This window comes from Saimiri boliviensis, chromosome 3 (assembly GCF_048565385.1).
Source record: "Saimiri boliviensis isolate mSaiBol1 chromosome 3, mSaiBol1.pri, whole genome shotgun sequence".
NCBI classification, from domain to species: Eukaryota; Metazoa; Chordata; class Mammalia; order Primates; family Cebidae; genus Saimiri; species Saimiri boliviensis.
In genome coordinates, this window is record NC_133451.1 from 152372885 (window position 1) to 152444973 (window position 72089).

Here is a 72089-nt window from a genome sequence, read left to right on the forward strand (position 1 = left end):
TTACCAAAATATTGGTTAGGTATAATTTTTAATAGATATTCGGAGCATTTGTAGCTTGCTGATTGTAAAATAAATAAATAATGTATTCTGGAAAAGCTGTCATTACACCAAAATTTCATTTTATTAAGAATAACAAAAGGAATTTTCGTTTGTTTTGTTGACTATAATGGTGGCTAATATATAGAAGACGTTTAATAATTACTTGTTGAAAGAATAAACCACGTGCTAAATTTAAATGCTGGTACTTTATCAGATATCATGGACATCAATTAGTAGATTAGGTCATTTTAATTAGCTCTAAATGACCTGTAAAATGGCAAGAAGAAGAGATGACATAAAGATGAGAAATCTGCCAAGTTAAAAAAGAAATTATATAAAATTAACAGTAAAATTAGAAGGAACTGTTCATAAACCAATCTGGAACTAAGGTAGTAGAATGTTTCCCTAATTTGTAAGCTCTCATGAAAGCATAAGCTTGCACATTTATAAAATTGTTCTCTTAGGCAATGTCTCACAATTACATATTGATACTTTTAGAATAATTGAACACATGTATGTGTAGATTGTCGTAGATATTTATTGCTTTTCAATCTCCCAGTATACATTCAGATTTCCTTTGGAAAAACATACTAAAATCTCTCTTGCAGAATTACCTCTTTTTTTTTTCACATTGCATAAGGCCATGTTGGGCCATAGAGAAATGTGCTTTATTCATTCTTACCTACTAAAACACTTAAGTTCTGATTCACATCTTTTCCAGAGCTGGGTTTTAAAGTTTCTGTTTAATTCTTTCATTAGCCTGATGTCCTTAAACTAAATTTTAGCTTTATTCAAAATTGCCAGAATAAGTTTTTTTGTTTATAACCAGCCACACATGTTAGAGAAAATATACTATATAAGATATACTATGAGATGTAGTTAGTTTTTCAGTTTTAAAAATAAAATAAGGGAAGATGTAACTTATGAGTAAGGGAGTAACTGTAAATTTTAAAAGGTTTACACTGCTTCTGAGAATTCATATGGATTGTGTTATGTATCACAACATGCTTCAGATAAAATACAAGTGATTGAAAGCAGACAATTTCTTCTCCTGAGCCCATTTATGTTGTTAACGTTTCTAGCTCTTTCTCTGTTTAGTATTTGACCTCAAAGAGTCAAATACAGCATCAACCATCATGGCTTGAACTTTCCCCAACACCAAATGTTAACTGAAGCAAAAAGTTGCAGATGCAACTTTTCTAAATAAAATTGAATCATTTTAGTTGTCTATATTTCTGATATTTCAAGTGTCTTTTAGCTTAATTGTACACATCTATTTTTTAAATTAAGATGCTTTTATTTTCTGTTGTTTGAACAAACAATTTTGAACTTAGATCTTCTAACCCCCAAGACTAAGTGTTCAAAATTTCACAAAATCAAAACACAAAATTTTAATTCCTGGTTAAAGTTAATAAATCTTCATATTAAACTTTCCCTGTCTAAAGAACAGTATGCTTTGCTTCCTGATTGGACTCTGACCAAAACAGGTGGCCGAGAAAATAGCTTCACTGAATAACTTCCATAAGATCTGTTTATAGGATAAAGCTTGATCTGTCAGAGATTCTTATGTATTTGTTACCTCACTTAGATATAAAATTGTTACTTGTATAATTCCAGATAAAGACAGGTGGCTTATCTGCTTTATGAAATCATATGTATATTTATTCATGTATTTTAAATGGTTGAGGGGTTGTTAGAAGGTATCAAGGAAGAAAATAAAGAGGTAGAAACTTAGCAAACACTAACTTTTTTAAAACGAAAAACAAATTTATCATCACACTTTTATTACCAGTGGTTTGGGACTCTTATTAACAATCCAAGATCTTCAGGCTTCTCTTCTGATTCTGCAGGGAGTTTGCCCATTTTCTTTTTCTAATTCCTCAGTACTTACTGCCACGTCAGGCTTGGCTGGGCTTACTGGGTCCATTTCTTTCAAGGTTGAGTCTAGAAATGTGCAACTTCCTAGAAAATAAGCACAAACATCAGCCTTCAGCCCATTCTTCCGGAAAGCAAGGATTTGTGATAATTTCACGGATATTTGTGTGCACAGGAAAAGTCAGGTACTTTGTTTTTGCTAAAACACAGACAAAACCACATCACCTCTAGATTTTCAAATATAAGAGTATTCTGTAGATGGTTATAGTTTTTAGATCATCCAAACTAGAATTTCGCTATTCCTATTCACCTGGATTTTCTTGCTGAGATTTTGATTCCAAAATTCTCATGTGTACTTACCTCACTGACTATCTCAGTCTGCTTTTGAGTTTGGAGTGTGGATTTCATTATTTGTTACATGCTTGATGGATTACTAGAGTTCCCTTCTTTTCCTCCTCAGCCGTGATAAATTTTGCCAACAGAAACGTTAGATTGGTGCAAAAGTAATTGTGGTTTTTGCCATTACTTTCAACAGCAAAAACCACAATAATTTTTGCACCAAACAAATAATTCAGGGAGATCTGGGTAGTGGTTAATTCCATTACTATCAATTGTTCCTACTTATTCATTTGAGCATTTTTGAACTTTCTATGTGAGTCCATAAACAAACAGATGTCCTGCTTAGTTATTGTATACCATGTACATTGCCGCTCTAATTAATGATACATAGTTTGAAATTACAATACTATCCAGTAGCTGTTTTGCCCTAAATACAGTCCATGGCTGTGAAGCAATTGTCTGCAAGAACACCAGTTCTTGTAACTGGGTCCAGGGACAGCCTCTGGAAGAAATATTGCAGGTTTACATTTTAAAAAATAGCTCATTTATGGAACATGCCAATTCTTACCATAATTAAAATCGTTTTCTTCAGTTCATGACAATGTGCAAATATTGGAAAAAAAAAACCAAAACACTATCAAGTTACTTAATGTAACTAGCTCATACCAGCCGATCTAATCCTTCAGGTTAAGACTATTTGGTTTGATTGTGGAGCAGGCATAGTTTTAAACTAATCTAACAAATCCTGATATTGGTTCTGCTCACTATTTTCAAATGATTACAATTTTTAAATAATATAGGGGTCCTTAAAGTTGGTAAAAACTAATTTTCATATTGTGTTTTTAGCAGGATTGTTTTAGATGACCACAATTTAAATTTATTATTATTATTATTATTATTATTATTATGCTGTGTGTAGCTTTTACTTTGCAGCTAGTATATGCAATTTCTAATACTCAATTATTCCCAGATTTGGAAATCCAACATCAGAATACTTTCTACATTATCTGTTTGGCTTTTTCATGCTATTCAGAAACATCTTTTCATGTTATTCAAAACACATTTTAAATCAGAAATAATGGTGACTACAACACCTTTGGTCCCAAAGTGGGGAAGTAGAAGATGGAAATTCTTTCCAAAGAAATCATTTACCAGCATGGATTTTTATTGCATGAATTAATTCTGCACAGATTCACATTTATGGTCAAAATAATTTAAATGTAATTTCATTTGCACTTAAATCTCTCAATGAATACTAATCCTATTTATTATACCAACAACATTCCACAAAAATCTCTCCCTTCCCAATTTCTATGTCCTCTGTAGCGATTCCAAAGGCCCTGAATTGCCAAATTCTTAAATTCTTCTTTCAGTTCAGCCTCATCTGGCTTTTGTATTTCTTTTCTTCATTGTTTTCCATATTTTCTTGTTTAGCAAGTAGGCTAATATAAAAAGTTTTACTATGCGCAGGAGTTAGTAGAAAAGATGTGAATATTCATTTTTGCCCTTTTACAAAATAACCCACCATTATTTTAAGGAGTCAGTTTTTGTAAATTATTATTATGGTCAAGTATGTTAACTTGTTTTTTGTCACTGAGTGTTATGACCAAAGAATCACACATGAATACTGATTCTAAAAAAAAAAAAAAAAAAAAAAAAAAAAAAAAAAAAAAAAAAAAATTACATGTAAAGAACTTCCAACATGTGAAGTGAATATTTTTACAGTGTGTATCACTGAAATATCTACCATGATCACTTCAAATTTAAATGCATATTTTTCTTGGCATTCCACTTTGCCAGTCAGAATTTTAATTCATCTGAGAAATTTGATCTGGAAATTCTCACTAATGCAAATATCAAACTGCTAGATTTTGAATATATTCAGTGCCATAGGGCACTTTTTTGTTGTTAGTTTAAAACTTAAAATAAAATAAAATAAAATAAAATCCTAGTTTATATAATTTCTTTTTTATCTTTGAGCAACTCAAAGATAAAACTTTTTTTTTTCTATGATAATATTTTATTAGGTCAAACTACTTGCTATGAAAGAAAACCATATGATTAGATTAAATTTGTCTAAAGATTCTCATTATGGATTAAATGTTTGTATCCTCCCCAAATTTATATGTTGAATCTTTTCCTCAGTGTGAGGGTATTTGGAAGTGGGGCCTTTGGGAGGTAATTAAATTTCAGTTAGATCATAAGGGCAGTGACTTCATGATGGTGAATTCATGATGGGATTAGTGTCTCTGTAGGAGACCAGAACTTGCTCTTTGTCCACTATGTGAGGACACAGAAGACAGCTATCTGCAAGGAAGAAAGAGGGCTTTCACCAGTTACTGAAACAGCCTGTCCATCATGAGATGCCCAGGATCTAGACTAAGAGAAACAAATGTCACCAATATATGGTATTTTAGGCACCTAGTATATGGTATTTTTTTTTTACAGCAACCCAAGCTAAGGACAATTTGTTTTGTGGTTGTACGAATTATAGTTTGCAGATATGATTTACTTTTGTTCAGCTTTCAATATTTAGCAACATAATTATATTTTAATTGGGGAGCTTGAAGAGCTTATCCATGATGCTAAAATACACACATTTTATTTAAAAATTAGTCATTATCATTTTAATCCCATTTTTAATGTACATTATTACAAAGCATAAAAGTTTAATTATATTAAATACATATGTATCTATATGTTATATAATACCTGTATACCTACACACTATTTAACGTAATATGTAATGTTTTATTTAATTTATAAAATATTAATACTTATTATAAATGACATGTAAATATTTATATTACTTGAGATTATGGTATTGAGTAGTTGACTAGGATAATAATTATTCCTAAAGGAATTAGTGCAAATTAAAGAAAAAAAGAAACCAAGTCATCTTGAGTACATTTCTGAAAAGGAAGAGGGATCATTTGACCCTAACTCTCCACCAAGGTCTCCTTGGCAAATTTGGATCTTATAACTCACTTTATTCTTGTGAATGAGAGCTTTGTTTGACTGAATTTTTACAGCTTATATTATTAATAAATAGAAATAAAGATAGAACTATAAACTATTAAATAAAATAATTAAAACCCATAAAATATATAGAGAAATCATATTTCTAACAGCTAATTTGAACATCAAAGAATGTGTTGTAAAATCTAGAATTGAGATCATCAGAAATTTTTACTTCACCTTTTACTGAGCTATGTGTTTTATAATTAACTGTAAGTAAAAAACCATTCAAAAGTGTGAATGTAATCCACTTTCATGGATGCTAAAGTTCATACTACTTTGCAATCAGGAAAAATCTGCCCTATTTGTAACTAGAAAAAAAATAGACAAATAATGTTAAGATTTTCTTTGAAATATTTTCCTTATATATTCTTAATTGTGAAATATTAAAAAAGTCAAATATGAGCTAAAACAGAGATTAACCATGTATCTTATCATTAAGATTTCTGTCATATTGACCATGCTAATTTTTCTTTTACTAGCTATTTTATATTATATTCATTAATCAGGTAGAAAACTTCTAATAAAGTATTTATTATTCATAAGAGATTGATATAACAAAGCACTTTATATTTAGAGCAATTATCTCTATTATCAATTCCACATAGGTTATTTATAATTTTATACTGTCCCTTACTTTGGACAATTTTGTAAGAAGCGCAAAACTGTGACATTACATGTTAACCTTCACTCCTTACGCTTTACTCTCCTTAAGTAATTAGGTCTGTGGAAAAGAACCACATAGAACAGTCAAAGGTTATTCAACACTATAGCATAAAAACCAGGGATTCATTTTTTGTTTAGTAGCATCAGAAAATAGTAAGTGATATCCCATTAAATAAGCTTGCTAACATAGTTTTAAAAATCTGTAGAGGGTAAAAATAATAGTCTCTCTTACTTATTCTGATTTACAGGGAAAGAAGTTAGGAGTAGTTTTGATTTTTTATACAAATATATTTATTCTTATGCACTAAGCGGAACATTGTAAGCCTGCTAATGCATAGTGAGTAGTTTCATTTTTCTCACAAAGTACCTTTTGATGTGATTGCCATTACACTCTTCACGATTTGAAAACAGAAGATTTGCCCCTGTGAAGATGGTAAATTAATGAACCTGATGCAAACAATTTGGTTCTAAAAGTTGGTACTTTAAATTATACCTTCTGGCTAAAAGCAGTTAAAAATTTTAGAATAGGAAACTTGACCCAAATGCAATCTTAACAATTTGTGAAAAAAAAAGAAGTAATCTTGTCCCCCACGACGTTTCCTTTCACTATGACAGAATTGATTTGATAAAAATAAAATTTAATTTTGTCCCAGATTTAAAAGTTTCCAAATCTCCCAAGTGATTCCCAAAACCCTGATGAAGTTTTTACTTGTCCTTAGACAGACGAGAACAAAAAGAACAATGTCACAAATTGTGCATAAAACTAAAGGTGTTCAATTTATTGAATTATCCTGTTTTTACATGATTTTATACTACTATAGTTCAAAATGGCTTCTCAGTTTTGAAAATAATGATAAAATAAAGACATTATTTTCTAATCTTATTTGCAAAACTATAAAATTGTCAGTCTTACAGGGTTTCTCCGGTCTTTTTTCATTTCTACTGTTTTTCTTTTCTTTGTTTACTAGGTTTTCTCTTTATTTTTATTTTCTTTTGCGTTACTCAAGTTGTAATCATGGCCTAGTGAGTGGAGTTGAAACTGTCCCGCTTGATGTCCAAGGCCTTATATTTTCAGACTTACCTTTTACAATTTGTAAGCAACTCTGTACCATTCAATAATATCCAGCTCCTACTCTCCTATGCCTTTGCATTTGCTATAGCTTTTTCTGAAGTGTAAATCCTATTTCAAGACTTAAGTGTCATGTCTTTCTACCATAACATCTCAAACACATTTAAACATCCTTCCTCTCTAGTTCTTTAGTATAGCCTGTGATTGCATTTATCATACTGAATTTTTATCTTTTTGCATTCCAATACTTCTGTCATTGTGCTTGCCGCATTGCATTATGTTTTTTTCAATGTTCTTGGCTTCTATAGCACAGTGAACTCCTTGAGTGTTGGAACCATGCCTAATTAATTCTTGCATTTCCGTTTCCTAGAATATAATGTATGCAAGTCATTTAATAACAATTTCATGCATGAATTCCTGAAAGAATGAATGAATGAATGACTCATCATAGCCACCACTAACTCTGACAAAATTACCATGAGTGTAGCATACTTGCTAATTGTATGCAGATGAGATTTAAATGTTTACATTATTGGTTTAGAGATTTTCAGCTCTATGCTTCATAATCACTTGTGGATCTTTATAAAATCCATGTTTGGTTCTCTTTCTTAGAGAGTACAATCTGTTGATCTGTCATTTTGGGGGTTGTCATTGATAATTATATACTTATTCACTTATTTGTTTTAATTTTCCTTCATGATTCCTGTGAGCTGTCAGATTGAGAAAAAAAGATAATTTCTCATAGTATAGTCTCATAGTATAATTGGCTCAATATTAGAAACTTAGAAAATACAAATGAAAATACAGATATAATCTTAACTTCCAGTAGATTTGATTAATCGTAGCATATCACTTTGACAATTATTCATATTGATTTGCATGTTATTTTATTTCAGTTTTATTACATCCACAAAACTGAGTCTCAGTCAGTAGTAAGGACATTTGTAAGATTCAGAACGTTAGTCACCAGCACCATGACCTTGAAAACTATCTAGTAATGGACAAGATGACTAGTGTAGAAGATGGAGTTTACAACTACAAATAAATTCTGCCTTGATATTTGTGCTACTGTGTCTGTATGGTGATTTAGTGAAGTTTTGATATCCTCGGCTCAACTATAACTTCACTTCAATAGGGAGCATTGCTGTGATTTGATTAATCTAGTGACAGTTTGTGGCTTCACTTTTCGAGAAGGACAGTAAAATAAGATTTAGTTGTAATGATATGTACAGTATAGAGTTTCATAAAACCTTATCTCATAAAATGTCTGAATAACTTTCCAAGTGATAAGAAAGAAGAAAAAAAATAAGTATTTATGACAAAAATAATAAAGGAGGTTCTGCTATTGAAGGTCTGCTTGTACCGCTGAAACTCAGGAATAGTATACATTGAAGCAGAAACAATCTTGATGAAGCTGCTCATCTAATATAACCGTTCTTTCCTCTTACTTGATTTGTGGAATACAATCTGTAAAGATATGAGTTTCCCATCATTATTGTCAATGTGATTAGAGGCTTATGTGTCTTGGCTCTAAATCATTATATATAGTTACTGGACAATTCATAAAAGGGATTGTTTTACACATAAAGTTTTTATGGCTTATATCTATATTTCAGCACTAAAATGATATGAGCAAACATTCATATTTAAACTAAAACCAAATAACATAAATATTATCAATAAAATAAGCTATAATAAGTAATTGATATTAATCAATGTAGATACACAATAAAGTTTCCTAATTTGGGTTTCTGGATTAGATGAGATGTTGTTTTAGGTAGTATACATAATTTTAATACAAAAAAATGCTTTTTTACTTTATGCATTCATGGTAGTAGACAGTAATGAAAGAGTCCTATTGTTAGGTTTATTCATTTTTATACAGCAGTGTGCAAAAGAACTGTACTAATGTGGTTGTGTTTGTTCTCGGTTTTTGGGAACACATGGGTGACACCGTGTAATTGTTAGGGGTTAATAAGACAGAGAGGAGGAGAGAAGACTGATGTCATCAGACTCTCTCTCCCAAATCATCCACCCGATCCTCCTCTTATGCACTATCAATTGACTTAGGAAAATTACAAGAGTAAATAGCTTTCCTCATTTACACTTTGTTATTGCTGTAAACATTGTATAATCTTGATTGCATATGTTGGAAGTAAATGATTTTGTGAAGTTTCTATATTTTACACTTAACATTTTTTTACTTATTTATCATACCTTCTGTTTTTTATTTTATTAGCTTTTTTTTTAAATAATGTCTGAGAGTCCAGTGTAGTACTTATTTTGTTTTTGTTTTTGTTTATTGTATTTTAAATATAAGGTCTTGCTGTCTCCCTGGCGGGAGTGCAGTGGTGTGATCATGACTCATTTCAGCCCCACACTCTTGGGCTCAAGCAATCTTCTTGCCTCAGCCTCTTGAGTAGATAGGACTACAAGTGTTGCACCACCATGCTTTGCTAATTTTTGATATTTACTTATTATAATTTTTTTGTAGAGACAGGGTCTTTCTGTGTTGCCCAGGCTGGTCTTGAACTCTTAGCTTCAAGCAACCCTCCTGCTTCAGCTTCCCAAAGTTACAAGCATGAGCCACCACACCCAGCCAGAGTAGTGGTCTTGAAGGTGAGGTATGAGAGATAAAGAAGGGTTCTAGGTCTGAACCAATAAATAATTCTAGAAAAGTTGCTGATAGTTATAATCTTGTGAGTTATTTCACAAGTGGAACAAGAGACATGATAAAGGAAGCCTGCTGTCACAATAAAAGCTTCTCCTTCATGGGCTTTGCTAGGATCGGCATTTCAGTTTCCTAATTTTTGTGTGTCCGCTGTGCAAAACAAACTAAAAAAATTTAGGAAGTTTCACTAAGATTGAAAAAAATTCTCCGTCAAAAATCACTGTTTTTTGACACTAAAACGAGCTAATTATTTTAAATGAATATTGAAATCACAAAGAAAACTAAATCATGTTTTCATTTTTAAAAGTCACATTAGTGAAAAGTGTCAAGATGCATATTATTTAGCAGCAAAAGTTGCTGCCATTGCCCAGAGAAGGAAAAGTCACAGGGTTTGCGAGAACCTAATGTCAGCATGTAAAATTATAAATATAAGATGCAGTGTGAGGATTTGAAACGGTTTTACTCTCAGACAGTATGATAATAAACATATTAGTATCATGTCACAAGATAGTGAATAAGTCTTGTGTAATTATCTAAAAAACAACAACTTCATCAGATTGATGCATCCTGAGAGATTCGCAGTAAATATCATGCTGTAGCATTTGTAAGATTGTGAATGATTGTGAAATTCCAGATTTGTTTTTTTTCTCTCTGCTTAAAATAATGACCTGAATCAAGCAAAGGCCAAGATGTTTTAAACGCTTTTCCTGTTATCTACAAACAGAGCCTGTTGTAGAAGAACTGCACTGACGTGTCTGATGATCGTGACCTACAATACTTAGCTTCATGAGAGGTTTTATATCTTTTTAAACAACAAATCATCCTGAAGCAGTCACAATGCCTTCTTCACCAAGAAGTGCTGGTAGAAGAAGTTGTTGATGTGAAACACAAAAATCACGCACAATGCTACAAAAGTGTTTTACTTTATTAATTAAAGTCCAGTTTACTTGAGAATGTTTTAAAAATGGTGTGTACACTTGGACAAAGTGCACGTAAGTCTGCTACACATGGGAATCCAGTGGATTAGTAGAGGAAAAGAGCCACGGGGTGTGTGAGCTGAAAGGTGAGTTGAAGGAGTGCTTTAAAAAGTAATAGACCTGATTCAGCTGAGACTTTGAAGCAGGATGGCTGTGGAAACTGGCCTGCTTAGCAGATGTATTTCTACTTGTGGACCAGTTTAACAGATCTTCCTGAGGCCCTATAGGAAATATCACAAAAAGGAAATAGATCTTCTGAGAAACTCGTTGCAAAAGTAAATTCAAGTGTTTGCATTATTGCTTGGGCTTGAGTGTATGAAAGAAAATCATCAAGTTTCAAGTTTACATTTAGAAAAACATAAATCCTACTATCGCTTAAGAGTTTTATTTAACAGAAATTTATCTTTGCATAATGAGTTTTTAGCATTTATGAAAAGAAAAGAGAAAGTAGTTTCAAGAAAGTAAATTGAGCTTAATTACCTTTTTTTCTGAAAAAGGTGGCTAAAAATGCCATTTTTTAGTTGTTTTTTTTTTTTTCTTCTTTCTTTTTTCTTTCTTTTTTTTTTTTTTTTTTTTTTTTTTTTTTTTTTTTTTTTTTTTTGAGACAGAGTTTCGCTCTTGTTACCCAGACTGGAGTGCAATGGCGCGATCTCGGCTCACCGCAACCTCCGCCTCCTGGGTTCAGGCAATTCTCCTGCCTCAGCCTCCTGAGTAGCTGGGATTACAGGCACGCGCCACCATGCCCAGCTAATTTTTTTTTGTATTTTTAGTAGAGACGGGGTTTCACCATGTTGACCAGGATGGTCTCGATCTCTCAACCTCGTGATCCACCCACCTCGGCCTCCCAAAGTTCTGGGATTACAGGCTTGAGCCACCGTGCCCAGCCCATTTTTCAGTGTTAAGAGAAAAATGGGAAAAGCAATTGAGTAAATACCATATATTACATACCACATAGCACATTACAATCTTACAGAGTAGAAATGTGTAAGAAGTTGTTAGAGCATAATTGGACAAGAGAAAGCAACAAAACAGAAACTAAAACATGTTTCCTTTCTTGGCACTGCTGCTAGGCATCTTGTGAGGAGGATTAATCACACAAAAAGACAAAGCAAACACAAAGGCCACAGTTGTATTAGTTTATTGTTGTTTGACAAATGACCAAAAACTTAGTGGTTCAATAAAACACTCATGTATTAGCTTATAGTTTCATAAGTCAGAAATCCAGCATGGTGGGCTGGAGTCTCTGCTCAAGTTATCAGCAAAAATCAGTGTTTGTAAGACTATATTTTGTTTTATGGGTTTATGGAAGAATCTTCTTCTGGGCTCATTATTATTTTTTTTTTGAAGTTTTGCTTTATTTTGAATTGAACCATAATTGTACATATACATGGGGTATAATATATTTTGATAATGCTTTAATTTTTTTTTTTTTTTGAGATGGAGTTTTACTCTTGTCTTCCAGGCTGGAGTGCAATGGCCCGATCTTGGTTCACTGCAACCTCTGCCTCCCAGGTTCAAGCAATGATTCTCCTGACTCAACCTCCTGAGTAGCTGTGTTTACAGGCGTCTGCCACCACATCCAGCTAATTTTTGTATTTTTAGCACAGATGGGATTTCACCATGTTGGACAGGCTGATCTTAGACTCCAGATGTCAGGTGATCCACTCACCTACGCCTCCCAAAGTGCTGGGATTACAGGCGTGAGCCACCACATTTGGCTAAATTTTTCTCTCTTGGATAGTAGCTATTCTAACTGGAGTGAGGTGATCTCTCATTTTGGTTTTGATTTGTAATTCCTTGCTGATTAGTGATGCTGAGCATTTTTTCTTATCTCTATATGTCTTCTTTCAGAAATGCCTATTCAAGTCTTTTTCTTATTTTTTCATCAGATTATTTATTCATGTTCTTGTTATTATTTATATTTTCCTATACAGTTGTTTTGTTGCTTATATATTTTGGATATTAACTTGTTGTCTTATGTATAGTTTGCAAATATTTTCTCCTATTCTGTAGGTTGTCTCTTCACTATGTTGATTGTTTTCTTTGTTGTACACTTAGTTTTCAGTTTGATATAATATTATTTGTCAAGTTTTACTTCTGTCAATTGTGCTTTTGCAGTACTGTCTTGTCCTGACCAATGCCATGAATTTTATGTTTTCCTCTTGCAGTTTTATAGTTTTGGTCTTGAACAACCAATGGGTCAATGAAGAAATTAAAAGGGAGATCGGAGTCAAGTGGTGGCTTATGCCTGTCATCCCAGCAATGTGGAAGGCCAAGGTGGGAGGATCACAGGAGGCCAGGATGGCCAACATGGTGAAACCCCTTCTCTACTTAAAATATACAAAATTAGCTGGGTGTGGTGGCACGCACCTGTAGTCCCAGCTACTCAGGAAGCTGACGTATGAGAATTGCTTGAACCTGTGAGGTGGAAGTTGGAGTGAGCCAGATCATGCCACTGCAATATGGGCTGGGTGATAGAGCTCTGTTTCATAAAATATAAAAATAAAATAATAAAAAAAATTAAAAAGGGAGATTAGAAAAATTTTAGAGAAAAAGGAAAATGGAAACACAATATACCAAAACAATACATGCAGCCCAAGCAATCCTCAGATGGGATGTTATAGCAAAAACTGTGTTTATCAAAAAAGAAGATCTCAAATAAACAACCTATTGCTGCACCTTGAGGAATTAGAAAAAGAAGAACAAACTAAATCCAAAATTAGTAGAAGGGAAGAAATGCTAATGATCTGAATAGGAAAAAACAAAATACAGATCAGAAATACTTCAAAAGATCAACAAAACGGAAAGTTGGATTTTAAAAACATAAAATCAAGAAACCTTTAGCCAGACTTAAAAAAAGGAGAGTAGGCTCAAATAGACAAAATAAAAAAAGAAAGATATTAAAATTGGCCCCATATAAATATAAAAGATCATAAAAGACTATTATGAACAAATTTATGCCAAAAAAAAAAAAGGATAACTTAAAAGAACTGCATATACTCTTCAACACTACGATCTCCCAAGACTGAATCATGAAGAGAAAATCTGAACACACCAATAAGGAATAGAGATTTGAATAAGTAATAAAAAGTTTCCTATCAAAGTGAAGCCCAAGACCTGATAACTTCACTTTTGAATTCCTCCAGGCTTATTAAGTTTGGCAGAATTCATTTTCGTGTGGTTGTATAACTTGAGGTCCCTGCTTAATTGTAGCTGTTGCTCAGGAGTAACTCTCGGCTCTAAGAAACCAATCTCCAGGCGTTACATGTGGCCCTTTCCATTTCAAAGTCAACAGTGACACACTGAATACCCCTAATGCTTTGAATCTCTTACTCCCTCTTTTACTCCTATCTGGAGAAAACTTTCTGCTTTTAAAAGGTTTGCCTGATTGGAACAGCCCCACTCTGATACTCTGCATATTTTTAAACCGTATACTTCAGTCTTTCATTCTGTCTGCAAAGTTCTTCCAGACCAGTAGCTTGATTAGTGTTTAATTGAATAATCAGAAAATGAGAATCCACAACATTATATTTTCAGTAATAGGTACTAAATCGAAGCATTAAATGTGAGTTCTTTGAAATCTGGGTCGAGACAAGGTCATTATGGAGTAGGTTGTACTCCTAACCCAATATGACAAGTGTTCTTGTAAGAAGAGTGAAATTTAGATGTGCAGATACACTAGGAAAATAGCCAAGTGAACATGTGAACGCCAAGGGTTTGGGGGTCATCACCAAAAATGAGGAGAGATATGAAATAAATTCTCTTTCCCTCTGATCCTGAAAAAATGAAGCCCATTGACATCTTACTTTTGGATTTTTAGCCTCCAGAACTGTAAAAAAATAAACTTCTGTGGCTTTAAGTTGCCTAGTTTTTGGTACTTTGTTATAGAAGCTCTAGAAGTTGATATAAATTCAAAATAGTTTCAGAGCTTTTTGATAGACTTTATGATGTGGCTCCACCATATTTTAAAATTCATTGTCTTTACAAATATTATCCTACTACATAAGATTTGTTTTGGTTTTCCAGTATCCCAAGTCACTTTTTCTGCCTAATGTCTTCAGACGTTGTTGTCTCTGCCTAAAAATTTCCTTTTCTGACACTCCAAATAGCCAGCTTTTATTTGTGGATTGTATCAGTTGATTAATACAATGTTAAGCTTATTTTGAATTAATTAAATATCAAGGCCTGTGCTAAGATTAAAACTATCTTAACCCATGCCAATTGCCTAACATTGAAAACTTTAAATGCAATTAAAATCCAATAAATAGGTTTTCAGAAAAAGTTTAAAGAATATGGAATAATTTAGAAGGAGGCTAAGTCGTGAAGGCTTGATGTAATTTGGCTACAAAGGAAATTCGTATTCTACTATGTTCTAATAAATGAACTTTCTATTCACACAAGTGCAATATCTTTGAGAGAAAAGGTTACAATCTTAGAAATCTTACTCACAGTGTCAGAGGCATTCAAACCAGAGAGATTCCATGTTGAATAGGGGGTGAGTAAAATAAGGCTGAGATCTGCTGAGCTTCATTCCCAGTAGGTTGTGCATTTTAAGTCCCAGGTTGAGATATGAGACTGGCACAAGATATAAGTCACAATGACCTTGCTGATAAAACAGGTTGCAGTAATGAAGCCAACCCAAACCCACCAAAACCAAGATGGTGATGAAAGTGACCTCTGTTCATCTTTACTGCTCATTATACATTAATTATAATGTGTTAGCATGCTAAAGGACACTCCCACCGGCACCATGACAGTTTATGTGGCAATATACGGAAGTTATCCTATATGGCCTAAAACGGGGAGGGATGCTTACTTTCAGGAATTGCCACCTCTTTTCCCAGAAAACTCAGGAATAATCCATCCCCCTTGTTTAGCGTATAATCAAGAAATAACTGTAAGTATAATCAGCTGAGCATCCCACACCGCAGCTCTGCCTATGGGATAGCCATTCTTTATTCCTTTACTTTCTTAGTAAACTTGCTTTCACTTTACTGTATGGACTACCCCTAATTCTTTATTGCACAAGATCCAAGAAGCCTCTTATAGGGTCTGGATCAGGACTCCTTTCCAGTAACAACAGGATAATGTTACACTGACTTGCCAATTCTTTCTCATACATTTTCAACAATGGCAGAGCAGCAATAAGAGAAAGATGAAATAGGACTTCAGTGTGGAAACTCACCTTTGGGACATAGTATGGAATAGGTGTTCCTGTAAGTGATACCATTCCCATATATGATGGGTGTTCAATATAGATTTGTTAAGTTGATTAATAGATGAATGAATGAATTAATGAGTGATGCTGCCTTCTGTGTATGCATGTATTTCTTTGTCATTGAGAACTAATAATTATAATGGCTGTTAATAAGTAATATTAAATATTATTAGTTTTCTTAATAAATAAAAACAGTAACATGACCAAAAAATTTTAGTAAGATACATATTTAATAAATGAAAATATATTTAAATTTTTTAATTATTAAGTACAAACATCTATTTTGTTTCTGGGCTTAAGAAATACAAGGGATATATTTAGATGTTACATTAATAACCATCAGTTATAAATAGTACTCAAATACTCAAACTATTAATAGATGCTAGAAATATCATAATATGAAACATGAAAATAAGACAGAATCTACATAGGGATTTTCTGTTTTGTATGTTTCCTATGGCTTTAGATTGAAATTTGGTAAGATATGAAAAACTAGCAGTTTCCTTCAAGCTGTGAATATCTGATTTCATATATTTTTTGTGATTATTTTCTTCATTTTGCGTTTTTCTATCACTTAAGCTTGCTAAACTTTCTCTAGATATCTGCACTCAGCAGCGTTTTTCTTTCTTTTTTTTTTTTTGGAAATCGTTATCATCTTTGGATATATCCATCTTTGCTAACTGATGGAACAGTAGGTTCTGAAAATTTCAATTATCATAGAAAAACTGAAGCTCATCTTAATGTCTCCTGAGGCACATAGCAGTTTGGCAGCCTGTCAATGTCCTATATATTGACAAATTGAGTAAAGATCAGTCTTTACTATATTTAACTATGTATTAACTTTCTGGGTAGTCAGATCTGTAAGTGTTTAAAACAGAGATACATCAATAGGAATCAAAACACCTGTCTTGACTTTGTATATTTCAAAACTAATACAAATTTCAGAAAATAATCCTCTCTTAAAATAGTATTTAGTATTTATATTAGCTTTCCTATCACTTTTACTACTTTTTAATGGAAGAACAAAGTCATTGGATTAAATATTATATAAATTGTATTGTACTTTATATTGTAATTTATTGTAAATTGATTAGAAATGTCTTTAATGACAAACAGTTACAGAAATGCTGAAAGTGTTGCTGAAACCATTGTTTCAGGATTTTATATTTAGGATAGATAGCTAAGAGAAACTTACATGATTTTATCCAAGAGAAAATTCATCAGAAAAATATAGATTCATTTGGGAGTTTTACCCAAAGGCAAAGGGAAAATTTGTATCCAACTGCCTTTATTTTGATCATGAATTATAATTGTTGCCCAAGAACATAGAGCTACATAATTCATAGAACTTCAATAATGGGTGTCAGAGAAATGCCTGAGTGTTTACTAATCTAACTCTAAATTGGTAACAAGGAATCATTTTATAAAATGCCCTCATTGAACATTAATGTATTTATACATTTAAGGAATAAATTTATAGTGTCCACTATGTAGTAGGCTGCACAATATGCCTTGAATAGATAGTTTAAAAAGGCACACAGGATTCCTTTCCTCATTAAACCTACTGAGTAGAGGAGGAGCAAAGAAAGGAAGGAAAAGTGAGAGAGAACTTTCTGCAGACATTTAGGCTAGTCAATTGTATCTTTAGAGAACAATAAAAAGGCCTTTGAATATAGAGATGTTATGGAGTTCTTTCTATTGAATATTAGAAAAAGAAACCCAATCAAAACATAAAGCAGAATCCTAAAAAAAATAGTTATGCATGGAAATTGTTGTGGTTAAACAATTTTTCAAATATAATATAGAATGGATTCATTTGAAATTAGTAAATGTTTTACCAATATGATTTTTTTTTTGTTTTTGTTTTTGTTTTTTTTTTTTTGTTGTTGTTGTTGTTGTTGTTGTTGTTGAGATGGAGTTTCGCTCTTGTTACCCAGCCTGGAGTGCAATGGCGCGATCTCGGCTCACCGCAACCTCCGCCTCCTGGGTTCAGGCAATTCTCCTGCCTCAGCCTCCTGAGTAGCTGGGATTACAGGCACGCGCCACCATGCCCAGCTAATTTTTTGTATTTTTAGTAGAGACGGGGTTTCACCATGTTGACCAGGATGGTCTCCATCTCTTGACCTCGTGATCCACCTGCCTCGGCCTCCCAAAGTGCTGGGATTACAGGCTTGAGCCACCGCGCCCGGCCACCAATATGATTTTATAGGATAAGGAAACTCACAGGAGACCATTGTTCCCTAACAATAAAGAACAAAATAAATAAGTTGCAAAAATATGTGTGTGTGTGTGTTTTATATGTATGTGTGTATGTTACACCCCTAGGTATATATGTAAGTTCTTAAGAAAGCTGAGGCAAAGAAATCTACAGGAACTAAATTTTGTTTAATGAAAAGAAAATAATGATCATGACAGAAAGAGGTGAAAGGAAAAACCATCCAAACCTGAACAATTCCTAATGACTATATGTGATCTGGCAGGATGGTTTAGTCTTAGGAGTTCTATTTCCAAGATAAGGTTATACTGACTAGCCACTTCTGTCTCACAGGTTTTCAACAAAGGCAGAGGTGCAACAAGAAAAAGATGAGATAAAACGTAAGTGCGGAAAGACCCATCTTTGGTGCATGCTATGGTCAAGCTGTGAAATTTATGCGTTAAAACTTACTCCTCATGTAATGATATTAGGAGATAGCATCTTGGGGAGTTTATTAAATCATGAGAGGTCTGTTCTCATGAATGGTATTAGTTCTCCATAAAAGGTATCCCAGACCACTACCTTGCCCCTCCACCATGGGAGGATGCAGAAATAAGGTGCTATTTATAAGGAATGAGCACTCACCAGACACTGAATGGCACCTTGATCTTGGACTTCCAAGCCTCCAGTACTGTGAGAAATAAATGTTTCTTGTTCATAAGCCACCCAGTTTGTGGTATTTTCTGTTATATTATTCCAAACAGTGCATATTAACTTTCTATGAGTACGCTATGATAATAAAAAAGAGAATGGGCTAAGGGCAGGATGGATACTTCAAGGCACACAGAAGCTACAGTGCATAGCAATAGTCCACTGAAAGCCAGAAGTAGGGCAACACGGTGAGAGATTTTTCAAAACAGAGATTTCTCAAGATTCAGGAGCTGGGCTAGAAAGCAAAGAGAATGGACCATTAGTCCAAAAAGGCTGATGGCTGTGTTAAAAAGAGGAGAAATCTCTTGTGACACAAGAGATTGTGCCTCTTGGTCTGTTTTATAGAGAGAGATCAGTGGAATCCTACTCATCAAATTCCTGACTCCACCATCAAAACATTGTAACCAATGTTAAATAAAAATAAATCTCCATACCCCAAATCACTAAGCCAAAGGGGAAGAGTCAAGCTGGGAACTTCATAAGGCAAACCTACCTCCAATTTTATTCTGTTGAATTTTATCCTGGTGACGCAAATTGATAACTTATGTTCAAAGGTGGTGGACAGAGGACAGAACTCAAAGTCACCCCTCTGGCTCCCCGGAGACAAATGCATATCTAGTTGCTTTCTCTGCCCTATTGTTTAAATTATCTTACGTAAAAATGTAGATTCACTGAGCTGCAGGAAGGCATAAGAGACTATTCCTGTACCCGCCTCTCACATGCAAATTGTGCATTCAGTGAAAGGCTGATCAAAGATTTGTATCTTATCTACTCAAACCTTTTAAAAATTTCTTTCTCCTTCCACAAGATCTGCCTTTTCCTCTTTAAATATTGAAGCCCTCAAAATCGTCTTGGGAGAAAGGCAGGATATGTCTTCTGGCCCCATGTCCTTAACCTTGGCAAAATGAACTTTCTAAATTGATAGAGAACTGTCTCAGACACTCTGTGGTTTACACCTGTAAGAAACTGAATCTGAATAAAGCTGCAATTAAACCAAGACCCATTTCAACTTCAGATGCAGTTGGTTGAACTTCCCAGCCAAGTGTTTTTACAGGAGAAATGCGTGTTTCCACTGTTGGAATAAATAATATGTACTGCAGTCTCTACTACACTTTACATACAGTGTTATGATGAAATAAAAAATAACAAAGCACATGAAGAATAAAAAAACATGTGACCCATAATCAAGTAGCAAAATAGGGAATAGATATGTAACAGAAAAAGTTAGATGACTCAAGTCCAAGTTGGCAAAAAAACTTTCAAATAACTTTTGTGAATGTATTAACAGATGTTATAGAAAAGCGGACGTTATACAAAAGTAGGAAAGTAGATATTTCACAATTTGTGAAACGGTTGATGAATTTTATCAGTTAAGTGGAAGGTCCCCTTGAAAAGTGAACATGTGAAAAATGTGGAACTGCAAAGATACATTGTCAAAATTGAGTATGATTTTTCTTCTGTGAGTAGAAAAGCCACAGGCTTAGGTATGTAACCAAAGATACAGGTTGACCTCACTAACTGCAGAACTTCAAGGCTGCTTTCTCAGTATTTCTCAATAGGGCACGATTATCATTTTGGGCTGTACTATAATTTCTTGTATAAAATAGTATTCAGAAATGTCAGATATAGGTGATGGGGAGGAAGGCAGCAAACCATATTGCCATGTATGTACCTATGCAACAATCTTGCATGTTCTTTACCTGTACCCCAAAACCTAAAACAAATTATATATATAGTATTGTAATGATTAATCCAGAATATTGTACTGGTACATGGATAAAAAATGCCACTACACATTTACAAAGCTTCTACTAAAGAAGCAGTGCATTCAATTTAATATTGTTCACAAAAAGCTGGAAACTTGTATCAATCTATTTTGTTATTTACCTATCATGTGACTTTCAGTACTTTCAACAAACACCTTGTAAAGTCATTTCAAGTGATTTTACCTCATTTTCTAATTTAAGCTTCATTACAACTTTGTAAGACAGGAATTTTAAATCTCTATTTAATAGACAAAATCTGTTTCTAAGTTTCAGTTGACAAGACCTTACAGGTATTAAGTTGTAGAAGCTTACTTGAAAACCAAATCTTATCCTTTAGTGATGTGTTTTCCTGTAAGTGTTACACCCATTCAAAACATTTTAATAGCATAAAATTTAGTTATTGATTTGTATAAAATTTATATTTTTCTCTAATTAAATGATAAATTGTAAAATTGCTGTTATACTCTGAAATACAGCCCTCATAATATTACTATTATCACCCTAAATATTTTTGACAAGTTACATTAACCTTGACTTTCCTCCCCTAATAAATAATTTGGGCTTACTTTAGAAAGTGGTAAAGAAAGCTAGCATCTAAACATATCCAGGCATTGCTGATACCGATATTATTATGTCAATTACATGCCTACTGACTTGGTTTGGCTGTGTCCCCACTCAAATCTCAACTTGAATTCCCACCTGTTGGAAAATAGACTTGGAGGGAGGTAACTGATTCTTGGGGGTAGGTCTTTCCCATGCTGTTCTTGTGATAGTGAATAAGTCTCACGAGATCTAGTGGTTTTAAAAATGGGAGTCTCCCTGAATAAGTTGTCTTTTTGTCTGCTGTCATCCATGTAAGACGTCACTTGCTTCTCCTCCTGCCACGAATGAGAGGCTTCCCCAGCCATGTGAAACTGTATGGCCATTATAAAACTCTTTTGTAAACTGCCCAGTTTCACGTATATCTTTATCAGTAGTTTGAAAATGAACTGATACAGTAAAGTGGGACCAGTAGAGTAAGGTTCTGCTGAAATGGTACTTGAAAATGTGAAAGTGACTTTGAGACTGGCTAACAGGCAGAGGCTGGAACAGTTTGGAGGGCTCAGAAGACAAAAAAACATGTAGGAAAGTTTGGAACTCCCTAGAGACTTATTGAATGGCCTTGACCAAAATGCTGAAATCCAGACTGAGGTGGTCTCAGATAGAGTTGAGGAACTTGTTGGAAACTTAAGCAAAGGTGACTCTTGTTACATTTTAGCAACAAGATTGGTGGCATTTTGCCCCTGCCCTAGAGATTTGTGAAACTTTGAACATGAGAGAGATAATTTAGGGCATCTGGTGGAAGAAATTTCTAAGTAGCAAAACATTAAAGAAGCGACTTAAGTGTTGTTAAAGGCATTCAGTAGTAAAAGGAAAATAGAGCATAAAAATTTGGAAAATTTGCAGCCTGACAATGTGATAGAGAAAAAAATCCTATTTTCCGAGGAGAAATGCAAGCTGGTTGTGGAAATTTGCTTTAGTAATGAGGAGCCAAATGTTAACCCCAAAGACAACGGGGAAATGTGTCACACGTATTCAAGGAAGTGCCTCCCATGACAGATCCAGAGGCCTAAAAGGAAAAATTGGTTTTGTGGGCTGGGCCCAGAGTCCTCATGCTGAGTGCAGCCTAGGGACTCGGTGACCTGCCTCTCAGCTGCTTCAGGCATGGCTGGAAAGCTCCAACATAGAGCTTGGGCCGCGGCTTCAGGGAGTGCAAGCCACAAGCCTTGGCAGCTTCCATGGGGTGTTGAGCCTGCAAGTGCACCGAAGTCAGCAATTCCCAGTTTGGGAACCTCTACCTGGATTTCAGAAAATGCGTGGAAATGCTTGAATGCCCAGGCAGAAGTTTGCTGTAGTGGTTCATGGAGAACCTCTTCTGGGTCAGTGTAGAAGGGAAATGTGGGGTCAGAGCCCCGGTATAAAGTCCCGATTGGGGAACCACCTAGTTGAGCTGTGAGAAGAGGGCCACAGTTCTCCAGACTGCAGATTGGTAGATCCACGGACAGCTTGCACTGTTCACCTGGAAAAGCTTCAGACACTTAGCATCAGCCTGTGAAAGCAGCTGGGAGAGAGGCTGTACCCTGCAAGGTCACAGCAGTGGAGCTGCCCAAGCCCATGGGAATCCACCTCTTGCATCAACATGACCTGGATGTGAGATCTGGACTAAAGGAGATCATTTAGGAGCTTTAGAATTTGACTGCCCCGCTAGATTTTGGAATTGCATGGCCCTGTAACCTCTTTGTTTTGGTAAATTCCTCTCATTTGGAATGGCTGTATTTACCCAATACCTGCAAAGCCACTGTATCTAGGAAGTAACTAACTTGCTTTTGATTTTACAAGCTCATCATTGAAAGACACTTGCCTTGTCTCAGATGAGACTTCGGACTGTGGACTTTTGGGTTAATGCTGAACTGAGTTGAGACTTTGGGGGACTGTTGGGAAGGCATGATTGGTTTCGAAATGTGAGGACATGAAATTTGGAAGGGGCAGGGGGGATGATATAGTCTGGCTGTGTCCCCACACAAATTTCAACTTGAATTGTATCTCCCAGAATTCCCATGTGTTGTGGGAGGGACCCAGGGGGAGGTAATTGAATCATGGGGGTAGATCTTTCCCATGCTGTTCTCGTGATAGTGAATACGTCTCATGAGATCTGATGGTTTTTAAAATGGGAGTCTTTCTGCACAAGCTCTCTTTGCCTGCTGCCATCCAGGTAGCATATGGCTTTCTCCTCCTGGCCTTACATCATGCTTATGAGGCTTTCCCCAGCCATGTGCAACTGTAAATCCATTATAAGCCTCTTGTAAATTGCCCAGTCTCGGGCATAGCTTTATCAACTGCATGAAAACCAACTAATACACCTGCAGATGTAACAAGCGAAACAAATGAACTCCATAAAACCTATGTAATGCTCTCTATCTAAAAAGCTGCTCTTTAAAGTCAGCAGTTAAAAACTTTCTTTGGCAAGTATTAGTCTAATAGATGCTGTTCTCTATGAACAGCATGAAGAGCTGGGCAGGATATAGTTCTAAAGGGAAGAGATTTTCAGTGCTTCCCAAGGCAGGTTGTTAATAGTGTCACTTTATTGTGTTGGCTTGACACTCTGAATTCCCACAATGCCTAATCTATACCAACGAAAACTTAAATATAAACATAACTGGTGTTCCCTCAGGCCACCAGCCTAGAGGTAGAGTAACTGTGTAAATTAATTACATTCAATGATCATGTGTCTTAATCATCCAATTTTCTCCTTTCAGCATTGAAAATTGGAAGTGACTGTGCTGGTGGCTAAATTTAACTATCTTCTTCCCACCTTCCATTTCCCATAATTCCTGCAGGTATTTCTATTTCTAAGTAGCTAGAATGATTTTTGATTGACTTTGCTAATGCAACTGAGAGAACTGATATATTTCCCAGATAGTTCATGCAAATAATCTGTGCATCTATAGATAACTGTTTTGTGATTGTCTCTGTATTTGAAGAAACTCTAGACGAAATGTCTTCTTTCCATTTTGACCTGGGATCCTGCCACCAGAAAAGAGCCATAAGAAGTCTATATATTATCCTAAACAAATGCAGGTGCTTTACAGTCACAAAAACATTATCCCTTTGCTATGTGTTCCCTCTCAATCACTGAGCCCCTCACTCACTGAGTTAGTGTTATCTGGGTCTTTTCATACTGAAGGTTACTCCAGAAACTACTGCCTTTTCTCTGCACCAGACTAATATGATTCACATTGATTTTTCTTTTTTTGATTTTTCTTTTTCCCCCTTTTCTTCATTCTGTTATCAGACATCAGGATCTAGATATGATTTAGGGTCAGAAACTCTGCTTCCTGTATTGGGGTTTATTTTTTGAAATTTAATCCATAAATTGTTTCATTTAAAAGCAAACCTCTGAGCAACTTTTAAAACATAGCCCATTTCATTATCTTTTCAGAGAGAGTTCAGAGAGAATGAAAAATTCTCCTCCACTTAACATTTTATTTTCAAGGTTATATATATATATATATATATATATATGTATATATATATATATATATGCCTGTTTTAATATTGTATTACATGCAAGTTTTTTTAAGATAATTGACAGTAGATTTTTAAAAGAGGATTTTAAAATATATTCAATTCTATAAAGTCAGTTTTTTCTATATATTTGAATAGACAGAAAATGTAATTTATCAACATATTTACTGTCACTGTTAGCATTTAATTCCATGCTTATGTGAGCTTTTACAGAAAATACAATACTTGTAATTAGCAGTGGAAAGGGGAAGAAAGATCGGGCAGGAACAAAGAACGTTGACCCTGTTTTTCCTTCTCACTTTGCTATTTAGAAATGGAGAAAATGAATAGATGAAAATTCTTTGAAATTAACATTGAACATCCTACATATACTTGAAAGGTGAAGGTACAGCAGGAGGGCAGGCAGATGAGGTGAGGGCTCTAAGGGTAGCTCTGAAGTCACCTGCAAAAAAGGCACACGGGCAGCAAGGGAGAGGTTAATTTCACTCAAAAGTATTTCAACTTAGTGAAAGCCAGGAAGAAACTTACCTGAGCATTTCCCACAATCAGTAATTAGGAAATGGAATGAGGCATTGGATTGAGGGAAAAGAGATGGAAAGGGGCTTTGTAAGTTAGAGGAGAGGAATGAGCACTAAAGGGGCGAGAGGGAGACATTTGAATAAACAAACATATCGAAAGAGATTTTTTTAGAAAAAAAAATCTGTGCATGAGGTTCACTGAGTATAAATACACCATTGTCTGGAAAGGGCAAGGCTATGATGGCAGTAAACGAGATGTAAGAAACAAAAGCTTCTCCTAGGCTGAGAGCTACAGCAACAAAAAGAAAGCATTAGTTAAATATATTTTCAGAAAAATAAATACCAACACTCAGGAGATATGAAATGGAGAGAGTTTTCAGGATTGATGAACCTCTCAAACTGAAAGAAAAATGTTGTATAGTGTGCATATATTCATTTCTGTGGCATAAAGAGCAATGCATTTTTATCAGATTCTCAGAGGGATTTGTGCTTTGATTATTGAATATAAAGAACAATGAAGGAACTGAGGTCAAGAAGGAAAAACAAGAGAAAGCTGGTATGGAAAGTGATGGTAAAATATGAAAAAGTGTGTTGAATTACAGGTGAAGCAATCAAGTTTATTTTTAACAGAATCCATTTCATTAATTCCTTTACCAAGCTTATGCTAACAAAAGGAAAAGATTAAAAAGTAATTCTGGGAATATGACACTGATATTTTTGTTTGCTTTATAATATATACACTGTCATAGCTATTTTGGTGTACTGAAATTTTCAATATTTCAATTTAATTATGTTCAGAGAAGCACCATACATATCTCTGTTCCCATCATAAGCTTTTGCATCTACCCACTTGTTTAGATGACCTTTTAAAATATGGCATTGCAGATGGGATTTATTTTTATGAATACATAGTAAATGAGTAACTAATAATCAAATTTCAGTATGAGTGGGAAGATAATGGAGTAAAGAAAATTGAACCCATGGCGATTAAGCACATTATAATTGTCATAGAGAAGATGGTAACTGACCATTTCAAGAGAAGCCCAGCGGCTGATCAGTCTTTGGTTGAATCATCAAATTACAGGTTCAAAAAGTAATTTATCAATTTAATCACTTCAAATTTCAAAGGCCCTAATTACTAAATCTGAATGATAATTAATTGCTCTACCTGAAAATACACCCGGCAAGATAATAGAAAAGTGGAGAAATGTTAAGAACTGACTTCAGAGACCAATTAATAGGCCAAAAGTAATTAGGTAAATGTGTTAAACAGAATCTAAGATTTTCCCAAAGATCATTTGCTCTCTCTGGTGTATATGTCCTGAATAATTCCCTGGTGAAATATAATGGTTCTTCCTACCAGGATTAGGTTTTGTTATTTGGCATTGTTGATTTTTAGGTAGAGAGGTTTTTCTGGGTAAACCTGATCTAATCATGTGAACCTGTAAAAAGTATAGTTTTTCTCCAGAGAGTTGTAGAAGAGGAAATCAGAGATTTGAAGCAAGAGGGGAAGTCACTGATCTGTTGCTGGCTTTAAGATGAACACGGTCACATGAAAAGGATCAAAGAGCTAAGAACCACCTTCAGCCTTGAGTCAGCAAGAAAAGAGGATATGAGTCCTACAACTGCAAAGAAATGAATTCTGTCAACAACAAGAATTATTTGTGAGGAGATTTTTCCCAGGAGGCTCTGAGGAAAACAGCCTGACATCTTGATTTTGATTTCAGGAATGGTGAGCTAGACATGTAACCTACAGAAGTGGAAGGCAATAAACGGATTTTGCTTCAGGCTGCAAGCTTTGTGGAATTAGATACTAGAGTAACAGTTTGTGTGTCCTGTGTTAATATTGTGTTGCTCAGTGAATATATGCAAATTTAGGTGAGGAATATCTATTTCCCATCACATCTCCCTCTTTTGAGAAGCATCTCAAGTTTCCTTTGGGATTCTGTCATCCTCTGCCATGTATTGTTACCTTAATTTGCATGGAGTTGACCCCACCTCACCTCCAGGGGTGAAGGCATAATAAATATAATTAATATTAATCTTATCCCATGCAAGTATTTCAGATTGGTGAATGTATTCTAGGTAGATCTCATCAGAGTAGTCGTCAGGATTTTTCCTGAAGGTCCCTGGAAACAACCACTTTGCAGCCAGACATGAGCAAGGAAGCTTATGGTTCTGGGTGGCTTATAACATTTTTGATAAAATAAGGAAAGATTCTGCCCAGTGGCACCAATCCCAAGGAAATAAAACCAGTAAATAGGGGAAGTAACTGAAGGTTAAGTGAAATTACTTGAGTAACAGACAAATCCTTGCCAAGTCCACTACTAGGCAATTACATGAGCCAATAATTCCCTTCACTATTTAAGTCCACTTGGCTCTCCTTTCTGCTATTTACAACCAAAATCCTCCTACAGTAGTCAATGATCTTCACTCCAAGACTTTCTATCTAAATCAGAAGAATAATTTTGAATTGGAATGCACACTCCCATGAATTTCTCTAAAAGTGATACTGACAGATTTTTTAGCCCTGATTTCCTTTCCTTGTTTCAGTCACCAAATGCTTCTGTCATTCAGCATTACCTGACTTTAAAGCTGATGATATGAGTTTACTTTCTCGTAAGAGCATTTCAGATTGGTTTCTTCCTAATAAATCCAGAGAGACATTTTATCATCATGTATCTTAAAAGTGTGTCTTGGAATGGTCCCTGGAAATACCCCTACAGATGACCAAGCTCTCATTTATTTTTACTGTTACAATCCCAGACCAAAAACATATTTTATTGCAAGGCAAATGATTTGCAAAATCTCAGCTCTATTTGTAGACCACTGTACCCTAGGCAGTATTGAAAATAGTGTTAGTCTGAGAAGTACAGAACAATCTAAGTGTAGAGACAGTCATCCAGTATTTGAGGTTCTGTAAATCCCTTTACTATCAACTGAGATTAAAGAAAATCTCCAGATAAATATAACCTGTTTTCATATTTTCTTTTATTATTTTACATGCAACTATTACAGGAATCTTCCTTCAAACTGGTTTCCCTATTTATTTTTTCATCTGGTTTTTAGATCATGCTAGAGAAAATGGGAAAATTCCTGAATCTCACTGCCAACTATAAAATCCATCTCACAAAACAATGTTTAAAATATTCAGAAGGTATTGATTAAAGAAGAGATACATGAGAGAGTCATGGGACATGTAATTTACTGGTTAATGACTATAAATTTAAAAAACAAAGGTAAGAGCAGTTCATGTGTTATTTGCTTATCTACGGTTATATTAGAACATTGTTTTGTATTTGTTTTGTTAAATTTATAGCCAAATTAAATAGAAAGGATTTTCTTATTCACCCATGTATACCTGAGCTGTGAGCTATAACCAAATGAAAATTATCTGTATTTTCTATGTTTCTGAATAAAAATGATAAAGATACTGATTGCATGCCTTCTTTACTATTTTATTTATAAAACCAAATGAAATAAATGAAAACTGCTTGGTTTTGAAAGAAAGAAAATAAAATGGGAAAGGAGTAGAATTTTCCCTTTACCTCTATCACTGATCTGTTCTAGTATTACATGAGGCATTGTAGAAGATGACACCTGGTTTCAGGTGAGAAGACTGTATGTCCCCAGATGCTTGGTTCACTTCTTGATATGCGGCTTGCTTATCTGGCAAAGACCCTGGATAGCATATTGCACAGTGATTTTGAAAACATAAATTGCTCCGATAAATACTTCGTTTTCTTCAAAGCAATATTCTATCCATTCTGCACTGGTAGCATTAGACATTGCCTCATCTCATGCTCATTGTGTATTTAATTAAAAACAACAACAGAAAGGCATAAATTTTGTTCCAAAACACAAAAGTTTAACAACGTCTTTAACTTCTTTATATGCCTAAAAATTCTTAACTAAATAAATTCTAAGGACTGGCATTTACTACATTTAGGGATAGACTACATTTTACCGATTATTAAAAATTAGTAGTATCTAAGCAAAAAGAACAAAGCAGGAGGCATCACACTACCGGACTTTAAACTATACTACAAGGCTACAGTAATCAAAACAGCATGGTACTGGTACCAAAACAGAGATATAGACCAATGGAACAGAACAGAGGTCTCAGAGGAAATACAACATACCCACAACCATCTGATCTTCGACAAACCTGACAAAAACAAGCAATGGGGAAAGGACTCCCTGTTTAATAAATGGTGTTGGGAAAACTGGCTAGCCATGTGCAGAAAGCAGAAACAGGACCCCTTCCTGACGCCTTACACCAAAATTAACTCCAGATGGATTAAAGACTTAAACATCGGGAAACAACAGATGCTGGAGAGGATGTGGAGAAATCGGAACACTTTTACACTGTTGGTGGGAATGTAAATTAATTCAACCATTGTGGAAGACAGTGTGGCGATTCCTCAAGGACCTAAAAATAGAAATCCCATTTGACCCAGCAATCCCATTACTGGGTATATATCCAAAGGATTATAAATCATTCTACTACAAGGACACGTGCACATGAATGTTCATTGCAGCACTGTTTACAATAGCAAAGACCTGGAACCAACCCAAATGCCCAACGATGATAGACTGGATAGGGAAAATGTGGTACATATACACCATGGAATATTACGCAGCCATCAAAAACGATGAGTTCACGTCCTTTGTAGGGACATGGATGAACCTGGAAACCATCATTCTCAGCAAACTGACACAAGAGCAGAAAATCAAACACCATATATTCTCAGTCATAGGTGGGTGTTGAACAATGAGAACAAACGGACACAGGGAGGGGAGCACTACACACTGGGGTCTGTTGGGGGGAAATGGGGGAGGGGCGGGAGGGTGGGGAGGTGGGAAGAGATAGCATGGGGAGAAATGACAGATACAGGTGAGGGGACGGAAGGCAGCAAACCACACTGCCAAGTGTGTACCTATGCAACAATCTTGCATGTCCATCACATGTACCCCAAAACCTAAAATGCAATTAAAAAAAAAAAAAAAAACTATTACAGGAAAATCCAAAAAAAAAAAAAAAATTAGTAGTATTGATCAACACATTTTAACATCTGTTCTGGTAGCTTCTTTGCTGAGCATATGGCTAAGTCTGGTCTCTGCTCACTGGGCTTTTGTGTGCATTGTTTAGTATAAATCTGGAAAAAGTATTGCCGAAAGCAGAAAATCAAATTACCTTAATTATTTTTCTGTTTTATTGGTAAACCCAAAGCTATGTAATATGGTTATCTTTTTCCTGGATTTGTTATGTTAATCCCTTTAATTAAACCTTAAAGCGGCAATATTGCTGGCATTTAAAAGCTGCTGACTGAATCAAAGCCAAAGAGCTTACAGAAACAGATGACACATTTTTCCCCCAGGCCAGTCTCAATATCCTAACTTCAGCTTTAAGAGGCCTAGACTGCTGAAGTAGTTCTCAGGACCCTCTCTCTCGGAATGCAAAGCTGCAGAGGCAGTAACAGTCCTTCTGGGGCTATTTAGCAATACTTCTTATTGACTCCAGGCAAAAAAGACCAGCAGGATTGGGCTGCCATTCTCTATGATATACTTGGATATTTGGGCAAGGACTTACTTTTACCAAGTATACATTGATTCTTTTTTTTATTTTCTCACTCAAATAAAAAGCAAAAAAAATTACGTAAGAAGAAACACACACACAAACACACACACACAGACACAGACACACACACACACACACACGTACACACAGCATACATATACACACACCCTGCTATGGACTGAATTGTGTCTCCCCAAAATTCATATCATATGTGGAAGTCCTAGCCCTAATGAGCTGGGGGTATTTGGAGACAGAACTTTTGGGAGATAATTAGGTTAACATGAGATCATGAGAGTAAGCCCTCATGATGGGATCAACACCCTAAGAAGAAGAGATAGCAGGTCAGGCATGGTGGCTCATGCCTGTAATTCCAGAACTTTGGGAGGCTGAGATGGGTGGATCATGAGGTCAGGAGATCAATACCATCCTGGCTAACATGGTGAAACACCATCTCTACTAAAAATACAAAAAATTTGCCGGGCACGGTGGCTCAAGCCTGTAATCCCAGCACTTTGGGAGGCTGAGGCGGGCGGATCACGAGGTCAAGAGATCGAGACCATCCTGGTCAACATGGTGAAACCCCGTCTCTACTAAAATTACAAACAATTAGCTGGGCATGGTGGCGCGTGCCTGTAATCCCAGCCACTCAGGAGGCTGAGGCAGGAGAATTGCCTGAACCCAGGAGGCGGAGGTTGCGGTGAGCCGAGATCGCGCCATTGCACTCCAGCCTGGGTAACAAGAGTGAAACTCCGTCTCAAAAAAAAAAAAAAAAAAAAAAAAAAAAAAAAAAAAAAAAAAATTAGCCAGGCATGGTGGCACACACTTGATCCCAGGAAGCAGAGGTTGCAGATCATGCCTGTGCCACAGAGCAAGACTCTGTCTCAAAAAAAAAAAAAAAAAAAAAGAGAGAGAGCAAACAGCTGTTTCGCTCTCTCTGTCTGTCCTATGTGAGGAAAGAGTGAGATGGACAGGCTACCATCTACAAGCCACAAAGAGAGCCCTCATCAGGAACTGAACTGGCCAGCACCTTGATCTTAGACTTCCAACCTGCCAGAACTGTAAGAGCATAAATTTCTCTTGTTTCAACTACCCAGTCTCTGGAATTTTGTTATGGTGGCCCGAGAAGACAACTGAGACACTTATACCCAAAATGTGGAAATATTTTGAACGTTAAAATAATGAAAAATTTACTGTTCTTGGCAGTGAACAGAAATTTGACTCTTCGGCATACTTTGGAGTCACTATGTAAGATTGGTTGTTACAAAATAGAAGAAAGAATCAAGTAAGTAAAATATATTATACCTTAGATTTGTTCTAGAAAACAGGCAGAACACACCATATTATGTTACAATAAAAGTATAGTATTAGCAAGTTCCAGTATAAATCATTTAATACACACAGGCAAGCAGTATTCAACCAAACCAAAATTTGCTCTTAGGAAGTAGTGTTTAAATTGTCTTCCTCCGCGTACCACCAGTTCAATCAATTGCTTAATCCTTTTGATTTTAGGAGTTTATGCTCATCCCTTTAGCCTTTATTCTTGTTAAGGCCATGAGAAAAATATATCATATAAATTTCCCTAGAGCAAAGTTCTACTTTTATTACTCCAAAAATATTTAATAGTCAACAATATAGTTCTTAAAATTCTTCTGTCCCAACTCCAAAACATTTGATAAACATCTTAAACTATATTTCAGAACTTATCAATGACACCAACTTTATAGATACACTGGATTGCAGTCAAATAGAACATCTTTTCCCAAAGGCACCTGCAGCTGGTGATTGTATTCTTCCTCTGCAACACTTTTCTTCCTATTAAAGTCTGTATGTCTTCTACCTAACCCTCAAAATTTATATAAATTCCATTTCAAATAAAACATGCATTTACTTATCACATACTATATACCTTGTCTTTTTAGGCACAACCGCTGATTTTCAGAAGCTTAAAAAATGAACATATAAATATAAATTTGATGATTTTTATAAATGCTAGAAATATATAATACAATATATGTAATGTATGTGACAGAAGCCAAATGCCTATACAGACGTACCTCATTTTACTGTGCTTTGCAGCTATTGCAGTTTTTACAAGTTGAAGGTTTTTGACAACATTACATTCAGCAAGTCTATCAGCACCATTTTCCCAGCATAGCATTCACACCTCTGTGTCAAATTTTGGTAATTTTTACAATATTCCTTTTCCATTATTATTGTGATTTTGATCAGTGATCTTTGACATAATGATTGCAATTGTTTTGGAGTATGACTAAGCATGCCCATAGAAGACAGGAAATTTAACTGAAAAATATTGTGTGTTCTCACTGCTCCACCAATATGTAGTTTCCTCATCTCTCCCTCTCTTTGGGTCTTCCTATTCCTTGAGACACAACTATATTGAGAGTAGGCAAATTAATCATCCTACAATAGTCTCTAAATGTTCAAGTGAAAGAGAGTCACACTTCTCTCACTTTAAATCAAAAGCTAGAAATGATTAATCTTAATGAGAAAGCCATGTCAAAAGCTGAGATAGGCTAAAAGTTAGGCCTCTTCTGCCAAAGAGCCAAATTTCCAATGTAAAGGAATAGTTCCTAAAGAAAATTAAATATACTACTCCAGTGAATACACAAGTGATAAGAAAGCAAAACAACTTACTGCTGGCATCAAGGAGTTTCAATGGTCAGGACAGAAGATCAAACCAGCCATAACATTTTCTTAAGGCAAGGCCTAATACAGAGCTAGGCCCTATCTCTCATCAATTTTCGGAAGACTGAGAGAAAGTATGAAGCTAGCAGAGCTTGGTTCATGAGATGTAAAGAAAGTCGTCATCATGACCTAGTAGTGTAAGGTGATGTAAAACCTGATGTGCTGTTGTAAAAGTTGCAGCAAGTTTTCCAGATGATCTAGCTAAAATAATTGATGAAGGCAACTACACTAAATAATCAGTTTTCAGTGTAGACACAAGTGCCTTGTATTGGGAAAAGATACCATACAGGACTTTCATACCTAGAGAGAAGTCAGTGTCTGGCTTCAAAGCTTCAAAGGACAGGCTAACATTCTTATTAGGAGCTAAAGCTGCTGGTGACTTTTAACTTGGAGCCAATGCTTATTTGCCATTCTGAAAATCCCAGAGCTCCTAAGAATGATGCTAATATACTCTTGTCTGTTCACTCCATGTGTGGAACAACAAAGCCTGGATGACAGCACCAGCTTTTACATCACCTTACTCTACTAGGTTATGGTTATGGCTTTCTATGAACAGAACTTTACAGAATGGCTTACTGAATATTTTAAGTCCACTATTGAGACATACTTTTCAGGAAAAAAATGATTTCTTTCAAAATATTACTGCTCACTAACAATGCATCTGGTCACCCAAGAGCTCTGATGGAAAGGTACAAAAAGATTAATGTTATTTTAATGCCTGCTAATACAACATCATTCTGCAGCCTATAAATCATGGAATAATTTTAACTTTCAAGTCTTCTTGTTTAAGAAATACCTTTTATAAGGTATAGTTTCCTTAGATGGTGATTCCTGGGATGAATCCAGGAAAAATTAATTGATGGCTTTCTGGAAAGTATTCACAATTCTAGATGACTCTAAGAACATTTATGATTAGTGTGCAGTGATCAAAATATCAGCATTAAGAGGGTTTGGGAGAAGTTGATTCCCCTTCATGGATGACTCAAAAGATTGAATACTTCAAATAACTGTAGATGTGGTAGAAATAACCAGAGAAAGAGGATTAGAAATGAATCCTGAAAATGTGACTGAAATGCTGTGATCTTGTGATAAAATTTGAACAGATAAGGTGTTACTTCTTATGAATGAGCAAAGGAAGTGGTCTCTTGAAATCACATCTACTCCTGGTGAAAATGCCACATTGAAATAACAGCAAAGGATTTATAATATTACATAAACTTAGTTGATAAGGAAGTGGCAGGCTTTGGGAGGATTGATTCCAATTTTGAAAGAAGTTCTACTGCAGGAAAAATACTGGCGAACAGCATCCCAGTCTAAAGAGAAATCTTTCGCAAAAAGAAGAGTCAATCCATGTGGCAAACTTTATTGTTGTCCTACTCTTGAAAACTGCCAGTTGCCCTCATCCTTAGCAACCACCACAGTGATTGGCCAGCTGCCATCAACATCAAGGAAAGGCCCCCACTAGCCAAAAGATTACAACTCACTAAAGGCTCAGATGATCCTTCCCAGATTTTAGCAATAAAGTATTTTCAAATTAAGGTACACAGTAGTTTTAGATATAATGCTGCTGAACACATAATAGATTTCTGTATAATGTAAACATAACTTTTACATGCACTGTGGAGACTCAGAAAATCCCTGTGTCTCACTTTATTGTGATGTTTGCATTATTGTGGTAGTCTGGAACAAAATTCCTATCTCTAACGTATGCCTGAAGTATATAATAGAAACCAGATGAAGGGGATGACAAGGAAAGAATTAAAAAAGAATTGATGTTCTATTGGTGACAAAGAACAACATTTAATCATGTTATCGAAATTTTAGCAATAAAGCCATGGATAAATAGAAAAGAATAATGATGATGTTTGAGTTTGTTCGGTTAGTTTCAGATATGTCAAAAAGTATTGAGAATAGGGATAGAAGGCTAGTTGAGCGCTACAAAATAAAACCAAATAGTGTGCATAAAGCAGATCTTAGTAAGACTATTTAAAATTCAAAAAATTTCACCAACTCTGAAGGGTTTAGACTTACTTTTTGAAACCTGTTTTATATAATATCAAGAATACTAAAATATTCTCATGTTCCACAAAAAAATAACTTTATATGATGTTTGTGTTGAGTTGCAGCTGACTAATTGATGTCACATTTATAAAACTAAAATTAACATTTACTAAAGACAATTTTGTTCACTTTTCAAATAATTTTATAAAATTGTGAAAAGCTTAAAAGACCTGGACACTATAAACATCCAATGGAGAAAATTACTCTGGCACATGTGGTAGTATTCATTTAAAATTTTTAAATGAGTAAATGTTATACTCAGATTATGTTTCAGATAAATCATTTTAGGGGAATACATGCATATAGGCTAAAAGGAAACAAAACAATGTCATCACGGCTGCTTTATGAAACTATTATTGTGTGACATGTTTTCTTACCTCAAATTTTATAGCACTCTGGGGGATCCCTCTTATGGTTATGACAGAGTAGCTGATAGTTGGTCAACACTCCCACTAAAACCAATAAAAAAGCCAAAATAAAAGTTAAAATAATTAATCTTTGACGGTATTGCTTGGAGAGTGAAAATCACAGACATGTTTATTAAAATACACCTAATACTCTTTATATCGCTTAAACTACCCAGGGCTAGAGGGTAAGATGCCTATTAGAACATGGCTAAAAAGTATAGCATAATGTTAATCAGTTCCTGGATTATTAATGTCTAAAATACTCAATATATTCCAGGAGAAGACACTCTATAAAGATTCCAAAGTCTAAGTTGAGATTTCTATAAGAAATTGGTATAAACATGAGCTGGACTAGAGGTTTATAGAACTTTGAACCATTTCAGATCCCAGTTACACTCTGGAGATCTCTAGCTGCCTAGAAGAGAGTAGGATAAATCTTTTCTAGGGTAAGACAAAATTATCTATAGCTGCAATATTTTAAAATGTAAAATGCCTGCTATTCATTTGAAAAATAGCAGATAAGAAAAGAAAGTGAAAAAGTCAATAGAAATAGATCAAAGATGATTCAGATAATGAAGTGACTAGACTTGGACTTTAAGATAACTATGAATAATATGTTCAAGAAGATAACAGGATATAGAATTTTATCAGATAATTGGATAACTAAAAATATTCAAACAGCAATTCTAGAAATGAAAAACATCACAACAATTAAGAATTCAGTAGAGAGGTTAAGAACATTTTAGAAAAAGACAAAAAAGAAGAATGGCTTGAAAATAGGTCAGTAGAAAGTATTCAAACTAAAGAACAGGATTAAAAAGAAACTGGAAAGTATGTGGTGTGGGAGGAGGCATGGTGAAAAATCAAACAAATCTGTAATTAGCACCCAATATAATAAGAATAGAGAAAGGCAAAGTAATAGTATCTGAAGAGATAAGAGCTGAAATTTCTTTACAGCTGAATAAAGACATTAAGGTCTGGATTTCAAGAAATTCTATGAACACAAAAAGAATAAGTAAAAGGGAAATTATTCTAGGCACAGCAAAGTGAAACTATTGAGAATCAAATTGGAAAGAAACTCTTAAAACCCCAAGAATGAAAGTCAAATTATGTTCAAATGGGAAAAACAAAAGACTGTGCATAGACTTGCCCAAGAAGTATCTACACATTTGAAAGGATTAAACGCATTCAGAAAAATTATCTTACATAGAAAAGATAGATTTAGGCCGGATGCAGTGGCTGAGGCCTGTAATCTGTGCACTTTGGGAGACCGAGGTGGGTGGATCATGAGGTCAGGAGTTGGAGACCATCATGGCCAACATGATTAAATCCTGTGTCTACCTAAAATACAAAAATTAGCTGGGTATGGTGGTGCATGCCTGTAATCCCAGCTACTCGGGAGGCTGAGGCATAAGAATCACTTGAACCCAGGAGGCAGAGGTTGCAGTAAGCCAAGATCTTGCCACTGAATTCCAACCTGGCAATAGAGTGAGACTCTATCTCAAGAAAAGAAAAAAAAGAAAAGAAAAGAAAAAGAAAAAGAAAGAATAGTGTATAAATTTAAAATTTGCAAATATAAGGAAATTAACAATAAACTTCCAAATGTCTTCCAAATAAAAACAACATTAAAAATAAACATTTGAACATAATGATAGTAAGATTATCATTCTAACATTTTAAGATAAAAATATGACACATTGAAGCCAATCTTTTTTATGAGCATAGATGAAAAGTTCTCATCAAAATGTGAGCTGAAAATATACACATATAAAGAATAATGCTTCCAAGCCACAATGGTTTCACTTAAAGAAGGCAAGATTGATCAAAGATTTTTATATCAATCAAAATAACTACTTACATTAATACAATAAAGAAAAAAAAATAAACCATCTATTTAGATGAAGAGAAGGTGTTTTATAAAATTTGATATAAACTCATTGTCATTAAAATTCTTAGCAAAGTTGGAATAAAGGGCAAAGCCAAACTCTGATTAAACAATATAGCCAAGATATTAATTACAGTGAAACACTGAAAGAATTTCCTATGAGATCAGGAGGAAGATACAGATATATATTATCACCACTACTATTGAAATTTGTACTTGAGGCCTCTGCTGGTGCAAAGAGACAAGGAAAAAAAAAAAAAAAAACAGAAAGATATGTATTGGATAGGAATAAATGAAAACTTGACCAAAGTTGTGTTCTGTGAGATGCCAGGCTAGTGCAGTTCTCTTAGAATTATATTGTGAAAGAGGGCAGGAAAGCGTGAAAGCAAGACTGTAAATATATACTGTTATCTATTGCAAGGGAATGAAACTTCCTCTGATCCTCGTTTTTGGTAGGGATAGAAAGAATACATTCTCTTGATCAATGACTGCCTATCATGTACCACAGTTCATGTTAAAGTACTTTAGAAAAGATACTACTTCTAAAACAGCAGCTGCAATTGGTTCTAATACTTGCATGAATTTATGGTCACCTTGCAAGATCTGCCTTGTTTATTTAATGGCTAGATTGGTAAAAACAAATGAAAATATGAAGGGAATCACCACCCTTCATCCTTTGGGCTTATATAGGGATGTCTCTAATTCATACCCTTTCTCCAAGGATGCAATATTTTTTTAAAAAAATGTATGATCTCATCCAGGAAAGATCAGTGTTAGACACTTCCATTTGGCCTTCCACATTATGATCGCATAATGGGAGATATTATTTCTCCCAATGTGTTGGGAGAAATATATTTCTTCTAATTTATTTATCCCAATATATTGGGAGAAATGAGCACCAGGTGGATCTTCCAATTCAGTAGAAGAACTGTGTTCCTGGACTTCGCATCACATGACCCTCAGGTATCCCTCTCGAACCAATGGCTCAGAATGACACCTCAGTTTTCAAAGTACCAATGTTTCCTCAAACCCGGTGTCTAACAGGTCTCAAAATATTTAGTGTTCTCATTTAACCAGTGCATAGTTTCCAGGGTGATTTCCTAGTAGTAGCTTCAGAAAAGGGCTGGAGTAATCATCGCCACACACACCTGTCATGCTATCGCATCGTCCTTTCTCCTGTAGAGCTGATCTCACTTTCAGACAGAAGTGTCCAGGTCCTAAACAGGCTTTTGTCTGGAAAGTTGGCAAGGAATTACAACCTTTTGTTTAATTAACTTTCTTCAACCTTCTGAGAATCTATTTTTTATTTTCTTTTGTTAAACCAAATCAGCAGTAGTGCCTTTACTGTCTGTCTGTTTTGTCCCCAGCATCCTCAAGGTCTGTTAACCTTCTCCATAGTTCTTTGCTGCTCAAACCCCATTGGCTGCTTCTCCGACCTTATTATGCATTAAAATGTTTGCCTCCTTTTGACTCTGAATGACCCACCCTATGTATTTATCAAATCCTATTCTCATCATTGCTGTCAGTAAGGCCAGTTTTGCAATAGCCTTTCCTCCATCAAGCCTGGCCAAGAGACAAAAGTGAACTTCTCAGTGGTGCGAGGGCGCAGCTCCAGCACGTTCTGCCTTGCTTTGTTAACTGCTGTATCCTCCAGGCCTTTTTGTTAAATAGGGCTCTGGTGGGTTTTCTGGTCTTATGTAGTGCTTCTACTCAAATATGCTTACACCTTTAAACAGAATTCATTCTTCTACCATGTACCACAGCAATTCTGACATTACTCAGATTACTCCAGCCCTTTTCTGAAGCTGTTTCTAGAAAATCACCCTGGAAACTATGTTTACCACATCTAGCAAGTACCAAGTTTTTTTATACTTCTAAGGGCCATCATACTTCAGAGTTCAATATTTTATATCACATAATTGATCAAGCTCTTTCACAATACGCTTCCATACATATCATCTCAGCTCCTGTAGTTTTATGCTACCCAGGTCCTGCATCTTCTTTGGGAGATAGTCTCTGGTCTTTTACATCAAGCCTAGTATGTCCCTAGTTGGGTTATGTTATTCATTACACATATATTATCTAAATCTATGAGAAATACATTGTGGTAGCTACATGTGGGAGGGATATGCTGTTTGGAAAAAGAGGCTTCTTATCCTCTTCAAACACTAGGAGAGTGCCAGTCCTTAAGAAGGAGTTTTTTTATAGGCTCAAATATCTCAGTTTTGTAGGCTTAAATAGTTCCTATGGATCTACAGATGTTTTAGTTTTGTAAAGCAAACCACTTAAAAAGAAAGCATGGGATATTTAGTTTTAAAACGATTTTAATTATTTTAATTCAATTAGTGATGAGAGTAAAAAATAAATTCTAGATCCTACTACATTACTGAAGATTTTTCAGATGACAGGTAGATAAAAATATTCAGGTAGTAGCTTGTTTTGAATATATTCCTTTTACTGTCCCTTTAGTGGCTATCTCTCTATTTTGTCCCTGACATCATCAAACTATGTTTATGTTCTCCATGCTGTCTGCTGGTCAAGTGACCTTGGCTACTTCTCTGATCTTGTTATACTTAAAATATTTGTGTCATTAAAATACTTTCTAGGTGATCCTAAGTAATTAGGAGAGAAAAACGGAGTAAAATTATATGACAAATTATAATCAATTGATCGGCAAAATCTTAAATTATGACTTTTCAAATGAAAAAGTTAAATACGTAATGCTAAGGCAACCTGAAGTATTGAGAATGTTAAAAAATCTGATTCCTGAAAGATCCAGATTTAGACACGGTATTGTATTGAAAAATATATATTCTGCTGAATTATAAGATCTCCGAAAATGTCACCGACTATTTTAAAAGTATTTTTTAAGTCCTGAATTGGTATATTCCTCAAAAGTCTCAGAAAAGGGCAAGATGACCATTAGGTGAAGTGGATCATTACTCATTACAGTATTTTTTTATGATCAGTATTTAAGAGTTTAGTGACACCTGCTCAGTTGCTGCTTCTTGAGATTTGGTAACTTGCTGCCATAATATTAAAAGCTTATTTTAAAAAAAAGTATTAAAGATAAGCACCCAACAAGTTCATCAGAAGCAGTTCACAAGTGTGTCAATAAATGGTATCAAACTATTTTGAACTCTCTATGACCCACTGGACTTTCATTCAAATTTTATATCTTTGCCCACAACTTCCCTGGAGACATTAAGCAAGTCACAGTTACTTTCGACGTCCATTTTCTTATTTTAAGATAGAGCTTCTTTTCTGCCCCTTCATTCTACATTACCCTTTACTCATTAGTTTTCCTCCTCTTCCCACCCTTGCTGGTAAAAAGTATATAGGGGTATTGAAACTTAACTCTCCATCATCCAGTTTCAATCCAGTATATGCCATTTCATCTCTCAATATATATTTACTGCTTTTATCTTCTGATTTTGGTAAAATTTACTGACTGCAAGTCACTTTGGATATTGTATTACACAAAGTTCCTTGTGATATGGAGCACATTCTGATTTTGGTCTTTCTTATTGATAAAGTTTTCACAAATCTAGCATATCTTCTTATTTTAGTAAAAAATCATCTGTTATATCATCATATATTGTGTAATCTATTGGTGAGATTTGTGAGATATGTTTTTAAAGGTTGTATTATGATCTTGTTTCAGTGATATAATAGGGACAGATTAACTTACAACAATAGATGGTACATCTTGCTTCACATTTCTCCCAGACAATAACTCAGAGGCTGTTACTGCTGTATTAAGAGAATATTGATGTGCTAAGAGTAATGCACACATCTTTTGCTGTGTGGAAAAAAAGTCACCTGTAAGCACAAATAATTACCCTGTAACTTATCGGTGGCCTCTTCTTGGACCTATTATATCAGTAAACCATCAAGTGTCTTTTGGGTTTGGGTTTACTTTTCAATTGTAATACACACACTCTCTCTTTCTCCATATATATTTATATATATTTAAATATGTGTTTCAATATATATTTTAGTAGATATGTTTCAAAGATTTCTCACAGATCCTGGCCCAATAAAGCTTTTCATTTCTATTTCTGATTGTGTGTGTATGTGCAAACTGAATCAGATTTTGACACTGAACAGGAAGCTAACAGGTTTCAATCAATTTGAAATATAATAATAACTTTGGTATTTACTGATCCTTTTCACTATTTGGCAATGTGATGTTAACAGAAAATGAGTTATGTCTAGCCTCATAACCTATTATAGTTACAGGGTATGTTACTTAAATACAAGATAACTTTAATAATTAAAAATCATGTCTCAGCCACTGACTTAACAAATATTAATTTTACAGAAACAAAAAGTTTGATTGAATTGTGATGGTATATGTCAACTAAATGTGGTACAAAATTACTCCAATACTAAAAATCTTTGTCATTAAAGACGAATCTTGCATTTCTTGTGCCTGCAGGAGTAGCTATATTTTATGTGAAACAGCCTTCAAATGTGTGGACACGGTTTGAAAAGATCATTCATAAATACGCACACAAGTTTGTGAACTTGTTTTAGACCATGATTTCTCACCTTTGGCATTATTTACATTTTGGGCTTGGTGATGGTTTTTGTAGTGCAGTATCTGCACTGTGCAATAGCAGCCGTAACCTCTATCTGATAGACGCCAATAGCAGGATGCCGACTGTGACCAGCCATGGTGTCTCCATTTACAAATAGTCTTTGGCAGACCAAAATCACCCAGGTTAAGAATCACTGCTCCAGACCTTTTTATATACATTTTTCAACTGAGCCATAATGGGAAATTATTTTTCTTTGAATCTATCTTCATGCTTTTATCATATGTAAGATGCAGACATAAGCAAAAGAGAGTGATTCAGTAGGGAGAAAATGGCAAAATATTACCATGAAAATTAGATTTCTCATCTCAGAAGGTATTTGTATATATTTTGAAAACATTTCTAATTATTTTAACTGTCACTCATTGTCTGTTGCCCACCATCTATTTCTAGAAATTTGTTGACAATTTTTTAACCCTGAAATAAAATTAAATATATTTTATTAACAAAGATCAAGGGCCTGTGTGCTATTTCAGGTCCTCTGAGTAGTATTTGCCATGTTAACATCAGATGTGCAAGAGGTTTATAGGGAAAAATGTCTGTAAAGGAAAAAGAGAAGGCAGCTGGACGAGGCAAAGAGAATCCCCATCTGACTCTTGCAAAGCAAAGAGGAAATAAAGGAGGCTTGGTAAGAATATTCTCAATACAGATCTTGGTTTTCTGCTAAGTAATAGTCAAAGTTACCATTTAGAGGAGCCCTGCATCTTACAGAAATAGACCTGTCTCAGTATACCCACTAAGCTCAGGCAGGGGCTGAGAGGTGCCTTAGAGAAAAGTGTAGCCTGAGCACAGCATGGAGGAAGATTCAGAAGACAGCACTTGCTGCCATTTGTCTGTGATGCTGCTTAGGCCTCATCAATTTCTCTCTCAAGCTCCTCTATGCAGATTGAAGTGCTATCTTTTTTTTTTTTTTTCTAAGAAAAGTTGTATCTTATTTTTGGAGGACAAGACGAACAAGAATGTTGAAAAATTAAATACTTTAAAAAATAATTATAGAGGTAAATATCCAGAGTTGCACTATCTCATGCAATAGCCATTAGAAATGGGTGACTATTTAAATTAATTAGGATTAAATACTATGAAAAACTCAGTTCAGCAGTTTCCGTAATCACATTTCAAGTACTGAATCACCACGTGTGGCTAGCAGATACAGTATTAGAAAATACTGACTGATAATGCTTCCATCACGGTAGAATTTTCTATTAGACAGCAGTGATCTAGAGAAATAGAAGTCAGATGGTCTACCTGCCTCAGCCTTCCAAAGTGCTGGGATTACAGGCATAAGCCACAGCACCCAGCCTATAAATGTTTTTAAATTGTTGTATTTTCTTGCTACGTGAAAACTTTTATTGATATATAACATCCTTTGTCTTTTGAAAGTTTTTTGATTTAAAGTCTATTTTGTCTGATATTAATATATCTCTTAGCTACCTTTGCATAAAATATTCTTTTATATTTTTAAACTTTCAAACTTTATGTATCTTTGGATCTAAACTAAATCTCTTGTACACAGCATAGTTGGATTATGTTTTTTTTGTTGTTGTTGTTAATTCATTCTGCTAATGTGTATCTTTTAACTGGAGAGTTTAATCAATTTACATTTAAAGTTCACTGATTAGAATGGACTTTTGCCACATTGCTATTAGTTTTATACATACTTTACAGTTTTTTACTCCTTCATTTCTTGCATTACTGTCTTCTAAATTTAGCTATTTTTTTGCTGTAAAATGTTTAAATCTCTTTTTTATTTCCTTTTGTGTATATTTCTTAGCTAGTTTACTTATGGCTACCATGGACATTACATATAATATCATAAAGTTTTAACACTTCAATTTGAATTTATATCAGTTTAACTTAAATTAAAAATTATGTGTTTACATATTTAGTTTTCAAGAACATAAGCTTATAATTTCATAAAGCTTTAATCTCTTAAAATACATATATATTAAAATATGGAATTACTAACCAAAGTTTCAATAATACTAAGTTTTAGACTTTTTTTTTTTTTTTGAAAAAAAAATGCACGTCTTTTAAATTAGGTAGAAAACCAAAGGCATATTTACACACCACTGTTATAGTAACACTAGATTTTACAATTGCGCTTGTATTTTCCTTTACTGGGATCCGTATTTCATCATATGGCTTTGAATTACTTTCTAATATTCTTTCATTTCAAACTGTAAGATTCCCTTTGCAGTTTCTCACAGACAAGTCTATTGAAAATGAACTCTATCAGCTTTTGTCTATTTAGAAATGTCTTTATTTCTCCTTTACTTTTAAAGGACCATTTTTTTCTAAACATAGGATTTTTGCTTGTCAGATTCTTGTTGTTTTTTCTTTTAGAACATTTAATATATCAGCTCCCTCCCTTTTAGCTTCTAAAGATATTGATGTAAAATCTGCTTATGTTAAAGATCCCTTGTATCTGGTAAGTCCTTTTCTCTCGCTGCTGTTAGGATTCTCTTTGTCTTTTACTTTTGACAGTTTGATTATGTATTTCATTGTGAGTCTCTATGAGTTCGTCTCAATGGAGTCATGGAGCTTCTTGGATGTTTATATTCATGACTTTCATCAAATTTGGGAAGTTTTCAATTATAATTTCTTCAGATAGTTTGTATGTCCCTTTCACTTTCTCTTCTTTTTCTAGGGCTCTCATAATGCATTCTCTTGATGGTGTTCCACAGATCCCTTAGATTCTGATCACTTTTCTTCAACATTTTGTTTGTTTCTGTTGTTCAAGCTCTGTTATTCCTATTGTCCTATTTCCAAGTTCACTGATTCTTCTGCTTGCTCAAATCTGACTTTGGATCTCTCTAGTAAATTTTTCATTTATATTTTTGTGCTTTTTATCTCCAGAATTTCCGTTTGGTTTGTTTTTAGGTTTTCTATCTGTATGTTGATATTTTCACTGTATTCTTACATCACTTTCTTGATGTACTCCATAGTCTTCTTTTTCTTCTTTGAGCATTTTTAAGAAAGTTATTTTAATTTATTTGACAAATACACTTATAATTAAGTCTTTTTCAGGGACAATTCCTGTTACTTTATTTATTTCATTTGCATAAACCATATATTTTCATTTATTTGTTCACCTGGTGATTTTTTTCTTAGTAGTTGAAATCTGGACATTTGAATCTAATAATGTTGTGACTATATTTTAGATCCTCCTACCTTCCCTAGGGTTTGCTGAGGTTTTGGTTGTTGTTATTGCTGTTTTTTAAATTGTTGCACATTGTCTCTGTGCCAAAGATCAGACTGAGGTATACACTTAAGGCATTTTCAGGTCTTTCTGAGCCTTTGCCTTCCAATAGGCATGTTCAGTGACTTTATCATTTTCCCATTGTATGCAGTTGCTCTTAAAGGTTCTGGTGTTCAAGGTTTGGTTTTCAAAAGGGGTATAAGAAAAAATAGAGATGGAAACAAACCAACAAATATATAGGTCCTTTAAATACCCTGAAAAGCATTTCAGATGGAATGGGTGAAACTTGTAACAATGCAGAGAGATGCAATACAACAAATGCCCCTTTTTGTCTAGACCTCTGTGAGCTCTGTGTAAAATAGAGCACAGATCTCTGGTATTTGGAAGACAGGGTCTTTTTCCCCCCACCCTGACTCTGGCAAGATTTATGTAACCTTCTGCAAAAAAAAAATGTTCACAGCTGATCCTGGGGCTAAAAGGTGGGGGATGGATGGCGGCTACTATGCTAAAAGGTAATGCTGACTGAAATTAACTTCAATTTATTACCTATTCTTTTCTAGGAAACTGCAAGCCTTCTATGAACTCCAGAGTTCTGAAACAGTTACATCATACTGATTCTGCCTGTACAGTTATTGTTTAGGTAGGGACATAGATTTTAGGTGCTTTCTATTCCACATCTTCCATGAATTCTTGACAGTCCATTTTTTGTTAAGAAAATATAATGGAATTATTAGATTTAAGAACATTAATAATTGCCACTCTTTTACACGTGTACTAGATATCCAGTATTTTACTTAGTACATAGATTACTGTATAGAAGCCTTAAAAAAGAATCTATGAGACTGACTATAGTTTTATCATTACTTTAGAGATAAAACATTAAGAAAATAAAATAGAAGATCCAGTTTTAAAATCAAGGTGAACTTTTTTTCCAAAGTCTGTACTCTTATTTTGGATATAGTGTAGACATCCTGGCTCAGACCTTGCAGACTGGATGATATTTATCAGTAAGTTTCTGACCTGCTTATACTAAATACATTAACTGAATTGGGTGCCATGTTGGTTATTTTCAAGAAATGCAACAGTAGACCATAGTGAATAATGTCAATTAAAGAGTATATTGTCCAAAGCTTCCTTTGACCACTAAGTGTGTGCTAAATGTCCATTACAGAGATTCTGTTTTTCAATGACAGCATTTCTCATCCATATTACAGCAGGATATTTGTATTTTTGTCTCATCCACATCTTCAGACACTAATCTGGCAATAGGGATGAGTGTCACACAGTGCAAAGCACGTAATAAGCAAGAAGCAAATATATATTGATCACAATTGAACTAAGCAAATGAAGTCCTTATTGTTTTTCCAATTATTAGTTAACAGAAACTTTGTGAAGTATATCTTTTTATGTTTGAGAGATATATACTTAGCTTATTCTATTTTGCTACCTCATTAAAACCAGAGATATGAGTTGATTCCTGAACATTCAAAATTCAAAATATTTTGAAGCTAAACACTATTTTTGAAGATATGTATCTGTATTACTGTCTAACTGTCCATTTATTTACCTGTGTTAGTCTGTAGTATTTTGAGGTTTTCTGAAATTAGACCCAAGATTGGATAGTTTTATAACCTTCAGTAACTTCTTATTTGCATATCACACATTGGGGAACAAAATGTAAAACCACCTGTCTTAGTCCATTTTTGCTGCTATAGTTACCACTGACTGCATAATTTACAATAAACATACATTTATTTGGTTCACAGTCTGGAGTCTGGTAAGTCCAAGAGCATGATGCTAGCATCTGGTAAGGGCCTTCATGTTGCTTCATCTCTTAGTGTAAGGTAAAAGAGCAAGTGAGGGCAAGAGCAAGTTAGCAAGAGAGAACATTTGCTTCTGTAACAAATCCGCTCTTGTGATAAAAGAAACTCACTCCTACAATAACGGCTTTCATCCATTCACAGGGGCAGAGCCCTTATGACTTGATCACCTCTTAAAGATCCCACCTCTCAACAGTGTTTCATTGGGGATTAAGTTTCTAACACATTAACTTTCAGGAATACATTCAAACCATAGCACCATCTAATGGTGCAAATTCTGACCCTTAATAAACTGAAGAGTGGAATTGTGTTTAAGGCTAAAGGACTCAAATTTAATTCAGTTTTGCTTAGAGTGATAAGAACACTGATTCAAACTACATAGATGTTTTACTTAGGCAAAGAAAACCCAGTCCTTTGCAGACAAAACAAATAACGATATTTCCTAATTGAATGAACACTGAAAATGCAAACATCCACCTAGTATGCTATTTAATTATAGTTATCTATATTAAAGTATATTCACTATAAACATGAGTGGCAGAAATCTTTTAAAAATGTATGCCACAACAGAATATTCAGATGTCAAATAACAATTGCCTTAAAGTCAGAAAAATGTTTCACACAGCAATGCAATAATAAAATTTCTATTAAAATCAGGAATTTCGTGAAGTATTATAGAGTATAATTATGCAGATACCTAATTTTGTGTTTAATTTCACCACTTGTCACCAATAGCATGAGTCTTTCAACATCATTGTAAAGGAGTACACGTTCCAGAAGACAACAGAACAACAATTTGAAACATGAATATCGAGTGTTATACTAGAAGAAAATGCTGTCAGATTTTAGCAGGGCAGTGAAATGAGCTGGATGAAACACAGACAGGCACAATGACGTCAGAAACATATATTATGAAATAAGAAAGCAAAGAGTTGTAAATTAGATGAGACTGTAAAAATGCATGAAGGATAATAAAGTCAGAAATTCAGAAAACGAACAATGCAAGGGAATTAAGATACACAAAATTAATGTAGATAATATGTAAAGTCGAAAGACTATTTAAAAATTCTGCAATAAGAGTCAAGATGGAAGTACTATGCACATTTTTCCCTCAAAATAATATTACTAGTTAGAAATCACAAGAAAATTCTTTCTATCTAGGAGGGAGAAGATGCGATTTTTTTAATGAGGAGGAAAAAGACTTCAAGAAAGATTATTACTTCATGAAGTGCACAGAAACATCTTCGTTCAAATACTGATGCAGATATCTTTTAAGAAAAAGAGAGAAGAAATTGGTCATTGGAGGGTTTGCTGTGGGAAAAATCATTCTATTTTTTCTACTAAATGATAATTCAAGTTCACTTACAGAGAACAATGAAACCTCTACTGAAATATATCTTCCAGAAATAAAGATTGCTTTGATATAAGCAAGAAATCCTGTAAATAAAGTATTTTGCTTTCTCTACTTTTATTTCAATGCATGATTGACAAAAATTGGTCTTTTTTTTTCTGGCAGAAAAAAAGTTGTTTACAGATGATGAATCTTCACCTTTAAAGTATATGGAAACTTTACATTTATGATTGTATTATGATATACATTAAAATGCTTAAGAAAAATGTAAGGACTAAATAAATGAAATGATGTTTTCGAATGACAAATTGTTAGGCATTTATTAAGACAAACTTTAGATTAAAATTCATAATATGGGATTTCTCCCTTGGATCCCCTCCCACGGCAGCGTGGGAGGTCTTTCGCTCCGTTTCTCTTCCTGTCTAATAAATTGCTTTCTGCTAAAAAGAAAAACAGAAAATGTGCAATAGGTATTAGGTTAACTAAATCTTAGACTATGGTCCGCAGGTAACTTAAGAATTTAAAGTTACAAAATAGAAGAAAGTGAAATCAATGCCCTTACTTTTCTAGAGGACTTTCATAGAGAGAAAAGGACTTTCATAGAGAGAGGTTGGTTTTAATCTGCGTTTATAAATGTCCTATTTATAAAGGTGTCTTAGGAAGTTCTGACTACCGTAACAAAGTACCCTAGACTGAGTGGCTTATAAACAAATGTATTTCTCACAATTCTGGAGGCTGGATGTCCGAGATGCTGGTGTTAGCCTGGTTAAATTCTTGTGAAGTCAGGTTTTTTGGGTTATAGACTGCCAGCTTTTTGTAACCTTTCATGGGAGAAAGATGGCAACAGCACTCTCTGGGGTCTTATTTATTTATTATTTGTTGCATTTACTTTTCCAATTTAAGAATATTTGACAATCGATGATGGTATATATTTAAAGTTTACAATTTGATGAAATATATATACGTACGTATATATGTATTTTCATATGTAGTAAAATAATCACCATAACCAAGTTAATTAACACCCGTCACCTCAGATCGTATCACATTCTTTGTTACTCCTTTACTGTTTTTTTAAAATATATTTCTTATTTTGATGTGGTGAGAACACTTCAGATATGCTCTCTTAAGCTCAGAATGGTGGCTCACGCCTGCAATCGCAGCACTTTGGGAGGCTGAGGCTGGTGGACTGCCTGAGCCCAGGAGTTTGAGACAACTCTGGGCAACATGGCAAAGTCCCATCTCTACAAACAATACAAACATTAGCCGGGAGTGGTGACAAGCACCTGTAGTCCCAGTGACTCAGGAGGCTCTGAGGTGGGAGGATCACTTGAGCCCAGGAAGTCAAAGCTACAGTGAACTTTAAATGTGCCACTGAACTCTAGCCTGGCCAAGGAAAGTAAGAACTTGCCTCAAATAAATAAATAAAAAGATATATTCTTATAACAAATTTCAATAATAGAGCAAAATATTATTAATGATATTCACATCGTTTTACACTATATATTAAAAATGAGTAAAATATATGAGTAGACAGTTCTCAAAAGGAGACATACAAATGGCCACCAGGACTATGAAAAAGTTTTCAACTCAGTTATTATTCAGGAGATTAAATGAAAAGCACAGTGAGGTATCACCTTACATGTGTTAGAATGGCTATTATTAGAAAAAGAAAAGACAGCATGTGTTGGTGAGGATGTGGAGAAATGAGAAACCTTGTCCGCTGTTGGAAGAAATATAAATTAATACAGTCATGAAAAACAGTATGGAGGGTCCTCAAAAATTTGAAAGTAGAACTAGCTTGTGATCCAGCCATTCCACTTCTGGCTACATAGCCAAAGAAAATAAAATCAGTATGCTGAAAAGACACTTGCACTCTTATCCCGTCTTATTGCAGCTTAATTTACAACATCCAAGCCATGGAAAAACTCTAAATTTCTGTTGGTAGATGAATAAAGAAACTGTGGTATATACTTAAAATGGAATATTATTTTACCTTAAAAAAGAAAGACATTTTGACATTTGTACCATATATAAAACTATAAATATTATGTTAGGTGAGATAGGCCAGACACAGAAAGATAAATATCACGTGATCTCACATATATGCAAATCTAAGTGAGTTGAACTCATAGTAACAAAGAGTAGAAGAGTGATTACCAGGGACTGAAGCGGGGAGTAATAGGGAGATATTGGTCTAGGGTTCCTTTTGTAAGGGCACGAAGACCATTCATAAGGGCTCCACCCTCATGACCTAATTTCCTGGGAAAGTTTCTACCTCTTAATATTGTGGGATTAGGATTTCATCATATGAATATTAAGGGGACACAAATATTTATTGTATTATAAAAGTTAATGTTTAAATATTAAGGTTAACTGAATAACTGTGATAATTTTCACAATAATAGGGAAAATATAAGTAGAAAAATAAAAATTGAATTAAAACCTCAGTTATTATCCATATAAAAGGTTAAAACTGGTTTGAATTGGGACAGTGGACATTCTGTTTGGTCAGCACAATGTTATTGAATGGTTTTAAATGAGTTGAAAATATTTAAAGTAGGGAGATTTTTACATAAAATCCAGAATAGAAAATTTTTAAAGAAAAAAAATAAAAAAATAAACGGAACATATGGGAGCAGTGACTGAATTTGAACATGTCATGGAGTAGCTAGGGTCAAGCGGTCACTGGCTCAGTTAAATGATGCATGTACTTGCCAGCGTGTCACGGTCGCTCCAGTAAATATTGTCTCATTATACCAACAAACCACCTGTTTTGCACAGCAATGTTAATGACCTGGCTCTGTCGATTTAATGCAAAGCAGAGACATATATATTTTAAAGACCTTACTAAAAGTTTTTGAGCGGGTTTTTGACATTATAAACAATAACAATCAAAGCGATTTAATAAAAATTGAGTTTCTCATAGTAGAAAACTTAGAAACAAAATACACACAGACAAAAAATGAATCATAAAAATTGATTAATGATGCTGTCACCTAGAAATAGGCATCAGAGAGAATTCTGGATTTAACAGTTTCTAGTTGTGTCATCTCAGATAATTTATTTTATTTCTCTAAGTCTTTATACTCTCATCTACAAAAGTAGAAATTAGCAGCATCAACCTCACACATTTATTCTTCATATTAAATGAAACAAGTGCTTAGCTTTTTGCCTTGCAAACATTAAATGTTTCCATTAGAGTACTATTAAATAATTCTTTGTTAATTTTTTATTTTAATGTGTTTATCATATTCAAGAACTTTAGAAATTAATTGAAAACAGGGAATCTCTTACCATCTATAGTGTCCTGGATGTTTTTCTCTCCTCTTCGAGAAAACGAAGCACATATTATTTAATATGAGATTATTGACATTTGACATCTTTTGTCAAATGGAGAAAGACATTCCAATGAGCAGATATTTTACTCCGTAAAAAGAAAAAAATAAGATTCTCTTCACTCTGAATGTGTTCATGTGTTTTGTACAGAATCTTCTAAGTGTGTTTTAGGAGGAAATAAGCAGATTTCTCTATCAAAGGAAAGTGCAAAACCTTTATATTATGAAAAATATCTAGGAGTCCTTCCATATAGCATAGTAGAATTTTCAAAAGTGTAAATAGAATAACAGAATGGCAGAATCTCACAGTCTATACAGAAGGCTTTGGGGATATTATATGGGATCTCTGTTCCATAGAGTTATCAGTAAATCCACGGCTATATAAAAAAGACTGTCCTTTTGAACTTAATACAGCAAATTTGAGGATAATTCACATAAGCAAGAGATCTTGGTAGCCTGGTTATCTGGTAATACAGGGTCTTGTCCAGTCCTGAGTTATCCAGTAGGAAGGTCACGCTCATGAAAGTGCAAATACACACACACACACACACATACACACACACACACACAGGCACACACACAAATACCCCAAACAAGATAAACCAGCACGATTTTCTGTGAAATTCAAGACTATCTCAGTCTCTGTACTGTATCATAACAGAACTGAAAGTTGACATAGAGCTTAGTTAAGACAGTGAACTGTGCTGCTACCACTGTAAGATGAAAGTAAACTCCTAGTATTTTTCTCATTCATTGGTACACAGATACAACAGTTTCCTGAGCAATAGCTGCATATCAGATAACCCAGTATACAAAAGTTTGCTCCAAAATGTCTGGTTTGAGAAATGCAGTTTGAAATACCACCTGGTGACAATTTAAAATGGTCAATATTTTTTGAAAAGCTCTGACTTCTCTGCACAAGGGAAACACACAAGTTAAATGGTCATCTGATAGAAATCACCACCATCTACCTTTCTCGGATGTAGGTGACACTAATCTCTTCAATTCCCTCAGAAATGAAATACTATTTCTGCTTTTTATAATGTGGATGTCAAGGAACTCATAGAGCCTTCATTTATCCATTCTTATCATAATAACACTTATTGCAAGGGTCAGCAAGAAAATATAGGAATTCTGCCAGTTGCCAAATATGTACTGCAATTATTCATCTTGAAGTGATGGAAATATATTCAGAGTGAAACCACGGTAACACTAATTCCATTGTGTGGCAGCCTCTATTTAACATTTTATTTTATACCTGACAATCCCCAGTCCTTATCTATGGACAAGAGTGAGAAATTGGGTCTCCAGAGAATATCTTCAAAATATTACCAGTATCTAATAATTTCTGAAATATCATTGTATTTTCCTTTCCCCAGAGCACAGCCACCATGGTGAGTGGTTTCATGTTCCTCTGAGTGATTTATAATACACATGATGGCACTGTTTAAGGGCTTTTATTCAAGGAGATATAACCTTCCCTTTAGTAAAGAAGATGTGCCTCTGTGAATATGCCTGAACTGGAGAGTGTGCACTTTGCCATTGTGGTGACTTAAGCCAAGTTGCTTCTGAACAGATGTAGAATTTTTTCAGTTATATAGATCAAATAATGTTTTACTAGCCTGACAATTCTTTTATACCTAGGAACCTAACAACTAATTAACAGCCACCAAACATACCTGAATGTCCAAACATTTTATTTGCCAATCCACTCCAGCTGCCCATTTGATGGCCACTTTTATGAAGATAATTACATTTTACTACCTAAACTTTGTCACTCCAGGATCAGCAGTCCCATGGAAACTGAGGAGCTCATTTCAGTGTAGGCAGATTTCAACACTAACCTTGGCTTTCTAAGGGAAAACACTACAGAGATTTCACAAATAATGGAGTCCAGTTCCTTAAGGAAGTTAACAGTACCTTGGTAAAGGAACTGTAATTTCAGCCTTTATGGGGACGCTATTGGATATACATCACAAATATAATCTCACATTTTCTTCTCCCTAAATCTAGATTTTTTCTTCCTTCTTCCAGGGATGTTCTGCCATTTGAATCTCATTGAATGTGATTTGTGTGTAATATTCAGTAAATTACCAAAGTGTAACAGCCACCTCCAGCTGCTGGAAATTGCACATTAAAGTCATAATGCAAACATATAGAAAAATTAGAGTAAATTTCCTCTTGCATCAAACTTTGCCTTAGTCCCTAGGAGCACGCTGGAATCTGTTTCTGTTATGGGTCTATGGACAAAGAAGAGTAATGAACATGGGCCTTGTGGAACGTAGATACCTAATTGTGAAGTGAGGTCACTATGAGGCGTTTAAGCAGTAAGAGGTAGCTCCTCAGAAAAAGAAAGATCAGGCTTCTTTCACGGCTGGCAGAAGACTCAGCGCAACTTAATTGTTCACGTTTCTCTGGTTCTTCTGACTCCAATTAAAGGTCTCAATCCAAACTCAGAAACTCACTTTTCAGCGTCTTGACTTTAATTTTAAGAAACTCGGTAACACGTTTTATTCAACTTGCATCACTATTCCCCAACTAGCATTATTAAATTTAGAGTTTAATTCTTAGCCATGTCTGCCCTGTGGCTATAAGAAATACGATATTATTTCAGGGCCACAATAGAAGCTTTCTGGCACTCTGTGTCTTAAGCTGAGACTTGTGAGTGCTTATCATTTTCTCAGTACAGCCTAAAGTAGCTGTATCATATTATAAGCTTCGTAGTCATCATTTCTATCAAATGACTAAAAGCAACAGCAATTTAATCTCCAGAATAAACAATCCACAGATGATAGTTTCTGTAATAATGATATAACTTATGTCATGGATTTGTGGTATACTTTTCTCACTGGCAAGAAAGTCCCCACTATGTTTCAGCTTAAGTAAGTGTGTAATCTAATTACACAGACCCCAACTTAAATGTTTCTTAAGACTCTTCTAGTAAAATGAACTATATTACATTAATGACAGGAAAATAGAATCCATATTAAATAATTTAATATAAGTAGCATAGTACATGGAATTAGCATCAGAGACACTGAAATATGAGCAAAGGAGAGTATCAGGCAACCAGAAGCCAATTGCAGAAAGTCACTTAACTAAAGAAAATGTTACCAGTTATCACATAACGTTACCAGAGTCCAGGAACAGTGAACACTAGGGAGGCGCTTAAACCATGGAGCTAAAGACACCCTGAAGGCCGAACTCTAGGACTTGAGACACAGAAGGAGGAGAAACTTCACAGAAAAGCTGAAGCATGAAACTGTGCCGGAGCTATTACTGGAGTGTTGAATGGATTTACCATGGCTTTTCTCAACTCCGTCTCCAGTTTCTCATCAGCACAGCTCATTGACTGAACCCAGTGGAAATTAGTGGGGAAAGAAGCCTGAGAAACATAATGTGCAAGAGCCAATGCTCTGATTTGCAGGAGAAGGGAAGTGAGTAGATCTGAGAGCAGAGAAATGACTGGCAAAAATATTTTTATGCATTCATGCCCAAAACAGGTCATAGAGTCTAAATTAAAAAAAAAAAAGTCATGTGTTAATTTGTAACAGTCATACTTAAGCTATTTACCTAATATTGAGACAATTTTTAAAAAGTGATAATTTTTTTCTCAGAATGTCAACAAGTCTAGATAAAAAGACTCTTCAGCATAAAAAGAACATGTATTCTACTTTGTTTTCTATTACTGTTGTAATAAATTAATATAAATTTAGTAATTGTAATGTGCATTTAATGGTGTGAAGTTTAAAAATATTATCTCCGTGTTAGTGTTCTATTACTGCATGAAAAATAATCACAAACTCAGCAGCTTAAAACCACATCCACTTATATCTTACATTTCTGCAGTTCAAAAGTCTGGGCTGACTCACCTGGGCTATCTGTTGTTCTCACAGGCTGATTTTGGTGTCTGCCAGGTTAGGCATTAGGAAATAATTCACTACCAATTTCATTCATTGTTGGCTGAGTTCATTCAAAACTTTTGTGGTTTTAGGATGGAGATACCTATTCATTCGCTTGCTGGCTTTAGGCCAGGGGTGCCTGCTTTCCTTGGCACGTGACTCTCTTCGTGTTCAAACTATCGAGGGCACATCAAATCCTTCTTGTCTTTCAGAGCTCTTCCTATTTTACTACAAGTCACAAAAAAGTTGGCTTTGAAGGGCTCATATGCCCACCGGAATAATCTCCCTATCAATGTCAATTGTTAATATAATGTACTGTAATGAACGGAGTGAGGTCTTATCCTATTGACAAATTCCAGTGATTAGGATGAAACCTCACTGAGGGGCCATTTTAGAAATTTCGCCTGCCACAGTGGCACGTCTCCAACAAAGGCAGTGATGAAAAGCATTTTTATGTCAACATCTGCTTTGAGCTTTGAGAGTAATAGCATTGATTACCATTGATGTTTGATAATAAAATTAATATTTTAAACTAATATTGGAGTTCTACTTGAGGACATTTTAAATTAAATCCTGAAATAGAGAATTGTGAAGGTGAGAAAAGTTCCATTGGTTTATACTAAACAAAATGTTTGCATTTTTTGAATAAAGATGATTTTTTTTAAAGCAAAATAACACCATAAAAAAGGAAATAGTATTATAAAAATATCTAAATCCCAAGGCTTCCTTAGGCATATGACTTTCTGGATCATTTCCTTTTTCATAAGGAAGGAGCTATTCGAGTGTCATGTAACTTACCACCTTTAATTCTCTCAAAGCATGGAATTGTTGTCTTTGTGCATCAGTTGTGCTGCATTTAGATAGCAAGCCAAGAATTTATCTATTAATTCAGAGTCTTTCTTAGCCGAAAACATCATGGACCAATTTTTAAAATCTAGAACTTGTTATGTGCATCCTGTGATATTTTCCCAATTATTTTAAAATTATCATTTTATTCTTTAGAAATAGACTGTGTTGATTTTACAAGGAACTATACATTCTTAAGGAATGATCAGTCAACGATTAGCTTTGCATTATTTCAAGAAAATGACAATAATATATGGTAATATACATATATTATTATATATTATTTTATTTGACAGGTGCATAAAACAGACTCTTCACTGTTGAAAACCCAAGTGATTGCCTTTAGTCGCTTTAGTTTCACAGCGGTTTACATAAATTATTATTACATTTAATTAGCATTCTGACAAGTAGAGGAATTCTTTATCTGAATTCAGATAACACAAAGACAGTGATTTGAAAGTATTTCCTGCCTTAAAATCATCAGCAAATCAAAGAAAACAACTTCAGTTTTATTCTTACTATCAAATACCTAGGAATCATTAAATCAAATGACCGAGGAAGAAATATCAATTATAAATACTGTTTTAAGATATTTGATTTTTCCATACAAATAGATTACTACTAACTGAATAGTATAATTCGACAAGATTATTTTACTGTGATATAATGTCAGTGATACCTTTGTTTGCCTCCCTTTTTAAACAAGTAAAATGGTATAAAATATACCATCATTTAATATTTAATATAGAGTTAGGACTCTAGCACTTCTTTTTGTGCCTATATTTCCTTAGATATAATTAAAAATAATGATAAAAGTAGTATCAACTGCTATAGATAATATGCTTATTTTGTGTCAGGCGCACTGTAGTAAAAACTTTACAGATGTTGTAGGCATCTGTAGAACATTGTTAGATCTTTCATTTTTATTCTGATTGAGACCAGAAGCTCCTAGAGGATTTTAGGCAGAGGAATGCTGTGCTCTGACTGTGTTTTATCGACACTGACTACTGGGGAACAATTGATCAAGGGAGTGCAAAAACAAAAGCAGGAAGACTATGCATCTGGGAAGTTATTTCAAAAAGACATTCTTTGCAAATGATGGTGATTCGGACCAGGCACTGGCAGTGCAGATAGGAAGAACAGTTCAGATTCTGAAAATAACTTTCCATATTTGATCACAGATTTTATATATATGTCTGGTATAAGAAATGTGAGAGATCAATGAAGAGTTCTGGTTTTCTGGATTAAATGAGGGAAAGAAAAGACCTGAGATTTATTGTGATGGGATATTTTAAGTTAAATTCAATTTTGTGGTGAAATAAGAAATTTGGTTATGGTTGTAGGGGAGGCAAAATTTTACCTCTACACTCTTAGAAGTTTGAACTGGGCCTAAGAATTAAATTGACAAAAGGCAGATTAACAGGAGAAAAGTATACAAATTTATGTAATAAAAGTTTACATGACACAAAAGCTTTATATGGAAATGGAAGATCCAAAAGAGCAGTTAGAACCAAACATTTATGTACTGAATTGGACAAAGAGTTATGCACTGTGAAAACAGGACAAGGCAAGGGGCCTAGGGCAGGGTAATCAATCATGGAGAAGTGACTAAGAAGATAAAAGTGACTTTACAAGGTTTGTTGGTACAGACTTATCTCAGCCTCAACCACCCATCCCTGGTGATAAGAATGTGACTTCCCTCCTGACATTCAAAGCACATCTTCCTTATAGGGATTTATTTACCATTTTGGGGAAGAAAAAGGAGAAGTTGGAGTGCCATTCTTGTACCTGCTGTTTTTCAAGTACCTTTAGCTCAAAATAATTCTTATGCCATGGTGTCACGTTTTAAGGTGGCAAATTCTGCTACTCTTTATGACATTGTTATTTTGGGGGACTTGTTAGAATATGAATGTGTAAGAAAAACATATACAGTTAAAAAATTGTATTCTGTTAGTAAATGTCAAGTCAATATGTTATTCTGGAAAACTAAATTTTTAAACTTCAACAAGGTGATAAATGCATATTTTTAATATATATAGAAATTTCTTAAAGGAATAAAATTTGTTAATGATTGCAACAAAGTAGGCAGAATGTAAAGGTCTTTTTATTACAGAAATGCCACTCTTATAGGTAGTACTCAGCCAGGAAGATATTTCTAAAAGTCAAGAAAATCTACACAGTCCATCCCATAGGAATAACACATAAAAAAGGCATATTTTAACAGATGCCTTTTCAGAAAAATTTATTTTCTATAATGTTATAAATCTGCAGAGAGGCATCACTCTGAAGCTGAAATAGCTGAAGTTCTAGAAATACATGCTTTAAAGGATACAGTTTGAACAGTTTCAAATAGAAAATGTGAGAATGCAATACTAGCGTTATTTGACTATATCAGTAAGATACTTTAAGTTTATAGAGTAAAAATCTCACTCAGGTGAGTTGGAAAAATACATCTAGTAACTTATAAAGAGGATTCACAAGTGATTCATGAAGCCAAGAGCAAGACAAAAAGAGCCTTATCACAAGAGCCACTAGAGCTTCAGGGCATCTGCCTCATTATTACCTTTCTGTTTTCACAGACAACTGTTTCTTTTTCTCCATCATGAAATAATAGCTGTCTATCATTTCAGAATTTCCTCACGCAGAGAGGCTGGCCCTTTCTCTGTCCTAATTACAATTATTAGAAGAGAGGATATGATCAGCCCTACTTCAGTCAAGCACCCATTCAATTAGATTAGGAAGTGTAGTACAAACATAACAGCCAGATGCTCATCCATGCATTGTGTCTGGATCATTCACAGAGAAAGGTGTTCGACAAATGGCACACTTACAAAAGGAACATGGAAGGCTGGCGAGGACTTAAATAGGAAATAAACTTGCAATGAAAACAGAAGTCTAAAAGCAGATTATACAGAAGAGGGATTAACACAGTAGAAAAACTCAATCCATAACAAAAAGAATATATGATCCTAGCTGTTCTTGGCTGAGAGATTTGTCTGTAATCAAATGAGAAACATTTGACAGTAAAACTTACAATTGCGTTGTAATTTTGCCTATGTATTATTTTCAGATTGAAAAGATCCATATGCACATATATATATAGATATATATAAACTTTATTCTGTGTATGTGTTCGTTATATGCATAATGTATGCCTGTTTACATATCTATCATTTCTATATATACACATATGAAAATATAGACATATGTAAATCAAATTATCTCCTCCCAGACTAATTTCATTGTTATGTTAAAAAACTAAGTTTACTGCAGCTGCTTAGATAAATATTTAAATCTAGTGGAACTAATCAACTTAAGAAATCAAAATCTTGATGCTTGGAGTTTGCGGCAGACAAGATAAGCAACACTATCTGCAAAATAGGGCCTAACGGGTCCTGTTTCACTAGAAAATGACTAATGAACTTGATTTATAGTTCCTTTATCATGTAGCTTCTAGTTCCTATGAAGAGCATTCTGCAAATATAATGCAGATATTCTGCAAATATAAAGATTTTGGGTAGAGTGAACATTCTCTGAATTCTTGTTCCTTGAGAACCAGAGTATTCGTTTTCCTCATTTTATTACATTTTTTAAACCTATTGTCTGTCTTCAATGAGTACAAAATAGAGATATAAAAAAGAAAAAAATTAGCTTTATTATTTGATGAGGCAATACTCTGGCAAGATGCTTGCTACGTTTTGAATATTCCTTCCAAAACTCATGTTAAAACTTCCTTTTCATTTTGAGTTTTAAAAAGTGGGACCGATAACAGGTGATTAGGTTGTGAAGACTCCACCCTTCTGAATAGATTAACGATGTTATTTCAAGAAAGGGTATTTTGTCAAGAGAGTATGTTGTTGCAAAAGTGGGTTTGGCCCCATCTTCTTCCCTTGTTCCCCCCTTCTTTCCTCCTTTCACCCTCTGCCATGGAATAGCACAGCACGAAGGCTCTTGTCAGATGCTAGTGCCATGTACTTGGACTTCTCAGCTCCAGAATTGTGAGCAATATCAACTTCTTTTCTTTATAAATTATCCAGGCTGTGATATTTCTAGTACTTAATCAATGATATCCTGAACTTAAGATTTACTAAAATACAGCTTAGAATGTACCAATTAGGATAACTGATCCAGGAAATACGATTTTATTTTTAGCATGTTTAAATACTACTCTATTACTCTTAGAAAATATAAATATTTGTTAAATTTTATTTAAAAATGGACAACTGTGATTATATATAATGAATTTTTACTTTATAATATAGATAATATTCAAGTTTTATATTGATGATGGTACAACATATTAAGCTTATGTATCTTCAAGTATATTTATAGATACAGTGCTGTTCCCTGTAGCTTATGTATTTCCAAAAAGTGAACTGGGCACCAAAATAAGAGTAATTAACATTTGGGAATTAAAAGGACTCACAATTGATTAAAAAATAAATTATTTGTCATTTTGAATTGAATCTGCATATTAATAGCTTTCATTATTATCACCATTCAGGCTTTATGTACTATTCATTTCCAACTGCCTACATTCTTTTTATGATCTAAAAAATGCAAAACTACTTTTGAGATTCTGTATGTGTCTGATTGCTTTGAAAACTATGAGAGATTCTTTAAAATGTAAAGCATGAATCATTAAAGGGTTTATTTTGCATCTTGTATATTCAAAAGGTTTGGAATTCATTTCCAAATGTTGAAAAGCACACTCGTATCTCATGGGTTTTTACTCTCTAAACTCACATTCTCGATGAATGATTTCTCACTCACAATACCGTACCTGAGCATGAGGCATACAAGATAGGAGAGGAGGCAAATTCCTCTTCAGCATATCTTTAAATCACGTTGAAGAAGAAGCCAATATTTATGTTTAAAAAAAGAAGTCAGAAGCTTGGCCTATCTGCTTTAATAGAAGAAACGTTAACTTAGCACCTCTTCTTGTATGAAGTTTTACCTGAATTTTCTCTGTATTGCTGTAAACCTTGAAACTACAGGCAAACTAATACACAATAACTTCTAAAATTAATACTTGTCCATTGGATTATGAGTTTCTAGAAGCCAGAATTATTTGCTGTATATTACTATATTACCAGGACCAAACAGGGTGTTGAGGCACACACTCTGAACCCAACATTTTTGTTGTTATTAATGAGTGAAGGAAGCAGGGCGTTGAGAAGTAATGTCTTGTTTGAGTCATAGTGTCAGAGGGATGTGAACTAGAACAACTCCATCTTGAATAGGAGCTGGGTAAACTGAGGCTGAAACCTTCCAGGCTGCATTCTCAGATGGTCAAGGCATTCTAAGTCACAGGCAGAGATAGGAGGTCAGCACAAGATGAATGTCATGAAGACCTTGCTGATAAAACAGCTTGCAGTAAAGAAGCCAGCCAAAACCCAACAAAACCAAGATGGCCACGAGAGTGCTCTCTGATTGTCTTCACTGCTACGCTTCCACCAGCACTGCTGAAAGCGGAAAAGCTCCCTTGTCTCTTTCACAGGGTGTGCGATGGGGGTGTGACTGGCTTCTTCAGTGTCTTACTGCTCAAACCTCCAGGGGAGCATACAGACGAGCAGGCTGTGGGAATCTGACCCCGTGGCTGTGTCTAGAGACGAAAGTTTATAGCTGAAGCCCCAGTGGGCATGTGCTATAGGGTGCTCTTTAGTTTAGCCGTCCATGGGCAGCTTGTGTTAATCAGTTCAATTAGGCCCTTTACCGCAAGGACAGAGGGCTTTCTGTATCCCAGGTTCTTGCCTTGGTATATGGGAAGAATCAGCTAATAGTTGCGTTTGGAAAACAAGTACATGGTCTTATTGAGTGGAGGCAGCTCTCAGCAGATGGGGGAAGCCAGAAGGCCGATGGAGTGGGAAGGTTTTTCCGGGGAGACAGGCTGCTCAGTGGCCAGGGCTCTCCTCCGACTGCCCCACGCAGACTCCACATGGTGTCTGCTAGTCGGTGGCCCACTGGTGTGCCAGTGCCTGTGGGTGCACCCCTCTCTACACCCAGCCACCTGTGTGTTCCTCTGCTGATGGGCTCCTCTTGGAGTTCAGCAGCCTGTGTCTCTGCCTTTTAGGGTCTTGGGGGATTTTACAGGCACAGGATGGATGTGTGGCCTTGGGATGTGCAACATTTGGGCAAGAAAACAAAAATGTCTGTCCTCACCCAGGTCTGTATACACAGTTCCAGGGGTGGAGCCCCAGCCAGGGACCACACCCTCCTCTACCCAGCACTTCCCTTCCCCCTTCCGCATAATTTAAAGGGACCACACCCTTCCCATCACTTCCCTTCTGTATCATTTCTCTGCTCTGAAAAGCTACATCTAAGTACCATTGGAATATGGATGATGACTGGTCTGAGCTGCTTCCTGCTCACGGGAGCAGGAGAGGGGCATTGTTTTGGGGAATACTGTAGTTAGATCCCCCCATCCCAGAGGACTATCTAAGGGTTCCTAGCAAAAGGTAGCCATCCCCTGAGGCTCTGGTGGCCTGGCCATTTGGAGTTTGATGGCTTCTAGGCACAAGAGAAGAAAACAAATTTTATAAATTTAAGTATGCATGGTTTAAACCTGTGCACTACACAAGGAAATAATTTAGTATCAAAGATTACAGAGACAGGAAGTAAAATATTCTGACAGCAACATTGTACCCTGAGCTGTTTCACCCTAGCGAAAAGAGATTAAACCTTGCATGAAAGAAGATAAACTTTTAGAAGAGAGATAACCATTCTTACCATATCTGTGACAGTTAACAGGTGCACCCTGGGAATTCTGGGGTTTGTGGCCGTGCAAGTGACCAAGAAAGCTTTTGCCCCTTTCCAGTATTTTCTCTCTCTTTCTTGGGCCTCCCTGTCTCTATTATGAAAGACCGAGGTAGCCACTTTCAGGAGGCCCTCTAATTTACTATCTGGTCCCAGGGCTCCTTTCTGCCACTTCCTACTGATATGAGCAGAGGCATGAGCCATACATTTATCTTTTAGGATTATCTGTTCCTTGATTGAATATGGAGATAAAGATGTGTGCTTTACCAAGGCCTCTCTTAGCCTTTCCAGGGAGGCAGTGGGACTTTCACCAAATCCCTAGTCGATCGCGAACAGCTTAGTATAATTGAGAGGCTTGGTCTTAGTTCTAGGTAAGCCCTTCATTATGCACTGAAACCTGAACATGTCTCCTTTTCTAATCTTCCGTCTCATCGTCGGGATCCCACTTAGGGTCATTCACTGGTACTGCTTCTCCTTCAGTTGGAAAATATTCACCCCCTTCCGTGATGCTGTACGTCATACGAAGCTCATCCCCAAATGTCTCTGCTGCTTGCAGAGTGGGCTGTTTCTCAGTGTCCATCAGGGTCTGATTCAACAGTAACATAACATCTCTGCAGGAGGGTTGAACTATTTGGGTGAAATTCTGGAAAGCCGCTATATATCTATCAGAGTCATCGGAAAACTTGCCAAGATCCCCCTTAATTCGCTTCAAATACTGTAGGGAAAAGGGGATCTGGAGCTTATTGGGTCTAAATTCACTGGGCAAGAGGGAGACGGGGGCTGATTTCAGGTGAGGATTTCTAGGAGGAGGCAAGTGAGAGGCTGTAGCTGGATAGGAACGTTGGGGTGGACATGGAAGAACAGAGCTTGAAGGAACTGGCTTCTCTGCTGGGAGTGCTTCTGGGACTCATATCTTTAATTCCCTGGGCTTGCCCCTTGCAGCCTTCCCTGAGATGGCAAACAGGAAGGCTGGATCAATCCTACATTGTCAGCAAAGGTCTGGATTGCCTTGCAAGGAAAGAAAGCCTGTAAATATGGGGCCTCAGACCATGTGTCCTCACGTCTACAAAAAATTTCGAATTGCTGGATGGTATCAAAATGAATGATCCCTTCCTGAGGCAAAGCCAGCCCTTCCTGTAAGGCATAATTTGGCCAAACCTTTGTGCAAAGGGCTATGAGGCATTTTTCCTCCAGATTCTGAGGGTGAAAACAGTCTCAATAATTCAGGATATATTCCAGAAGTGTATAAACTGGGAGTGGTGAAGAGAACTGGTTGCCAGTTCTGAAAGACAAGAAATACAGGCATCTCTCATTTTCCTTCCTTCTTTCAGCAAAAAACTCAGAGTGTGATGGAAAGCAAAAGTAAGCATCTGCCCTTCACTTTGCACCTCTTGTCCCTGAGCCCCAGTGACCTTGGCAGGTGCCAGCCATAGGTACAATGTGGAAGGTACTCAGAAAGCAGGGAAAATCTGGAGAATAGGAATCAGCCGCCCTCACCTATGCCTCCCTTTCTCCCTGCTGTCAGTAAACTTTGAGTTCCCTGTGCCTGTTTATGCCATGAAGCATGGCCTTCTTCTGTGGAGTCGGGGGTTTAGTTGGCAGGAATTGGTCCTGGCCATTTACATTGTGCTAATGGCCTGGCTTTGGATCTTTGAGACCTGGTTTTTCTATGGCCTCAACCTGAAGCTTGGAATTGAGTTTGGGACTGAAAAGGCATTTCAGAGGCTGTTTGTATCCATAGTGTGTCAAATAAGCCCTGCAGTTATCAGCCAGCAGGGGTCGCTCTTCTGTTAACATCCCTATTAGAAACCAAGTGGGGACAGGGGAGGGTCTCTCACTTGAGAAAAGAGACATACACTTAAAGGGGCAAAAAACGGGGGGGGGGGGATGCTGTGGGAAGAACCCCTTGCTTAGTGCAAGTGGGACCCTCTAACCTTCTAACTTTCCCATCCTTCCCTCAGTTTGGACTAGGTCGAATTCCTTGGCCAGGAGAGGAAAGTTCCATTGGTGTGTAGGGTAAGAAGCATCCTGTAGGGTTCTGGCTACTGCCTCAGCTCTCTTCTGCCCCTCTCCCCACCTGGTGGCTGTTGGGCTCGGCCTTTGCCTGCAGCCCAAGCTGGGAGGAAAAAGGATAAGGAGAGGTGACCTGAGCCATGGGTGCCTGCCGCTGTCAAGGTGAAGGCATTCATGGGACCTCCAGGGAAAACGAGTCTGATTTCCACCTTTGGTTGTTGAGCCAAATGCTTATTTTAGTTAGTAACGTTGATGTAGCCTGTGGCAAAACTCTTAACATTATAAAGGAAGGGATAAGAGGCATTTCAAACTGTGTGAGAGAGAGAAAAGAGATGACATGAAAATGGAGACTCTTATCCAGAGGAAAGAGAGGGAGGTGGCAGGGTTTTGGAAGAAAGGCAGACCTGACAGTTTTGCATTTGCTCACACTTACCTTCCAAGATCCTGGATGAGCCCCCAGTTGAAACAGAGAAAGTTCCCTTGTCCCCTTCACAAAGTGTGTGATGGGGGAGAGACTGACTTCTTCAGTCCCCTGCTACTGAAACCTCCCGGGGAGCATACAGGCAGTAGACTATAGGGCTCTGACCCCATGGCAGAGTCTATGGGTGAATGTTTACACCTGAAGTCCCAGTGGACATGTGTTACAGGGTGCTCTTTTAGTTTACCTGTCCATAGGTGGCTTGTGTTAGCTAGCTGAATTAAACCCTCTGCCTTGCCACAAAGACAGAAGGCTTTTTGTATCCCAGGTTCTTGCTTTGGTATACCAGAAGAATTGGATAACACCTGGGCCTGGAGAATGAGTGCGATGTTTTATTGAGTGGAGGTAGCTTTCAGCAGATGGGGGAAGCCAGAAGGAGGATGAAGTGGGAAGGTTTTCCCCTGGAGTCTGGCCATTCAGCAGCCCAGGCTGTCCTCTGACTGCCCCAGCAAAACTCCACGTAGTTCTACTGGTGGGTGGCCTGTTGGTGTGTCAATGCCTGTCGGGGCACTCTGCTTGATGTCCAGCTACCTGTGTGTTCCCCTGCTGATGAGCTCCTCTTCAAGTCTATGCGTCTGCCTGCTGGGGTCTCAGGGGGTTCTATAGGCACAGGATGGGGGCATGGCAGGCCAGTGGAGTTCTTGGGAAATACAACATTTGGACAGGAAAACAAAAATGCCTGTCCTCAGCTAGGTCCATGGGCACAGGCCTGGGGGTGAAGCCCTAGCTGGGGACCATGCTCTCCTCTACCCAGCACCTCCCTACCCGCTTCTTTATCATTTAAAGAGACCACATCCTTCCCAGCACTTCACTTCCATGTCACCATGACAGTTTACAAATGCCATGGAAACATCAGGAAGTTACCTTAGGCAGTCTAAAAAGGGGAGGCATAAATAACCCATCCCTTGTTGAGCATATTATCAATAAATAACCATAAAAGTAGGCAACATCAACCCTCAGTGCTGCTCTGTTTTTGAAGTAGCCATTCTTTTATTCCTTTACTATTTTAGTAAACTGGCTTTCACCTTACTCTAAAGACTTGCCCTGAATTATTTCTTGTGCCAGATCCAGGAACCCTTTCTGGGTGTCTGGATCAGGACTCTTTTTCTGTAACAATAGAAGTAATGGTTAAATGGAATGTACCTAAAGAGATGGGAACCCAAATTTATATTATTCTATTGAGGTTAGTTTTGGAAATTTCTCAACTCAGTAAGTATCTAAATCAGTTCGATCACTTCTTTCTATAAATAAGCTTTATTTGAAATTATTATTATGATTTTTTGTAATGGATACTTGCTCTGTCACCCAGGCTGGAGTGCAATCACTTGAATCATGGTTTCAAGCAATTCTTCTGTCTCAGTCTCCCAAATAGCTGGGACTACAGGCATGCACCACCACACCCAGATAATTTTTGTATTTGTAGTAGAAACAAGATTTTACCGTATTGGCCAGGCTGGTCTCCAACTCCTGACTTTGTGACTTGCCACCCTCAGCCTCCCAAAGTGTTGGGATTACAGGGGCATTGTTGAATATTTACTTCATAAGCCATTCCATAGTTTTATTGATGGCAGTATCATTGTTCTATTGAATATGCAAATAGTCTCTTTCATCACTCATATTTAAGTAAGAAATACATTTGGAGATCAGTTACTGAAAACTAATAATATATTAATATAATGAAAAAATTAAAAAAAAAACTCAAATTCTGGCGTACAAATTTAACATTGAAATGCCAATGCAGCATATCTGAATATCAGTACTTATTCAGTCTTTCTAACTCTCCTTAAAATTCCAATGAGAAAATAGAAAACAACAGACAAACATGATACAAAGCAAAGACTGATGTCCAGGCCAACGTAAGAAGAAATTTATCATTTCTGCAATCCCTGCATAGTTGGATGAAAAATCCTAGTCAATGGCAAGATGCCTGTTGGTCTAATGTTAGAAAGACTCTTCATTCATTCTTCTCTCCAGTGATGTAAATTTGGAAGAATAAACAGTGTCTTATTAGCCAGCTATAGGGATACATTGGATTGGAGGAAGGATGGCCTTGCAAGAATTATATTTTCATCCTAGTATGAAATTCCATCAAGTTAACTCATGCTTGGGCACAAACAGGAAGAATCATAAGAGAGTGAAATCTGAACCCCATTATTTTTGCTGTTGATGTTTTTCATTAGCGCTCTTTCTATACAAAAAAGAATTTGATTGGCACACAAGGGTACAGAGAAGAGAATACTGTACACTCCAGACATGGAGAGTAGTTTGCAGAGTTTAATTTTAGGTATATATGTGCTTTTTAGAGGATGAATAATGGGTAAGAAAATAAAGTTGGACTCATGGAAATATACTACAATCTGATAAAGGGAAACTATCTTGAAAGTGAAAGAAAAAAATGTACCTTTTAAAAATGATTTATTATAGTAATATTTTAGAAATCTATTTGGTATTTTAATAAGATTCAAGAAGGATCAGTGAATAGTAGCACAAAGCCATAAGGAAGAACATCTTTGCTATTTTATAAAAAAGATCACAGATATTAAGCACAGAAACGAGCTAAAAGAAAGAAGTTTGGATTTACAGTAGAATGCAGAAATTGAAGTGTCTAAGGAGAAGCTATAGAAAAGTAAACAAAATTATTCAGAGGGAAGGGAAAAAAAACCTCAGCAGTAGGAGTTTGGGACCTTGTTATTAGGTTTGTTCCTTAAATATGATTCAGTCACTCAGTCTCTAGCTCTAGAGATCAAATTCTTAGTTGATAATTAGATGAGCTCCCCTAAGCCTGTGATTTTATCTTCCTTGTGTCCCGTACTCTCTCTAGTTCAATCAGTTAAGGTTGAGGTGAATGTGATCCTGTGAATTATTAAAAAAAAACTGTAGGCAGTGACAAATAATCTTAAAGGATGTTGACTGAAATGAAAGAGCAGTTGTTCTCGTTTGTCCCAATTCATTTGCAATGGGACACACTGGAGACAGAAGTGGCGAGAATTTGCCTTGCAGTCAAAACAGTGATGCGGAGGAGTGATATACCATGAAGCAAAGAAATGATTTTCAAAAAATACTAGAAAGATAAGAAACAGGAAAAATGGTGATAGATGTCTATCCAAAGAAAGTTACATATTCCTGAGGAAGAAAGAATATTTTGAAGAGAAGCAATAATAATACTTCTTTGAAGAGACTTCTGCTAAGTTTAAATAAAAATAATAAAAAAACAATTCAATAAACTTATAGGGAAAATTAATGAAATTAGATTCAAACCTAGAAGCAACTGAGTAGTATTTTTAAAATTTTAAGGATAAGGAATAAAATAATGCCTATGCAATTTAGGCAGAAAGAGGAGGTGACCTAGAAAGAAATAAAAAGTTGTCGGACTCTGATTTCTCCAACTTAATTCTAATGGCTGGAACTCGACAGAGGAAAACGTATTTGAGTTTTAAAAGACAAAGTTTGCGATGCTATATTTATTCCTAGGAACTAATCTTGTTTGCCAAGTTCACATTGTTTGAACATATAAATCAGAAAATGCACATTGCAAAAACAATGACAATAAAGCAATAAACAAAAAAAGTGACAGATGTAAAGTCGAAATATCAGCTATGACAATGAATATAAATGTTACAGCTCCTCTGCTAAACAGCAAAGATTCCCACATTGTATTAAAATTCTGAACAAACACAACTTTTTCCCAATACCCCTAAAACAAAATAGCCTGAAGTACTGATGTGGTTAATCAATAAAAGCTGAGCTGCAAGTTGCCTGCTTCATCACCTTTTATGTCCAGGCCATTTTCACTGGCAAATAACACTATGGCAAAACTGTTTGCCTTGTTACACATAGTAAAATCACTTCTTTTTTTTTTTTTTTTTTGGTAAAATCACTTCTTGGGAACCATTTTTATCTTCCTTCTCACCATTTCTATCAAAGTCTTATTGAGATGCCATACCTCTGATGACATGGTATTTTTTCCTGCATTTATGAAAACTCTTTTTGAGATAGAGTCTCTGTCACCAGGCGCCAGGCTGGAGTACAGTGGCACGATTTTGGCTCACTGCAACCTTGGCCTCCTGGGTTCAAGCAATTCTCCTGCCTTAGCCTCCCGCATAGCTGGGACTGCAGACACACGCCACCACACCCAGCTAATTTTTTAATATTTTTTAGTAGTGACGGGGTTTCACTATGTTGGCCAAGATGGTCTCGATCTCTTGACCTCCTGATCCACCCGCCTCAGCCTCCCAAAGTGGTGGGATTACCGGCGTGAGCCACTGCGCCGGGCCATTTATAACTCTTAGTACAAAGCATTTAATCTTCTTTTGTAGTGACCACGTACTTTATTTAGTGCCTCTTCTCTTATCCCATGGTTACAGCGGTGGCTTCATTGGCAGCTATGTTTATGCAGTAGGACCGGCCTTCTGACCATGATTGAAAACACTTTCTGGAACACCGTTTGGTGGCAACAGAGTTCTAAATGCTTTCTTAAGGAACTTTGATCTGTGGAAGGCTTGGAACTTATTTTTCTCTAACTAATGAATCAAGGAGGAAGGGATAGAAAATCTGGAGAGAGCCAACGTGCAAAGAGAAACATAGATGAGGAGTCAGGGGAAAGCTTTGCTGATGTTTTTTCATCTGGTTTTCCTCTCTCTGGCTTAGCTTGAATGGCTTTTTGGGTTCTGTGAGATCTGCTTTACTTTATAGCAAAGTTCCATTTTATTTAGTTGTTCAAAGTGATTTTTTTTCTAAGTAATCATATGTCGTGTAAATAAAATCATGATAATTTAAATAATTTACATATGCTTTTATATTTACTGCCACTTTAAATCAGTTTTGTAGAGCAATTTGTTTGCCCTCTGTCTAGTACTCATGGGCATAAAGATGGCAAAAATAGAAACTAGGTTGGGGAAGGAAGGAGGTTAAAGGTTAAAATCTGACTGCTGGTTACTGTGCTTAGTTTCTGGATGACAGGATCAACTCTACCCCAAGCCTCAGTATCACACTCTGTACGCAGGAAGCAAACTTGCACTGTACCCCTTGAATCTAAAATAAAAGTTGAATTTCTTTTTTTTTTTTTTTTTTAAGAAAGAGACTTCTCTCCCAACCTTTTCTTAGAGAATTTGCTTTAGAAAACTTGTAAGTTCTTTATCTGTCTCTTTGAGTATGTGTAAACTTTAAAGACTCTAAATAAGGTCCTTACAAGTGTTATTTTATTTTCAGAGTTTTTTATTTTTAATTTTTATTGGTACACGGTAGGTGTATATATTTGGGCTACATTAAATATTCTGATACAGACATATAATGTGTAATCTCCAAGTCAGGGTTATTGGGATATCTGTCACTCCAAGCATACATATCATTTCTTTGTGTTACAAATATTATAATTATACTCTTTTAGTTATTTTTAAAATGTATAAAAAACTATTACTGACTGTAGTCACCCTGTTGCACTATCAAATACTAGATCTTACCTATTAACAGTCCCATCCCTCCACTCCTCAGTTACACTTCCCAGCCTCTGGTAACCATATTCTACTGCCTATTTCCATGAGTTCAACTGTTTTAATTTATAGATCCCACAAACAAGTGAGAACACAGAACATGGAAAGTTTACCTTTCTGTACCTTGCCAGCTTTATTATTATTATTGTTTTTATTATCATTTTGAAATGATAAAGTCTGCCTCTATTGCCTAGGCTGGAGTATAGTGGCATAATCGTGAATCACTGCAACCTCAAACTCCTGGGCTCAGGTGATCCTCCCACCTCAGCCTCCTTAGTAGCTGGGACTATCAGTGTGAACCACCATGCCTGACTAATTGTGTGTGTGTGTGTGTGTGTGCGTGTGTGTGTGTGTGTGTGTGTGTGTGTGTGTGTGTGTATGTGTGTAGAGACAGAGTTTTGATGTTTTGCCCAGGCTGGTCTCAAAACTCCTGTCTATGGTTGATCCTGTGCCTCAGCTTCACGTGGTGCTCGGATTGCTGCCGTGAGCCACTGTGCTTGGCCCGTGCCAGCTTTATGACCCAGAAATCT